Source organism: Scardinius erythrophthalmus (genome assembly GCF_964197995.2).
Source record: "Scardinius erythrophthalmus genome assembly, chromosome: 17".
Taxonomy (NCBI): Eukaryota; Metazoa; Chordata; class Actinopteri; order Cypriniformes; family Leuciscidae; genus Scardinius; species Scardinius erythrophthalmus.
In genome coordinates this window covers 1,846,184-1,918,272 of record NC_138237.1, presented here as the reverse complement: position 1 = coordinate 1,918,272, position 72,089 = coordinate 1,846,184, and the positions used below count along the sequence as shown (strand labels likewise).

Below are 72,089 nucleotides of genomic sequence, written 5' to 3'. Positions count from 1 at the left end.
GAACACCCTAGCAACCGCCTAGCAACTCCCCAAAAGACCCTAGCAACCACCCAGAACACCCTACCAACCGCCTAGCAACCACCCAGAACACCCTAGCAACCACCCAAAATACCCTAGCAACCACCCAAAATATCCTAGCAACCACCCAAAAGGCCTAGCAACCACCCAAAAGACCCTAGCAACCACCCAAAACACCCTAGCAACCGCCTAGCAACCACCCAAAAGACCCTAGCAACCACCCAAAAGACCCTAGCAACCACCCAAAATATCCTAGCAACCACCCAAAACACCCTAGCAACCGCCTAGCAACCACCCAAAAGACCCTAGCAACCACCCAAAATACCCTAGCAACCACCCAAAACACCCTAGCAACCGCCTAGCAACCACCCAAAAGACCCTAGCAACCACCCAAAATATCCTAGCAACCACCCAAAACACCCTAGCAACCGCCTAGCAACCACCCAAAAGACCCTAGCAACCACCCAAAACATCCTAGCAACCACCCAAAACACCCTAGCAACCGCCTAGCAACCACAAAAAAGACCCTAGCAACCGCCTAGCAACCACCCAAAAGACCCTAGCAACCACCTAAAATATCCTAGCAACCGCCTAGCAACCACCCAAAAGACCCTAGCAACCACCCAAAATATCATAGCAACCGCCTAGCAACCACCCAAAAGACCCTAGCAACCATCAGAAATATCCTAGCAACCGCCTAGCAACCACCCAAAACAGCCTAGCAACCACCCAGAAAACCCTAGCAACTGCCTAGCAACCACCCAAAAGACCTTAGCAACCACCCAGAACACCCTAGCAACCGCCCAAAATACCCTAGCAACACCATAGCAACCACCCATAACATCCTAGCAACCGCCTAGCAAAAAATGTTCTGCTCCAAACTTTCTCAAGCCAACTTAAAGTTTGTCTCAACGAACTTTCGCATCTAGTTATTATTATTATTCTTCTGTTAAAAACTGTTGACTCAAACTCGTCCTAGAGCTTTAACTCTACATACTCCAAACTCGGCTCACACACTCAAACTGATCTGAAGTTAGTTGCTTTATCTTTTCAGACTGATCGGACTTACGGTTTTCCTACAAATGACGATCAAAACTCGGAAAAACTCCCATTGACTTAACATTGGGCATTCTAAAAAAATTCAAACTCACCAACCGACAAAAATTTAAATCTAAATCCCTTGAAAACTAATTCAAACTGCCATTCTATATATATTAGCCAATGAAACTCATTTAAACTAATAAACTCTAATCTCATACACTTATAAACTAATTAACTTAAATTTAATAACTAATTAACTAATAAACTCATGAATTCATAGACTTATGAACTCTTAAACTCATAAATTAATACATTCTGAACTCTAAACTCATTTAAACTTATAAACTCTAAACTCAAAAACTTGTACACTTATAAACTCTAAACTCATAAACTCTGAGTGTGTGTGTGTGTGTGTGTGTGTGTGTCTGAGTGAGTGTGTGAGCGAGGTAGTCTGTGTGAGTGTGTGTGTGTGTGTGTGTGTGTGTGTGTGTGTGTTTGTTTGTTTGTTTGTATCTATCTAACTTATTTATATATCTATCATAAACTTCAAACTACTTTAAACTACTTTAAACTTCAAACCAATTTAAACTTCTTAAGTTTAAAGCTCCCAGCTCCCAAGCAACTCCATAGCAACCAAACTTGAGTACCCTAGCAACCGTTTTGCAAGACCTATATCTCTGTATCAGAACATCGTATAGAGATGAGGTTTGGCTCTTTTGACTCATGCTAGCAAACAGCACTTCCAACATGCTACATATGCTAGCAGTGAATAGCTACATGCTAATAGCGATTAGTTAAGTGTTAAATCATGCCAAGATCATGCTAAGAACTCTATAAAAACTCCATAGTAACCATCTGTGATAACTACCAACCACCTAGTAACACCATATCAACCGCCCTGAATACCATAGCAACCCCCCAGAACACCCTAGCAACCGCCTAGCAACCACCCAAAAGACCCTAGCAACCACCCAGAACACCGTAGCAACCACCCAAAAGACCCTAGCAACCACCCAAAAGACCCTAGCAACCGCCTAGCAACCACCCAAAAGACCCTAGCAACCACCCAGAACACCGTAGCAACCACCCAAAAGACCCTAGCAACCGCCTAGCAACCACCCAAAAGACCCTAGCAACCACCCAGAATACCCTAGCAACCACCCAAAACAGCCTAGCAACCACCCAGAGCACCCTGGCCACCACCTAGCAACCACCCAGAATACCTTAGCAACGCCTAGCAACACCATAGCAACCACCCATAACACCCTAGCAACTGCCTAGCAACCACCCAGAACACCCTAGCAACCACCCAAAATACCCTAGCAACCGCCTAGCAACCACCCAAAACCGCCTAGCAACCACCCAAAACACCCTAGCAACCGCCTAGCAACCACCCAAAATACCCTAGCAACCACCCAAGTTTGTGTGTATGTGTGTGTGTGTGTGTGTGTGTGTGAGTTAATGAGCTTGTCTGTGTGTGTGTGTGAGTGAGTTAGTGAGTGTGTGTGTGTGTGTGTGTGAGAGAGAGAGATAGTGTGTGTGTGTGTGTGTGTGTGTGTTTGTGTGAGAGTGAGCGTGTCTGTGCGTGCATGCTTGTGTGTGTGTAAGTGAGTGAGTGAGTGTGTCTGAATGTGTGTGTGTGGATCAAGAAAGACAAAATCAAGTAATTATGCTTCAAAAATTATTTTATTTAGTTAATGCCAATTTGGATCGCACTTAGTCTGGAACCTCACCCGTAAGCAAGTGGAGTAAAAAGCTCCAGAATTACTCACTCTTGGGATCACTGGAACACTCAAGCCTTTCCACCACGTCAAGGTGGCGATCCTTGGAAAAGGACATTCACTCTCCATCCATTCCTTATCTAACAAACAAACAAACAAACAAACAAACAAACAAACAAACAAACAAACACACAGTCTATATGTAACACATTCACACACACATGCATACAAGAAGTAGACAATGTGAACAGTTTTGTAGTATAAATTTATTTGTATTAGCATTTTTTTTTTGAAATAAAGATGTTATCTTACAGCAGGGTTGAATGTGTGATGCAGATTAGTGATGATATATTTGATGTTTCTACTCTAAAACACAATAGACCGGATCATGATAGCTGTAATACGTCTGTAGAACTCCTGCTCTGACGTTTGAGTGTGCGCCTCTTATGAATACAGGATCTAGAAGAGTGTTTTTTTCTGTTGTCCCGGTGCTGATTAACTGTGTGTATCCTTTATCTTCAAACAAATTCAGAATAGGTTTGTTGCAACGAGAAAGCTGATCTTCATTGAAGTCGCCACAGACGATTAGAGGCCTTAAATCGATTATCTCCAGAGATGTCAAGAGGGCGTTCAGGTGTGCTAAAAACTCTGCCAAATTATAACTTGGTGGTCTGTAGATTACAGCGAGAAGTGCTTGTTTGGGGGCTTCTATCTTCAAAACCAAATATTCCAAGTCAGTAACATTCTGTATGTACATCAGAGGAGAAACTTGCAAGTTGTTATTTACATAAATAGCCACTCCACCACCATTCTTGTTTGCCAAATGTGCATAGTTTGTGTAGGATGCATGCCTGTTGCGTTTGTACATGGTGTATCCATCCAGATGTAGATGTGCAGGAACAGCTGAGCCTGACAGGTGTGTTTCAGTGAGGCACAGAACATCAGCCAAGAGAAGCTCATGGTGGTATTTTAAATCCTCTATATGACACTCCAGTCCCTCTGTGTTATGATGGATGATTTTAAGAGCTGAATTCAGGTTGGAATCTTGTTCAATATGTAGGATGGGCTGGATACTCTGAAAATCCGCTTTTGGCATGTTCTCCAAGGAGGCACTTATTTCTGGATTACAGAAGACTTTCTTTTCATCGAAGTCAGTAATGTGCAGTCCACTGAGTGATGTTGTTCTGCTGAGTGCAACGTATGCCATGCCTGATTCAAATATGTGCTTCAGAGATACAACAGCGCGATCAGTCGTCATTCCTTGCACTTTATGGATGGTACATGCGAAAGCAAGCTTCATTGGAAATTGTCTTCGAATTGTTCCTTTTCTTTTCAGTGGTTCCTCTGACCTCTCAATATAGACAATGTTGTCATCTCCACCAGGTGCTTTGTTGTGATATTTTCGTCCAGCAGTCACATTATCTAAATGAAGACCAATTAATTGAACCAATCCATCTCGGGTATGGGTTGTTATTTTTGCCACCTTGCCAAAAGTGCCATTTACCAGTCCATCGTCCACATCAATATTTCTGGTTAGCATCACTCGTGCACCAATAGCAATCTGTAATGTGTCAATAAGGTCACGATTGTCTCCTTTAAATGGTGCCGCTTGTCTTTTCATTTCTCCTGTTCTGGGATCTTTTTTGTAATCATGTGCATTTATGGTAATGACATTTGAAAAGCGTGAGGATATGGCTTCACTGTTGTGATTGTCTACTTCTTTATTGGTTGCATAGATGTGTAATGCATCAGTGGGACACTCTTCAGGGGAGGATCTTATGACAGTTTCTAACATGCACCTGTCTGCATCCGTCAACTTCTCGTGCTTCTTTTTTACTCTCAGTCTGTTGAGCAGCTCAGCGTATGCAAGATCATCTCTCTGTCTCATGATCTGTGTCATAGTTATCATTTGAAAATGATCTGTCCAGAAGTCCAGCACATGGTCCTCATACACACAGAGTGGTTTTGCTCTTCCCACAGGTGGTAACTGATAATAATCTCCCACAGCTAATACAGATAAGCCACCAAAAGGTTTCTGGTTTCCTTTAATCTGTTGCAGTCTCCAGTTCACATAGGCAAACAACTGTTTTGACACCATTGATATTTCGTCGATAATTAAAATGTGTGCATTAGAAAGGTCTGCCCTGATTTCATCCAAGCTGTTTCCCAGGCCTTGGTATGGAGGCTTCAAGCTTCTTGGGAGTTTCAGAAGACAGTGCAGTGTTTTACCTGAGATGTTAAAGGCTGCAGTTCCTGTGAACGCTGTTAAAAGAACGGTTGGCTTGGAAATGTCAGTATGCTCTCGTATGCATGGAAGCCTGCGCAAAATCTTGGTTGCTTCTGCATAAATAGATTTGATAACGTGTGATTTACCAACTCCTGCTCCTCCATTCAAAAAATACAGAAATTGTTGTGGGTTTTCACCAGAGACACATCTTTTGCACCAGTCTCGGACTGCATAAAATATGGAAGCTTGTGTTTGATTCAAGCTCTGGTACATTTTGCGAATCTGTGCATGATTTTGTTGGGCAGCTTCCACGAGTGGCATAGCTGTGTTACTGACAGAGGTAGATGCTGTGTATTCAGGAATATCGTCCTGCTCGTTCACATCATTAGGATCAGTGGGTTCACGTTCCGATATGCTCTCCAAACGGATCAGTTCATTTGCTGGAGCCAATGTAGTCCATGCATCTTCAACTGGACCATTCTGTTCAAAATCCTCAATTGCCTTTTCTATAGCCTCGTTATGCTTTTCATATTTCTCACGGTTTTCGTTCACAATATTGTACACACGCTCCAGTTCATCAGTTCCTGGTAGTTTTACTGAAGCGAATGCATAAAATGATTCGTATGTCTGGAATCTGGCCGACTTCAGCTGCTCATCTGAGCGATATGGCAAGTAAAGCTTTAGAAAAGTTCCATAGAATTTTTCTGGGTTTTTCTGCTGTGAAAAACGGGCAAATCTGATGACAGCAGGTTTTCCTCTTGTTCTTTTCTGTATGTGTCCCAAGTTTTTTTGAAGTGGTAAAACATTTTTACCTTTTGTCTTTCCTGCATAAACAATGCGATATTCACTTGCAAATTCAGCCATGCACATGTTCTCAAATTCAGGTCTGTTAGGTCTGGCTTTGTACTTTTCTGGCAATCCTGTCATCCACACATTCTCTATGTCGTCATCCATGCTCTCCAAGCACCTCATTGGTAAACTCATCTTTACAGCGTTGTCATCAGTTGGTATGAATATGACAGCACGTGATGATGATTTTAATTTTAGACTGCATGTGCGAGCGACTGCCTCCTGAGCACTGACTTCTCTGTTCTTTGAATATGCATTCATGACCTGCTTCATGCACTCACGTTCAGACAGGTTATCATGGCTTGAGTCTTTTATCACTCTCTTTAGGTAATCACTCATCTCATGCTCAGCTTTTGAAATGTACGAGACAATATACATGATGCAGCTGTAGGGGTTCAGAATGAACTGTATGTCCATGTTTGCATCCCAGGCTCTTAACAACATTGGATTATAGCCGTTAACCCAGCAGTCCTGTGGTCGTCTCTCCATGAATATTGAACTTGATGTAGAAATAGTATCGATATGTTTCTCATAGTCTTCATAAGTCATGTTTACTTCATGAAGCAGCTGTCTAATGCTATCAAAACTCTGAGTCGAGTCATTCAGTAGATCCCACACCTTCTGCAGCTGCTCTTTTGCAAAACTGGCATAATTTCTTTCCTCTGATTCATTCCCTTCATCATCATTCTCTGCAGGAGGAGGCCTGGGGCGTGATATCATTGTTCTTTTAATGGGTGGTTTAGGAAATCCAAACCGGCAGTGCTTCTTGTTCTTTCTACAGGATTTTGAGTGGTTACGACTGTGCATCTGCACTTCACTTACAATTTTATGTAGTTCTGGGTCTTTGTCTGGGTCTGGTAATTTGCATGAGATGTATTTATCAATGAAATCACACACATCCTGATCTTGATCTTTTTCAAATTCTGGAGCATCTTTCACCCAAAATAAGCAGTGAATGTGTGGAGAGCCACGTAGCTGGAACTCTACTCTGTAAAAGAAGTCAATTACTTCACCGATAGGTCGAGCAGGTGAATTGATCAAATCTCTCATCAAGGCTTCAACTCGCTTTTCAAAAATTCTCATCGCCGTCACAGGGTTACTTCTGAGGATTTCACATTTTTCGGACCAGTCTAATTCAGCAAAGTTCACAGTTTCACCTTGTTGTGCTTTAATAGCAGTAATCACATCAGGCCATCTCATCTCAGCAGCACTAAACGTACAGAAAAATGTAGGAGTGCCCAGCTGTCTCAGCATAGCAAACAGATCACGGAGAGATTTCTCCCAGTATGCTGGAGTCCCTCTTAATGGTTGCATGAATCGTGTAGCTTCCTTATTTATTATAAGCTTTTCTAACTCCTGTTTGTCCTGCAGCATTGAACAGTTTATTCTGCGTCCATCACGGGTCATGGGTTTTCCTTTCCGTAGTTGGATAGACATACTAGAAGTTGCCATGTTAATTTCAGTCACAAACTGCGCAAAGAAGATATAGTTGGTATCCTTCGCACAACGATTGTCAATAGAGAATAGTCTAGAGTTAAAGTATCTGCTGGGGGAAACATGTTTTGCTCTACCAGGCTCATCAAAGGTGTTCTTGCCATCTGGAAACTGCACTGGAAACGCCATAGACTCAAGTTTAGGAATTTTGAAAGTGTTTACAGGAGAGTTTCTCTCTGCTGGGGCAATGCAAAATATTCCATCATCATAAGACAACAGCTGCTGGCCGAGATCTGGGGGCTGAAGACATGTGTCCAAGGCAAGGCCTCTCGATTGCTCTTCTGCAGTAGTGTCATCATTAGAATCATTGTGTGCATTCTCATTGCTCTGTTCTTCAGTGTTCTCAATATCCATTTCCTCATCAGGAGATGTGATTTCATTTGCACACTCTTCATGCTCATTAAACATTTCCTCATCAGGAGCACTGATGTCATTTGCACACTCTTCATGCTCATTAAACATTTCCTCATCAGGAGCACTGATGTCATTTGCACACTCTTCATGCTCATTAAACATTTCCTCATCAGGAGCACTGATGTCATTTGCACACTCTTCATGCTCATTAAACATTTCCTCATCAGGAGCACTGATGTCATTTGCACACTCTTCATGCTCATTAAACATTTCTTCTTCAGAGAGTTCTGCATTAATGAAGATATCTTTATATTCTGAATGGATATCTTTTAACTTTCTTAAAGCAGACAAAACCTTTTGCATGTTCAAAGTCTGAAACTGATAGTGCCCTTGGTAACACAGACGTCTTTTGAGTTTCACTGTAAGCAGTTGTGATTCACTTCTTGGTCTGGGTAAAGAATTCACTGTTGTTTCTACTTCAGATGCAACAGAAATCACGGCACCTTTTATAGCTCTTTGCTGGCCTTTCGGTAGTGTAACAATCTTAGCAAAAGGAATGTACTTTGCAATAACGTGTCTTTCAAGAACATTCAAATCGCAGAGTTCTGGAGGAATGGGAGCGAACTGAAGATTATTTGCTAAAGCAATGTCTGGCATCAGACCTCTCAGTAGTGTGTTATGGCAGCAGTGACAGATCCACTCGGTTTTCCTGTTCTCCAAGGCACATTGATCAGGGCAGTCGGAGCACACGTGAACATAGTTTCCAGTCAAGCAAACTGAAGCAACTGTCGGGTTCTTCTGATAGCGCTCACGATCACATGATTTGACTTGATTAGAGAAGAGCGCTCTGGCACAGCATGTGCAGACATAAGTTGGTCCCTGTTTTATAACAGCTCTGAAAACATTTAAAGCTCTTAACACAGTCGGATCTTGTACTGCGTCAGGCTGGGTATTTTGTAATGTGTCTCTCTGCTGGTGCATTTTTTTGTATTTGCGCTGTATTTCTTGTGCACAGCATACTGTGTGAAGTACCTTGAGTGCAGATATTTTGTTTTTAGATTTGAATAAATTATATTCTTTCTGACGAGCCCTAAAATGTACATCACAGTGATAACGTTGTTTAAAAATGTTCTTCCTTTTTTCAAAGAAGTTAGGATCATTTTTGCATCTGTTTGTATAATGGTCTATTTGCCTTTGCCTAAAAATTGGATCCTTTGAATATCGATCAACAAGATATTGCCTATGCTGTTTCTTATATTTAGCATTGTTCCTATAATTTCTCAATATATAGTCCTTCTGTCTCTCTCTGAATTGTTCATCATTCCTGTAGTTTCTAATTATATAGTTTTTTTGTTTCTCCCTGAATTGTTCATCATTCCTGTAGTTTCTAATTATATAGCTCTTTTGTTTCTCCCTGAATTGTTCATCATTCCTGTAGTTTCTAATTATATAGTTCTTTTGTTTTGCCCTGAATTGTTCATCATTCCTGTAGTTTCTAATTATATAGCTCTTTTGTTTCTCCCTGAATTGTTCATCATTCCTGTAGTTTCTAATTATATAGCTCTTTTGTTTCCCCCTGAACTGTTTGTCATTCTTGTAATTGCTGGTTACAGTACTCTTCTTTCGCTCTCTGTATTCATTAATATGTTTATAATTGTTTTTCATGGCTTGTTTGTGGTGTTCTCTGTAAATTGCATTATTACAATATTTGTTCTTCATGGCTTGTTTATTAATTTCCTTATATGTTTTATAATTATGGATTTTGAGTTTAGTCTGTTTTTTGATGGAACTCATTCCTTCATGCCTTTTTGAACTGTAAGCCTTTCGCCTTTGAGTCTTGTTCAGTTTTTTAAATTTCTTATGTAAGTCAGTTGATTTTGAATATTGTTGATTTGGAGCTGACGATGCACTCTGTGAAAGCATATCAGGAAATGTTTTACTGAATGACACATTTTTATATCTGTCGCTATCTTGAGTGACGGAAGTTGTAACTTTGATTTTATACTGATTAGTCAAGTCGACTTGTTCATCAGTTGATGCGTCACTGTTAACAGTAGTCTCAGATAGTAGTTGAAATGGATCTTGGACTTGAACATCCAGTTGTGAGACATCAGTAGACCTGCACTGTTCTTTGTTTGACAGAGCTTCGTTCTCAGAAGAGGTGGATGGTTGCACATCTTGGACTTGAACATCCAGTTGTGAGACATCAGCAGAACTGCATTGTTCTTTGTTTGACAGAGCTTCGTTCTCAAAAGAGGTGGATGGTTGCACATCACGTTCAAGCTCACAGCAGTTCAGGGAGACTTCAGGACGTACACTTCTTTCAGTTATCCGGTTAATGAACGATACAGGCAGCAGATCAAATTGTTGCTGGTCTATCAAATCGAAACACCCTTGAAACAATAGCATTAGCCTCTCGATCAGGTCTTCTAAACGGAAGAAGGTCAACATCACGGCCGTACCTGTGCTTTCATCTTCAGGCATTCCATATGCTGATCTGCAGTGAGGATCAAAATAACCAAACCTCCCTGAGCGATCTCTGAATACGGCGATACACGTGGTTCCACACATCAGCAACGTGTCACTCACATCAAGTCTGAGGCATTGCAGAGTATTCTCAAGGTTTTCATACTCGCCTAGGACAGGTGAATCTTTCAGAAATCCAATTCTCTGAGGATGTTTCAGGATGTTGTAGCAGGCAGAATTGGTCTTAACTGTGCTTGGCAGCTCATCAAAGTTTAAAAAATTAGCCACAAATTGTCGTTTGCTCTGCAATGTTCGTTTGACACTAGTGTAAACTGCATCACCGCTCTGTAAAATACGGTCTAAATCGAAACTGCGCAACTCATTACATTCATTATGGACAGCTAGGAACATTAAGGCATTGCAAGTACACTGACGGCTTCTGGAGTAAATGTTGTACCTGGAATCGCTTTGACAGTGGGATGCTGTAACAGACAGAACATAAGCATTTTCATCATTCATACCCCTTCCAGAAGTACTGCTACTGGTGCCACATGAAGCTTCTAGGTTTCTGCGCTGTTTCTGAGATTGACTCCTCTTTCCTTTTCTTGGCATGGTGATGTTTCAGCACTTGGAATGTAGTAAATATATGAATAATGTATTTAGTTATTGATTATTGAATGTATACTGATATATGAAATGAAACTCAAAGGTAATAAAATCTTATCAGTTATGTCGAAAAGTTGATGTAGTCGTCAAATTGATGGTCCTTGAAGAACACGAAAACAGTGAAAACAGTGAAGTACATTTAACTCCCTTGTTAATTATTTCTGAAGATGTCGCTATGTTTTCGTACTTGTGGTTTGAGATTATGATTTATTCAGGATGTAAGATTGATTGTAAATCTTTGTGGTATCAAATATCAATAGTGTATCAAGTTTTCCAGAATCATAGATAGTCATAGATCAAAAATCATGGATTCTGGCCTTTTTTCCAAGATGCGTTGGCAAGCTAAGCTTAGGTGCAAGCAGGGTATAGCAGATCTACATTTGCATCTTGCAGTTTATAGTGCGGGCAAGCAAAAGCAGCAAGCAGTGTAGCAGCATTTGATGTGGCAGGCCAGTTATCAGTTTGGAAGAGAAACGATGGAAGATGCAGTTGTTAAAATGAGTAAGCAAGATAAAGGTTTGAGAGGAAAATATAAAGGTATATGGACAGGAAAGGACAGGACAGGTTTAGGACATACACAAAATTATTATTAATAACTATTAATATCACTTGAACTATTTTTTTTTAGCATAACTTGTTACACATAAGTGCAGAGAGATTAACAATATTATAAAGAAATGACTAATGACTCTGATTAACATGCTACTGTGATTTTAAAGGGTTACTTACATAGACAGCAGTAGCAAACTTACAAATCAGCAATGTCACCTTTGAGAAAAAAAAAAACTAGTTTCAGAATATCCACATTATAATCCTCACATCTAAGGAGGGGAACAAAACATGCAAAACATGCAGGTTTTTATCTGACAGTTAACATGATGATTATGAAAACATGAATTACCTCGAAAATGAAGGTGCTGATGGCCACACTTGGCAGTGGGGAGAAGGAGGCAGTGAAAGAGGACAAGGCAACAATCTAGTAAGAAAAAAAATTGATCTTCCGCATATGCATACATTAAAGCTTAGCAAAAAAAATTAAAATAATTATTATTTAATGCGGATCTGTACCTACTACTAGGGCCTACCCGACAACGGAAGTTCAAAATGCTTAGTTGTCACGTGATTCGCGTAGACCTCAGATAGTTCCAGGAAGTGCTTCGGAATCAACTAGCATGCTTTAAAACACAAGTTTATTTGATTCAGATAATCTGATAATATACAATCTTATTCTTTAAACGTCTTATCTTTTAAAACTGCATCACAAACGGTCTGTTCTACCGCATTGCTGTTACTTCCGGGAACTATTGAAAGGCTCTACGAGCCGCCATTGCTGTAAAAAGCGTTCCATTGTAGTCAATGAGACTATATGGCTCTGGGCCTACCCAGACCCTGTCATTGAGGATCTGTTGCTTGGCAACCGTTCTAAACATTGCCGAACTATTGCTTTGCTGATTCATTAACGTTACTTGTATATGTTTTCATAAATGCTTAATTTTTTCGGTGTTTTTGTGTGTTTATTTAATGAAACGTTTGCATTTATATACATATATTTAATGGTAGGGCTATAAGCTATGTAAAATGATTTTGAAACAGCTAAGCTATGGGGATTTTATACATTCCTGCCTTAACGACTTTAACTGATCTAAAATCACTGTAAACTGCAGCTTCACATGGCTTATTGCTTTTTAATTGTACTCAATTTCTTTAACAACCAACCATTTTTACAATTTTCAACTGCATAATTGTCTCTCAAATCTTGCAGACTCACCTCAGGAGAGAACCGCCTGACCGGATGAATCCAGAATGACAGCTCATTAGTTATGCAAAGTTCCAACGCTCTTCATTGGCCAGCCGTTAGACTAATACCATTGGCGTACCTTTGTTTTAGAGAAAGTGTGTGGGACAGGAGTAGGTGTTTGTGTGTGTGTGTGTGTGTGTGTGTGTGTGTGCGTGCGTGCGTGCGTGCGTGCGTGTGTGTGTGTGTGTGTATCCATAAATCAATTTCAATATAGCCTTCGTTGACTTTAATGTATCGCCATGTTTAATGTGATAGTTTAATTTACAGCTGCTAATATTACAATGTATAGCCTTCTAATCCACCCTTTGCAGTATATTCTGCCTTATTCTGTTAATTATGTATGCCTTAATTAGGCTAAAGTGCAAGCCCGTTGTATTGGAAGAAGCTATTTAAACTAACTTCGGCAACTGTGACATCTGTTTGGAACATACAAAAAAAGACGGAACTTGACCCGTCTTCGAGTCCGCCTTATGCCGATATCTTTTTCATACTGTATTTGAAAGGCATTTATTTTCAATAAAAAAAAAAAATCGAAAAAATCCGAAAAGTAGAAATAAAGTGTCCAGCGTTATTAACATTGTTATAACTTTAATGTGTTTTTGTCCTGGATGCAAATGCTCTGTCAGCTCTCGATTTTTTCTATATTATAATATTTTTTTTTTTTTTTTTTTTTTTTTTTAAGACAAATTAGAGATAGATAGGCTAGATAATGACAGTCAAAACAGAGATACATGTTAACTTTACAGATTCTCCATCGGCAGGCCTAGAACCACAGTCATCACCATCACAACATTGTATTTATTTATTCATTTATTTATTTATTTTGCCTGGGAAATATAACAAGGTATGATGATATAAATGTACATCTTAAATAGATTTTATTTAATAAATATTTTAATTTATTTTTAAGTTGATAAGACTTAAATTATTACTCACGTGCGAGTCAGGAAAGTTCTCAACAGTCAACACCATTGTATCATTTTATTTATTAATTTATTTATTTAGCCAGGGAAATATAACAAGGCATGCTGACATAAAGGTATATTTTAAATAGAGTATATTGAATAAATATTTTAATTTATTTTTAAATTGATGAGACTTAAATTATTACTCGCGTGCGAGTCCCGAAAGGTCTAGAAACGGTCAACACCATCGTATCATTTTATTTATTTATTTAGCCAGGGAAATATAACAAGGCATGATGATATAAAGATATATTTTAAATAGATTATTTTAAATAAATATTGGAATTTATTTTTATATTGACAACACTTAAATTATTACTCGCGTGCGAGTCCCGAAAGGTCTAGCCTATTAGAAAACAGTTAACGCCATCATTTTATTTATTTATTTATTTATTTAGCCAGGGAAATGTAACAAGGCATGATGATATAAAGATACATTTTAAATGTATTATTTTAAATAAATAATGGAATTTATTTTTATATTGACAACACTTAAATTATTACTCGCGTGCGAGTCCCGAAAGGTCTAGCCTATTAGAAAACAGTTAACGCCATCATATAATTTTATTTATTTATTTATTTATTTAGCCAGGGAAATGTAACAAGGCATGATGATATAAAGATACATTTTAAATAGATTATTTTAAATAAATATTGGAATTTATTTTTATATTGACAACACTTAAATTATTACTCGCGTGCGAGTCCCGAAAGGTCTAGCCTATTAGAAAACAGTTAACGCCATCATATAATTTTATTTATTTATTTATTTATTTAGCCAGGGAAATGTAACAAGGCATGATGATATAAAGATACATTTTAAATAGATTATTTTAAATAAATATTGGAATTTATTTTTATATTGACAACACTTAAATTATTACTCGCGTGCGAGTCCCGAAAGGTCTAGCCTATTAGAAAACAGTTAACGCCATCATATCATTTTATTAATTTATTTATTTATTTAGCCAGGGAAATGTAACAAGGCATGATGATATAAAGATACATTTTAAATAGATTATTTAAAATAAATATTGGAATTTATTTTTATATTGACAACACTTAAATTATTACTCGCGTGCGAGTCCCGAAAGGTCTAGCCTATTAGAAAACAGTTAACGCCATCATATCATTTTATTAATTTATTTATTTATTTAGCCAGGGAAATGTAACAAGGCATGATGATATAAAGATACATTTTAAATAGATTATTTAAAATAAATATTGGAATTTATTTTTATATTGATAACAAAATTATTACTCGCGTGGAAGTCACGCGAAAGAACCAGAGGTTATATAAAGTGGTGTCCGTGACCTGGGCGCATTGCTGCCGCTGGACTTCAGACTGGACAAGTGGACAGAGAGAAAACTTTTCCTGAAGTAAGTAATTTTACCGAACCAATTTATTTAAATGACTTTACATAATAGGATACTAAAATGTAGCCTATAAACCCTCTACAGATTTTATTTTAATAATATTAAAAAAATAATACAATATATAGGGCTATAGCCTATTCTAACCCAAACAGTCAGAGGGAAAAGTTCGTTTTTCACACGGTAATTTTAATAACAAAAATGATCATTTCAAATTATAAATAACCGCTTTCCCATATTTTTTCCATTTCCCCAGCTTTTTTCCATTTTTCAGCCATTTTGCCAACATTTTTCATGGTAAATGTGGTACATTTAGGCCTACTGTACAAACATTTGCATAATAATACCGTTAATGGTCGTTTATTCCGTTATATAGGCCTATGTGTGACGTCATTCTAAATGTAGGCCTATTTTTCAAATAATGTCTTTGTGTAAATACCGTTAATTCAGTTATAAATGCGTGACGTCATTTGCACTAAGGGTGCAGTTCTGGAAGGCTTGCCTGTCAGCGCGCGAGCTCCCTCTCACACACGCTGAGAGCTATAGTTAAACTACATTAAACTACTACTGCTGCTGATATACTACTACAACTGATAATAAATAAATAAATGAAAATTTTTTTAGGCTCATGAATCTTTTATCTTTTGATTGATCAATCATGAATTCTTACAATGAAAATAAAACATTTAGGAAAAAAGAGGAAATGTCAGAAATCACATTTAGATAAAGCAATGGTCATAATAATAATAATAGCTATAATTGTTGTTGTTGTTGTTTTTACTAAGATATCTGTTATGTTTTTCCTTACCCCCAGAATGGCCCATCCATACGTAACACCGGAGAAACTGACAGTTAAATGTGTTAGGACCAATACAATCAAAACAGCGGTCTCATTTGTGGGTAAAGGCTCACAAATTGAATTGGCACAATTTGAGAATGCATCATTCTGTGCCCTCACAGATGGGAATAGGGCCATTCTTCATAAGAAGAATGGCCCTACTCCTGAATTTGAAGAGGGACACTCTTACATTATAAAAAACTGTACCCTTGCTAAAAGAAATGAGCAGCTTTATGTGCTGTTAAGTCGCTCATCATTCAAATTTAGAACAGCAACTATAGTAGTGTCAGAAGAGGCTGAGAAAGCTGCACTAGATGCCCTGTGTCCACCCTCTCGTGATGTCACTGGCGAGGAGGAGAACCTGTACACTGTTGGTGGTTTTCTAAGCATCAAAGGAAAGGTGGAGAAAGTGAGTTGATATCTATGTATTTATCTATCTGTCGGTATGTTAGTCTGCTCTACTTTTTAATATAGCATTCTAAATTAAGAGATACTGTACATGTTATTGTACTAAACCACTGTGCTTTAATTTTGCAGCTGCAGAAACCAAGGATGACACGGATGGACGTCCCGATTCGAGACCTAAAGATGAGGTGTGGGGAAACCCTTCTAGAGGTCTCTCTATGGAGGGAGCAGTCTCTGTTGGAGCTCCACGAAGGAGACTTCGTACACATAAGTCACCTTCGTGGAACTGTTGAGCAGAATGGAAGAGGAAAGTTCCATTCCTCCAACAGGACAACCGTCAAGGTACTTATGATCTATCTATCTATCTATCTATCTATCTATCTATCTATCTATCTATCTATCTATCTATCTATCTATCTTGTTGTTGTTTTCATGATTGGAACACATTCATTCCTTATCTAACACACACTTGCACTAGTAATCTGTAATTTTATTTTTTATGAATCCAGATAGAGGAGATTGAACCAACTGAAGAAGAGATCGAGGTAGTGGGGGTGACCGAGGTCGAAAACTCCTGCCACATTTTGAGCGTGGACGATAGAATTTTCCAAATTCCACCGCAGCTGTACTCCGGTACAATTGATGCAATTATTAAAGAGCTGCCAATGAAAATTACATTGGTGCACAAAAATAACCGAGTTATTACTTTTAAATAAAAATCGGAAGGTTATAAAAATGTAAATAGTTATGCTTGTTTTTAGTTTTTTTTTTAGTTATTTGTTTTTATGTGAGCAAGTTGTAAGTTATGTATGTTTAAGTAATTAGTTATATGTTTATTATTGTTCAGATGTTTTTGTTCAGTATATTCATTATTGTTTTTTTTGTTACATTGTTTATAATGTAATATTATATATATATATATATATATGTTTTTTATATATATTGTAATTTGTTACATTGTTTATTACTTTATTGTATATACATACAGCCTATATATATTTATGTCTATTTATATTTATATTGTTATATTGTTATATATTGTTATTTATTGTTTTATTAAAAAACATATTGCACAATCATTAAGGCTGTGTCTGTGACTTCACTGCCCCACAGATGGGTTCAAAAACATAAATCTTAATGCTAATGGCCAAAATTTAGAATATTTAAATTTTTAAATGCTTTAAAATATATATCGTATGCTAACCAACGCTGTAATATTTTGATCCAAAATTCAAATATTATTAGGCTACAATTGAAAATAACGGTTTTCTATTTTAGTAATATATTTTCTATAACATAGTAGTTATATACGGGAAGGCCTTGGTAGGCCTACTCACACTTTATGCAGCACACTTATCAAGCTGTCGTCAACAATGAAACAAGTAGTGATTTATGTTTTTCAGGTACAGATATTGAACAATTAAATGTAAAATAAGACTATACTCTTCTTCACTGTATACATTAATGTAATTAATGCAATTTATCTGTGTTACATGAAAGTTATTTTCTCTTTTGCTGTTTGATTAACATTGGTGGTACCAAGCAGCTGTTGGTTAGGCTGCTATCAATTGCACAGACAATGATATCGGTTTTCTTTCTCAATACAGGTCACAGTGTTTATGAAGATACTTGCCAAGACAGGCATTTTGACTTATTATATAGCCTATAATAATATACTATACTTTTGCGTGCACGTGTCTGTACAAGTTCAAGCTCAAAAAAGAGAAAGAATAAGGCTTGAATTCGGCGTTCACGTGCTGTCTGCGTGGCTCTGTGTGCGCGCACAAAACAGCGCGTGAGTTCCAGTCTTGTTCTTGGCTTGATGTTTAAACTGACAGGACTTAAAAACACATGCAAATGGTAAAATTTCACTCTATGATGCGTAAATTTAGCCATTAATCCGCGAATCATATCGGTTCCGAACCGAAACCTATCAGTATCAACTAATATCCTATACGTTCATGACATTGCGATATCGATGCCTAAACGTTATATTGTGCTGCAATCATCATGATTGCTATCTTACCATATATGTAGGAAAATCCTACTTCAGTAGGCAAGTAAACGTGTCCGTGTCCCCAAAAATGTTGGTAGTAGGCTATTTAAAAATGCTACATATTTTACGAGTTGCCCAATGAATTAATTCTGGGCACAATATGCATACCTGCTCTTCCTCTCGCATCTCTCCATCTCTCATTCTCTTTATCTTGTAGCCTATATCTTCCTTTCCCAAAGCTGAGCTTGAAACTGATTCTTGGTTCTTTGCAAACTGATTATTTCGGTCTGTCGCTTCTATCTTAAAACAGCTGTTTTGACTCTTATCTCGCACTGTGTGCCCGTTAAGTTAATTCCAACTGACGTGCTTCACGCTTCAGTTAACGCTGGAATTCGTGCTCGGCTCGCGCTTCTGTGAACATAAAGCTCGCCAGCTGTGATATGATTGGTCATCTGGTCACTCACTGTTTGAGTGCTGAAGCAGCTCAGATGAGAAGGTCGGTAATCATCGCGAGACTCACGACTCGTGGACGCGATGTGCGAATCATTGCCACCCGCACCACATTCAAGTTAAAATTAGGCTATTATTTCACAACCTTCATTATATAGCCTACAGAAAAATTACAGCGGTCCGGACCCGGCCCTGAGTGACAATGGCACTTAATAATAATGCAGGTCTATGGTCACCCCCTCAAAGATCATGCACAGAGAAGTCCAAATTAAACAATTCCCCATTGTAAGCACAAATTGATGGCCTAAGACAAGAAACGAGCAGTTTGTGTGAGAAAACGAACAGTATTTATATCGCTTTTACCTCTACACAACGACGTCCAAGTGATCTGAGGGCCCTTCCTGGTGTGTGACTTGTGTGCGCGTTCTGGCTTAGTTTGCGCAAGCGCCGGAAAGTGTACAAGAGGTAAAAACGATAAATACTGTTCGTTTTCTTTTGGATTTAAAAATTGTTTAATTTGGACTTCTCCCATGCTCTCTGAGGTGGTGACCACAGACCTGCATTATATGACTGACAGACAAGTAGTTCATGTCGTTCACCAAATCAGGCATTTTGCTTAGTGATCCACTTGGTTGTGAGTAGTGTTAACACTACTGTTGTGGTTTTAAACTCATTTTTCTTTTGTTTTCGAGTAAACGTCTTCTACCCATTGGCTCTAGATGTCCCTCTCAACAGCGCAGCAATACATTAAAATTATTTATTTGATTTATTTACCAGTTAATACTTTGAGAAACTGCACAAAAAAATCACACTATTCCACAATATTCAACACAATTTTACTGAGGAAATAAATGAATAATAATAATTATTTAAAAATAGCCTAGCCTTATATAAATTTGACATAAATTTGGCCTGGTATAACTTAACTAAAGGTATACCATTGCTAGGCATGTTCCCCGAACCATACCGTAGGAAGCTGCTTAAGATATACCTTTTTATCTTACGTGCGACGTTTCCACGGACGCTGTCCGTGACGGTGGTGCTGAATTGGTTGATATCAATGGCTCGAGAATCTATTGTTCTCTCGTCCAGGGGTTTTACTGCATTATGTGAGAAAGCGGTGTTCTTTATAAAAGAAGCACTTCAGAAATAGTTGAAATTGAATTTATTAGGACTCATGAGATATTATTAAAAAATAATCCAAACTATAATAGCCTTTAATAGCCTATCCTACATATTTAAAAATTGTATCACATATTGCTGCCATAATAACCATTTAAATGTTTATGTGCTTTCTGCTCTTTCTTTTTTGTATGTTTACAACTCTCATACCCCCACTACCACCTAGCACCCTCCCGAGTTCGTGCTTGTCAGTGCGTGTGTAGGCCTACCAGATTTTTTGTGAACGCACCCTTTTCTTCAGCATTGAAGTATCATTTTCTTTTTCTTGGTTGTTTTTGACCTCCTAGCTGTGGTTGTTAACCGAGGAATTGGAAGCTTGTTAGATTTTCTTTCCGCCATCACGCTTTGTACAAACCAACACCACTGCGATTGCAAACTTCAGGCATGTGTTATTGTAACGTGCGCGAAAGGGGAGGGGGAGGTGGGGTATCTGTGGCTTGTGAACTGTGATTGAAAGTCAGATCTCACACAGCCCTGCGCTGATTGGACCAGAAGAACCGGGAGCGGTGGATGTTTGCTAAACAAATAACAAGCTCCAGGTGGAGATAGAAGCACGTTTTTTTTTTTCTAAAACTGGCTGATTTATGTTGTTCTGTCGGATCATAGTGTCGGTTTCAGTGAATATGATCAAAATAATCTTGCCAACTTCAGTTTTAACAAAAAAAGTCGAATAGAAATGTATAGAATATATACCTGATGCATTATGACAACTATAATCATTTTGCATCTACTGACTTATACAATGCATAGATATTTTGAGGGGTAAGATTCAACAGACAACCAGTAGGCTATATATTTTTAAAACTACTTTAAACTTTAAACTATTTTAAACTTAAAACTACTTTAAAATTCAAACTAATTTAAACTTTAAACTAATTTAAACTTTAAACTACTTTAAACTTCTACCTACTTTAAACTTAAAACTACTTTAAAATTCTAACTACTTTAAAATTCAAACTAATTTAAACTTTAAACTAATTTAAACTTTAAACTACTTTAAACTTCTACCTACTTTAAACTTAAAACTACTTTAAAATTCTAACTAATTTAAAATTCAAACTAATTTAAACTTTAAACTACTTTAAACTTCTACCTACTTTAAACTTAAAACTACTTTAAAATTCTAACTACTTTAAAATTCAAACTAATTTAAACTTTAAACTAATTTAAACTTTAAACTACTTTAAACTTCTACCTACTTTAAACTTAAAACTACTTTAAAATTCTAACTAATTTAAAATTCAAACTAATTTAAACTTTAAACTAATTTAAACTTTAAACTACTTTAAACTTCTACCTACTTTAAACTTAAAACTACTTTAAAATTCTAATTACTTTAAAATTCAAACTAATTTAAACTTTAAACTAATTTAAACTTTAAACTACTTTAAACTTCTACCTACTTTAAACTTAAAACTACTTTAAAATTCTAACTAATTTAAAATTCAAACTAATTTAAACTTTAAACTAATTTAAACTTTAAACTACTTTAAACTTCTACCTACTTTAAACTTATAACTACTTTAAAATTCTAACTAATTTAAACTTTAAACTAATTTAAACTTTAAACTATTTTAAACTTTCAACTAATTTAAACTTTAAACTACTTTAAAGTTCTACCTACTTTAAACTTAAAACTACTTTAAAATTCTAACTAATTTAAAATTCAAACTAATTTAAACTTTAAACTAATTTAAACTTTAAACTACTTTAAACTTCTACCTACTTTAAACTTAAAACTACTTTAAAATTCTAACTACTTTAAAATTCAAACTAATTTAAACTTTAAACTAATTTAAACTTTAAACTACTTTAAACTTCTACCTACTTTAAACTTAAAACTACTTTAAAATTCTAACTAATTTAAACTTTAAACTAAATTAAACTTCAAACTATTTTAAACTTTCAACTAATTTACACTTTAAACTAAATTAAACTTTAAACTACTTTAAACTTTAAACTACTTTAAACTTTTTCAAACTTTATGGTCCAAACTTTCTCAAGCCAACTTAAAGTTTGTCTCGACGAACTTTCGCATCTAGTTAAGTTGGCTTGAGAGAGCCAACTTACTGAAATCCTATTTAAACTTATTATTATTATTATTATTATTATTCTTCTGTTAAAAACTGTTGACTCAAACTCGTCCTAGAGCTTTAACTCTACATACTCCAAACTCGGCTCACACACTCAAACTGATCTGAAGTTAGTTGCTTTATCTTTTCAGACTGATCGGACTTACGGTTTTCCTACAAATGACGATCAAAACTCGGAAAAACTCCCATTGACTTAACATTGGGCATTCTAAAAAAATTCAAACTCACCAACCGACAAAAATTTAAATCTAAATCCCTTGAAAACTAATTCAAACTGCCATTCTATATATATTAGCCAATGAAACTCATTTAAACTAATAAACTCTAATCTCATACACTTATAAACTAATTAACTTAAATTTAATAACTAATTAACTAATAAACTCATGAATTCATAGACTTATGAACTCTTAAACTCATAAATTAATACATTCTGAACTCTAAACTCATTTAAACTTATAAACTCTAAACTCAAAAACTTGTACACTTATAAACTCTAAACTCATAAACTCTGAGTGTGTGTGTGTGTGTGTGTCTGAGTGAGTGTGTGAGCGAGGTAGTCTGTGTGAGTGTGTGTGTGTGTGTGTGTGTGTGTGTGTGTGTGTGTGTGTGTGTGTGTTTGTTTGTTTGTATCTATCTAACTTATTTATATATCTATCATAAACTTCAAACTACTTTAAACTACTTTAAACTTCAAACCAATTTAAACTTCTTAAGTTTAAAGCTCCCAGCTCCCAAGCAACTCCATAGCAACCAAACTTGAGTACCCTAGCAACCGTTTTGCAAGACCTATATCTCTGTATCAGAACATCGTATAGAGATGAGGTTTGGCTCTTTTGACTCATGCTAGCAAACAGCACTTCCAACATGCTACATATGCTAGCAGTGAATAGCTACATGCTAATAGCGATTAGTTAAGTGTTAAATCATGCCAAGATCATGCTAAGAACTCTATAAAAACTCCATAGTAACCATCTGTGATAACTACCAACCACCTAGTAACACCATATCAACCGCCCTGAATACCATAGCAACCCCCCAGAACACCCTAGCAACCGCCTAGCAACCACCCAAAAGACCCTAGCAACCACCCAGAACACCGTAGCAACCACCCAAAAGACCCTAGCAACCACCCAAAAGACCCTAGCAACCGCCTAGCAACCACCCAAAAGACCCTAGCAACCACCCAGAACACCGTAGCAACCACCCAAAAGACCCTAGCAACCACCCAAAAGACCCTAGCAACCGCCTAGCAACCACCCAAAAGACCCTAGCAACCACCCAGAATACCCTAGCAACCACCCAAAACAGCCTAGCAACCACCCAGAACACCCTGGCCACCACCTAGCAACCACCCAGAATACCTTAGCAACGCCTAGCAACACCATAGCAACCACCCATAACACCCTAGCAACTGCCTAGCAACCACCCAGAACACCCTAGCAACCACCCAAAATACCCTAGCAACCGCCTAGCAACCACCCAAAACCGCCTAGCAACCACCCAAAACACCCTAGCAACGCCTAGCAACACCATAGCAACCACCCATAACACCCTAGCAACTGCCTAGCAACCACCCAGAACACCCTAGCAACCACCCAAAATACCCTAGCAACCGCCTAGCAACCACCCAAAACCGCCTAGCAACCACCCAAAACACCCTAGCAACCGCCTAGCAACCACCCAAAATACCCTAGCAACCACCCAAAAGACCCTAGCAACCACCCAAAATATCCTAGCAACCACCCAGAACACCCTAGCAACCGCCTAGCAACCACACAAAAGACCCTGGCAACCGCCTAGCAACCACCCAAAACACCCTAGCAACCACCCAAAATACCCTAGCAACCGCCTAGCAACCACCCAGAATACCTTAGCAACCGCCTAGCAACACCATAGCGACCACCCATAACATCCTAACAACCGCCTAGCAAAAAACTTTCCGGTCCAAACTTTCTCAAGCCAACTTAAAGTTTGTCTCGACGAACTTTCGCATCTAGTTATTATTATTATTCTTCTGTGAAAAACTGTTGACTCAAACTCGTCCTAGAGCTTTAACTCTACATACTCCAAACTCGGCTCAGACACTCAAACTGATCTGAAGTTAGTTGCTTTATCTTTTCAGACTGATCGGACTTACGGTTTTCCTACAAATGACGATCAAAACTCGGAAAAACTCCCATTGACTTACATTGGGGAGTTCTAAAAAATTCAAATCCAGATTCAAACTCACCAACCGACAAAAATTCAAATCTAAACACCTTGAAGACTAAACCAAACTGCCGTTCTATATATATTAGCCAATGAAACTCATTTAAACTAATAAACTCTAATCTCATACACTTATAAACTAATTAACTTAAATTTAATAACTAATTAACTAATAAACTCATGAATTCATAGACTTATGAACTCTTAAACTCATAAATTAATAAACTCTGAACTCTAAACTCATTTAAACTTATAAACTCTAAACTCAAAAACTCGTACACTTATAAACTCTAAACTCATAAACTCTGAGTGTGTGTGTGTGTCTGAGTGAGTGTGTGAGCGAGGTAGTCTGAGTGAGTGTGTGTGTGTGTGTGTGTGTGTGTGTGTGTGTGTGTGTTTGTGTGTGTGTATCTATCTAACTTATTTATATATCTATCATAAACTTCAAACTACTTTAAACTACTTTAAACTTCAAACCACTTTAAACTTCTTAAGTTTAATGCTTCCAGCTCCCAAGCAACTCCATAGCAACCAAACTTGAGTACCCTAGCAACCGTTTTGCAAGACCTATATCTCTGTATCAGAACATCGTATAGAGATGAGTTTTGGCTCTTTTGACTCATGCTAGCAAACAGCACTTCCAACATGCTACACATGCTAGCAGTGAATAGCTACATGCTAATAGCAATTAGTTAAGTGTTGAATCATGCCAAGATCATGCTAAGAACTCTATAAAAACTCCATAGTAACCATCTGTGACAACTACCAACCACCTAGTAACACCATATCAACCGCCCTCAATACCATAGCAACCCCCCAGAACACCCTAGCAACCGCCTAGCAACCACCCAGAACACCCTAGCAACCACCCAAAATACCCTAGCAACCGCCTAGCAACCACACAAAAGACCCTAACAACCGCCTAGCAACCACCCAAAAGACCCTAGCAACCACCCAGAACACCCTAGCAACCGCTTAGCAACCACCCAGAACACCCTAGCAACCACCCAAAATACCCTAGCAACCACCCAAAAGACCCTAGCAACCACCCAAAATACCCTAGCAACCACCCAGAACACCCTAGCAACCACCTAGCAACCACCCAAAAGACCCTAGCAACCACCCAAAATATCCTAGCAACCACCCAAAACACCCTAGCAACCGCCTAGCAACCACCCAAAAGACCCTAGCAACCACCCAAAATATCCTAGCAACCACCCAAAACACCCTAGCAACCGCCTAGCAACCACCCAAAAGACCCTAGCAACCACCCAAAACACCCTAGCAACTGCCTAGCAACCACTCAAAAGACCCTAGCAACCACCCAAAAGACCCTAGCAACCACCCAAAAGACCCTAGCAACCACCCAAAACACCCTAGCAACTGCCTAGCAACCACCCAAAAGACCCTAGCAACCACCCAAAACATCCTAGCAACCACCCAAAACACCCTAGCAACTGCCTAGCAACCACTCAAAAGACCCTAGCAACCACCCAAAAGACCCTAGCAACCACCCAGAAAACCCTAGCAACCGCCTAGCAACCACCCAGAATACCCTAGCAACCACCTAGAACACCCTAGCAACCGCCCAAAATACCCTAGCAACCACCCAAAAGACCTTAGCAACCACCCAGGACACCCTAGCAACCACCTAGCAACCACCCAGAACACCCTAGCAACCGCCCAAAATACCCTAAAAAATACATTAGGAACCACCCAGAACACCCTAGCAACCTTTGCGGCCCAAACTTTCTCAAGCCAACTTAAAGTTTGTCTCGACGAACTTTCGCATCTAGTTAAGTTGGCTTGAGAGAGCCAACTTACTGAAATCCTATTTAAACTTATTATTATTATTATTATTATTATTCTTCTGTTAAAAACTGTTGACTCAAACTCGTCCTAGAGCTTTAACTCTACATACTCCAAACTCGGCTCACACACTCAAACTGATCTGAAGTTAGTTGCTTTATCTTTTCAGACTGATCGGACTTACGGTTTTCCTACAAATGACGATCAAAACTCGGAAAAACTCCCATTGACTTAACATTGGGCATTCTAAAAAAATTCAAACTCACCAACCGACAAAAATTTAAATCTAAATCCCTTGAAAACTAATTCAAACTGCCATTCTATATATATTAGCCAATGAAACTCATTTAAACTAATAAACTCTAATCTCATACACTTATAAACTAATTAACTTAAATTTAATAACTAATTAACTAATAAACTCATGAATTCATAGACTTATGAACTCTTAAACTCATAAATTAATACATTCTGAACTCTAAACTCATTTAAACTTATAAACTCTAAACTCAAAAACTTGTACACTTATAAACTCTAAACTCATAAACTCTGAGTGTGTGTGTGTGTGTGTGTCTGAGTGAGTGTGTGAGCGAGGTAGTCTGTGTGAGTGTGTGTGTGTGTGTGTGTGTGTGTGTTTGTTTGTTTGTATCTATCTAACTTATTTATATATCTATCATAAACTTCAAACTACTTTAAACTACTTTAAACTTCAAACCAATTTAAACTTCTTAAGTTTAAAGCTCCCAGCTCCCAAGCAACTCCATAGCAACCAAACTTGAGTACCCTAGCAACCGTTTTGCAAGACCTATATCTCTGTATCAGAACATCGTATAGAGATGAGGTTTGGCTCTTTTGACTCATGCTAGCAAACAGCACTTCCAACATGCTACATATGCTAGCAGTGAATAGCTACATGCTAATAGCGATTAGTTAAGTGTTAAATCATGCCAAGATCATGCTAAGAACTCTATAAAAACTCCATAGTAACCATCTGTGATAACTACCAACCACCTAGTAACACCATATCAACCGCCCTGAATACCATAGCAACCCCCCAGAACACCCTAGCAACCGCCTAGCAACCACCCAAAAGACCCTAGCAACCACCCAGAACACCGTAGCAACCACCCAAAAGACCCTAGCAACCACCCAAAAGACCCTAGCAACCGCCTAGCAACCACCCAAAAGACCCTAGCAACCACCCAGAACACCGTAGCAACCACCCAAAAGACCCTAGCAACCACCCAAAAGACCCTAGCAACCGCCTAGCAACCACCCAAAAGACCCTAGCAACCACCCAGAATACCCTAGCAACCACCCAAAACAGCCTAGCAACCACCCAGAACACCCTGGCCACCACCTAGCAACCACCCAGAATACCTTAGCAACGCCTAGCAACACCATAGCAACCACCCATAACACCCTAGCAACTGCCTAGCAACCACCCAGAACACCCTAGCAACCACCCAAAATACCCTAGCAACCGCCTAGCAACCACCCAAAACCGCCTAGCAACCACCCAAAACACCCTAGCAACGCCTAGCAACACCATAGCAACCACCCATAACACCCTAGCAACTGCCTAGCAACCACCCAGAACACCCTAGCAACCACCCAAAATACCCTAGCAACCGCCTAGCAACCACCCAAAACCGCCTAGCAACCACCCAAAACACCCTAGCAACCGCCTAGCAACCACCCAAAATACCCTAGCAACCACCCAAAAGACCCTAGCAACCACCCAAAATATCCTAGCAACCACCCAGAACACCCTAGCAACCGCCTAGCAACCACACAAAAGACCCTGGCAACCGCCTAGCAACCACCCAAAACACCCTAGCAACCACCCAAAATACCCTAGCAACCGCCTAGCAACCACCCAGAATACCTTAGCAACCGCCTAGCAACACCATAGCGACCACCCATAACATCCTAACAACCGCCTAGCAAAAAACTTTCCGGTCCAAACTTTCTCAAGCCAACTTAAAGTTTGTCTCGACGAACTTTCGCATCTAGTTATTATTATTATTCTTCTGTGAAAAACTGTTGACTCAAACTCGTCCTAGAGCTTTAACTCTACATACTCCAAACTCGGCTCAGACACTCAAACTGATCTGAAGTTAGTTGCTTTATCTTTTCAGACTGATCGGACTTACGGTTTTCCTACAAATGACGATCAAAACTCGGAAAAACTCCCATTGACTTACATTGGGGAGTTCTAAAAAATTCAAATCCAGATTCAAACTCACCAACCGACAAAAATTCAAATCTAAACACCTTGAAGACTAAACCAAACTGCCGTTCTATATATATTAGCCAATGAAACTCATTTAAACTAATAAACTCTAATCTCATACACTTATAAACTAATTAACTTAAATTTAATAACTAATTAACTAATAAACTCATGAATTCATAGACTTATGAACTCTTAAACTCATAAATTAATAAACTCTGAACTCTAAACTCATTTAAACTTATAAACTCTAAACTCAAAAACTCGTACACTTATAAACTCTAAACTCATAAACTCTGAGTGTGTGTGTGTGTCTGAGTGAGTGTCTGAGCGAGGTAGTCTGAGTGAGTGTGTGTGTGTGTGTGTGTGTGTGTGTGTGTGTGTTTGTGTGTATCTATCTAACTTATTTATATATCTATCATAAACTTCAAACTACTTTAAACTACTTTAAACTTCAAACCACTTTAAACTTCTTAAGTTTAATGCTTCCAGCTCCCAAGCAACTCCATAGCAACCAAACTTGAGTACCCTAGCAACCGTTTTGCAAGACCTATATCTCTGTATCAGAACATCGTATAGAGATGAGTTTTGGCTCTTTTGACTCATGCTAGCAAACAGCACTTCCAACATGCTACACATGCTAGCAGTGAATAGCTACATGCTAATAGCAATTAGTTAAGTGTTAAATCATGCCAAGATCATGCTAAGAACTCTATAAAAACTCCATAGTAACCATCTGTGACAACTACCAGCCACCTAGTAACACCATATCAACCGCCCTGAATACCATAGCAACCACCCAGAACACCCTAGCAACCGCCTAGCAACCACCCAGAACACCCTAGCAACCACCCAAAATACCCTAGCAACCACTCAAAATATCCTAGCAACCACCCAAAACACCCTAGCAACCGCCTAGCAACCACCCAAAAGACCCTAGCAACCACCTAGCAACCACCCAAAAGACCCTAGCAACCACCCAAAACACCCTAGCAACCGCCTAGCAACCACCCAAAAGACCCTAGCAACCACCCAAAATATCCTAGTTTCACCCAGAACACCCTAGCAACCGCCTAGCAACCACCCAGAACACCCTAACAACCACCCAAAATACATTAGCAACACCCTAGCAACCACACAGAATACCTTAGCAACCGCCTAGCAACACCATAGCAACCACCCAGAACACCCTAGCAACCACCTAACAACACCATAGCAACCACCAAGAACACCCTAGCAACTGCCTAGCAACCACCCAGAATACCTTAGCAACTGCCTAGCAACACCATAGCAACCACCCAGGACACCCTAGAAACCACCTAGCAACACAATAGCAACCACCCAGAACACCCTAGCAACCGCCTAGCAACCACCCAGAATACCCTAGCAACACCATAGCAACCGCCTAGCAACCACCCAGAATACCCTAGCAACACCATAGCAACCGCCTAGCAACCAACCAGAATACCCTAGCAACTGCCTAGCAACAACATAGCAACGACCCAGAACACCCTAGCAACAGCCTAGCAACTTTTTTAACTTTAAACTACTTGAAACTTTAAACTGCTTTAAACTTCAAACTAATTTAAATTTTAAACTACTTTGAACTTCAAACTACTTTAAACGTTGAAGTACTTTAAACTTCAAACTACTTACAACTACTTTAAACTTAAAACTACTTTAAACTTTAAACTACTTTAAACTTTAAACTACTTTAACCTTTAAACTAAATTAAACTTCAAACTACTTTAAACTTCAAACTAAATTAAACTTCAAACTACTTTAAACTTTAAACTAAATTAAACTTCAAACTTCTTTAAACTTTAAACTAAATTAAACTTCAAACTACTTTAATCTTCAAACTACTTTAAACTTTAAACTTTCCAGTCCAAACTTTCTCAAGCCAACTTAAAGTTTGTCTCGACGAACTTTTTAATCTAGTTTGTTTATTGAACTGTTATGAAATCAGTCTCGGTTTCAATCTTGATGGCATTCAGGAAAACAGCTCTCTGGTCGTGTGTAGCCTAGGCTATATATTGTTTCTTAACTATAGCCTATGTTATAAATAACAGCGCGAGCCTCAACAGCGCAACTTTGTTATCGTGGGCATAGATAGGCTATCTATGACCGTCAGTAGCCTACATTATAGGGCTATCAATCGCCACTTACATAAATGAAATAAAACAGAATCTTCCTCACGTTTTCGGTGATTCCCTAGTTTTTTTATTTTTATATTAAAAATTGTTTTAATCAGGGCATTTGTCCGGATGGGCTACAATTCTCTCTCACTTTCTCCCTTCAAAAAAGAAAAAAAAAAGCGGTATTGTCGAGTCCTTGTTTTCGATATGTTCGATGTTTGCCTTGATTGGTTTTCCCTGAAGAGAATTACGTTATTGAAAACGAAAGTAGAGTGATGCACGTTTCATTGTGTTTTACCGTGATGAGGGGGGGAGGGGTGCATAGCAAGTTCAACTTCAGACTAGAGTAACGACGAGACGAGATGAATCCTCCAGTTTCTTGCAGCGCTCCGGTCTGCAACGCTCTGAAAGCTGCCACAGTTCACACCAATGCAACGAGACGGTGCGGTGCATCATCTTTATAGCACAACGACTCTTTGTACTTCAGTCCAACTTCCGACTTTTCGGCTATTTTTTATAGCTGTATATATCATTTGTTCCGTCTAAATATGAATGAGGATACGGTTATTGATAAATCGAATTGTTATTGTTGTTCCTATTTTGATTTAGGGGGGCTTAGGAACATTTTGGGGTAGCTTCAGCCCCCCTAAAATAGGCCTAACGACGTCCCTGGCGCGCAGTATGCCGCTCTAGCTCAGCTGCCCGCAGCTGCACTGCGTTGACAAAAAATGAAATTAAGGATAATTTTTGGCTTCAGTATCTCGAGCAAGCTTACGCAATACTCGTTCCCTCTCTAGAGAGAACCGAGGTTACGTGAGTAACCGAGTATCGTTTTCTGTATTTTTTAAAAAAAGGTTTCTATAATGATTTATGGTTTTCACGTTGCGTGTAATACACACTCACCCCACACACCACTACTAAACCCACACATGCGTATCATATGCACGTAAAAACTAATTTTCGCGTATAAATTGCACAATAAACACAAAGCGTGTTAAAGACGCATTTAGTGTGACCGTTCAGAATTATACACACCATGACCCTTTTTGTTACACTTCCAGGTTTCTCAGAAGCATAAGTCGTCATAGTTGGGCAAACTTCTGTAAATACTACATTTAATATATGTTTTTGTGTTCCGATTTGCTCAAATAGCAAAATAAACTCCACAATAGTGTTTTCACAGCTTTCAGAAATAGAAGAAAAAATGTATAATAATAATAATAATAATAGAGATTGATAAAGCCAGTCAATAGAAAGAAATACCCTCCCAATGTTAACTAGTTTCTTGTAATTATTATGCAAATTTAATCAAGTATAGTGTTATAAATGTACATAAATGTTTTGAAGACGAAAAGGGTTTCTGATTCTGATGACCGTTAAACTGTTTAAATGTTCTGTTTCCTCAGTTTCCATTAAAACTGCATCCCGGAGATGCAGAAACACTGTTATTCAAATAAAAGCTGTGAAACAATTCTCAGATGTGTCTCTGTGTTGATGTGCAACTAAACACACTCTCACACTCAACACAGCAGAGGCTTTAGAGTGAAAATGAAAATGAGTTTGAGTTGAAAGGTTGATATCTGAGAAATCCTCATATAAAGTCATGATATACATGTTATTATGAATGTTCATTTCTCTGATCCTAGAACAGAATGCAGACTCTCTTAGGGGGAAGGGGGAAGGGCTAGATAGCCCCTGAAACGGAGATTTTTCGGGACCACACTTCAAACGAAGGGGTATGAGAAATGTACCTGCATACACCGGCTAGAGGCAACATGACTGCCAATAATCATTTTCTTTATGTCACATTCAATTTTTGTCACATTCAATCTTATCATTCACATTCAATGTTTACGGTAATGTTCTTCAAAGAAACGGTTGCAAAAAAAATCGTTAAAGTTCGTTAACAATATGACGCGTGTAAAAAGCAAAAGTTTGAAGCGAAGTGGACGCGCGAATGAGTCGACTTCACGTCCACCGCGTCGCACTAAACGCCTCATTCGCGCAGCAAGACCTCCAGACGCGTGTAAACGCGACTTACCCCGGAATTCCACCAACTGCGGAACGGCTGCGGATCGGCTCCGCTGCGTGTCGACTCCGTGCTCCGTCGTCCTTCAATTATGCCACCTACGTCACTACAAATAGAACGCCGCCATATTTGCGACCGACTCGCCCGGTTGGCCGCCCAAACTGCCCATTTGAATGAGAGAGAGAGACAGAGATACCTGGAGAAAATTTCTATTTTAGGCTCCGATCCTTATTTTTTAGCCCCAGTTTTCTTTAGTCCATTATTATCTGCCCCATGCTTGCCCCAATTGGCCTTTCATGATATAGAAAGAAATACTCAAGTCATAGAGCATGGCGCGCGTTCATGAGAGTCGAGGCGATGTCATGAATGAATCTATGAATCTGCAGCTGTTCGGCTGGCATGAATGAATCTATCTAATCCGTCCATCAGCACAGCCAGAGACATCAGCCGAATATCATAAAAGACTGCCATATCTGTCCGAAAGAACAGATGTTAAATTACAGAGAGAAGGTTTACACACAAATATCGAAATGAAAGAATCTTTCGAGTCGAATCTTTTTGAATGATTCGGCTGCGATTAAAAGCTATCAAGAGGTAAGCTCAGTGTCAGTGATAATATAACGACTTAAATTGCAGTTTGTTTGTCACATAAAGCTATATGAATAAATAACGATATTAATATAACAGACGAGTCGTATTAGATCACTTTTATGATTTTTTTTGTCTTTTACTATTTTATTTTTTTGCGTGACAGCCCCCAGTAGGCTAACGTTACTCATTCACTTTTCATTACATCGACAAGAAGTCTCTCCATTCAAAAATGTCCCTTTGTCTTCCACGGAAAGTAAATTTAAGGATTTGCACATGAAGGTGAGTAAATGACGGCAGAATTATCATTTTTGGAAGAACTAATCCTTTAATATGCATTTCAAGGCTGAGATTATGCATCGTCTGCAGAGCTAACGTTAACGTTACTTACACAAAATAACATCTAAAGCGCATGTGACGAAGACAATATCTTTATGAACTTCAGAAAAATATTTATTAGATTTATGTAGGTATTAACTAACAGACAGACAGACAGACAGACAGACAGTTATATTCAAAACAACCCCAAATCTTACTAACTTAGGCTACCATGATAAAGTGCATTTAAACAGATCCAACAATAAAATGAAGACAAAACATTATCTGTCGATATCTGTCTATATTTGGCCACTAAGAGTATAATGGAAATATAATTAACCACAAACCAACATGAGACTTCAAGTCTTTTAAATAAATGATTCTCTCTTCTTTTGTTATAGAAAATACCAGTTCAGGATTCTTCTTTCGGCTGTTGTTGCAGCCAACTGCACGACATATTGCACATTGCAGGCATTACTGAGACCGCCGCGGTCGCAAAGATGGCGGCGCAAAGCTACAGTGACGTCATGTGAATCGAATGAATACCCACCAGGTCCGGATTTGTTGCGGTACGGCTGCGTCCATGACTGACAGCTGAAGTCACGAGGACCCACGAGATCTCGCTAATTCACGTATGATCGCGCGATATATAGTTTCTATAATCAAAATGTTATGAGGAATGGTATATTATGACGTTTTCAAGGTGTAGTGTAGGGAAATATGATCCGCCATGATCACGGTGTATTTTATTTAGAAAATTAACCGGATCTTTTATTTTGTTTTTGGTTTGTTCTGTTTTTTTGCTCGACTTCCTGTCCTGCGCACTCTGCCCTGTAGTGCTGCGGAGCTCTCCGGCATCCATCCAGCAAAAACAGAAGCTCTGCGTAAATGCTCCAGAGGGCTGCGGATCGCCGGAGTCGGAACGCAGCCGTTCCGCAGTCAGTGAAAATACACACATTGACTTTAATGGAAACCTATTGACTCCGCCACCGTTCCGGAGCGGATCCGCAGCCGTTCCGCAGTTGGTGGAAATTGGGGGTTACGGTGTGTTCACACAGGGCGTCAGCGTCAACGCTTCCCATTGACTTTGAATGGGTGACGTCAAGTGTTGCCGAAAAGAATTGTGGATCCGTCGGCGGCGCTTCACTGGCGTTGCTCGCGGCAGAAGTTGAGAATTTTTCAACTTCTGCCGCGAGTAACGCCAGTGAAGCGCCGCCAACGGAAGCGTCAGCCAATCAGGATCGCTCTATGCAAATACAGTAGCCTAGGCGCTAGCGACGATGTATAACGACATGTAACGGTGTAGTAGTGGTGTCCCATTTCTTAGGGGAATATTTTCACCTCTACGCCTTGACACTCTGTTTCAAGGGGCAAGGGTTAGGGGGAGGCGAAGGGGTATAAAATAGAATTGGGATTGAGCCTTACAGTAGCCTACTTTAAGAATGACATAAAGAGGTCATTGAAAACTTGTGCATTGTTCAAATTTGGGACATTTCAAGTCCAGCATGTCTTTAGTCTTAAAACTGTCCATGTATGATCTCAGACAAACTCTCTTCAACAGTCCTGTACAGAAGAAGAGGATGATATCTGAGATATTGTGAGAGATGACACATCTGAGCTCTGACTGAACAAACACATGAAGACAGGAGGAGTGGAGCTTTAGAGGTTCAGTGGATCAGTGTGTCTCTCTACTGGAGATATTCAGTATTACAGCAACATCATATCACACTTCATAAGACATGTCTGCTTTACAGTTTACTTCACTGCAACTTTTACTCTTAGAAGGAATGTGGAAAAATTACACAAATTATGTGTAACACTCTAATTTGCACATTAACGAAAACAGTGTATATATAAAAAAAAAATCTATTTTACACATCCATGTGTAGTTTAAAGTTTACACAACTTGGGTATTTACTTTAAAGCATTTAACACAATATGAGTAGACTGATGTGCTTACACACTTTAACATGTTATTTTTTGTAACTTGACCGTTATTTAAATTAGCTAGTCGAACTGAACCAACCAATAAGTTGTAGCTGTATATTCCATATATTCAAGTGATCTCTAATGCCAAAGTCATATAGCCTACTAAACACTAAGTTGTAGCTGCACAGTAAAGAGTGAGATAGTGAAAAACTCTAAAAACGTACATGTGGTGGGAGATATCCCATACGATAAGAAAAAAATAAAAATTCTACAATATATTTTGAAATATATTTCAAAAAATACAAAGCCAAAAAATATATTTGCTAAAATACATTTCAAAATATATGTACATAAATACATTTTGTATATTTTAGAAAATATATTTTAAAAACATTTAACAAAATATACCACAAAATATATTTTGCCCTCCATATATTTCAGTCTAAGAAAATAGTCACATGTAACATTTTAAGAACATTTTTATTTGATGTCTGAAACATGTACATATAACACAATCAAGCAGGGAGCATATTCTAAATCAAATATATATATATATAATGTTTTTTCCTTTCAAGCAGTCTCAGTTCCCCCAGCTTAGAATTCACTGCAATCCCCAAAGCTCCTCTGGACACATTGGGGAACCTCTTCACTGCCACTGTAGAAGACAAAAATATATTTTATTTATATATATTGTACATTTTTATTTTAAAGGGGTGGTTCACCACATATCCAGATTTAAACATAACACACATCAGTAAGCACAAATAGAAGCTGAAACATGCTTGCTTGACGAATGAGGACCAATTACACATAATGTTTTAGCTTTTAGAAAAACATGAAGTTTGTTCTTCCACATTAAGTGCTTCTTTTTATGTTTGCTGATCAAAGTTTGTGTGTAGATAAAAGCCTAAATTAAATCTGCTCATCATATAAAGTGATTGAGTCTCTTCTGAAAATCGGGACTAAACCGCTTGACGAATATGAATAGGTTTTACGATCTGTTTATGAACTTTCTGAAGCATCAGTGTCTGCGTCAGTCTGAGTTTGATTGAAATCACATCACCTTAATCACAGCAGAGCATGATCACGTCATTGAGAGCGGTGTCGTCTCCACTTCCCTGTGGCTCTTCTACCAGGGTCTGTATGCCGCAGATTCCTTTTCCTTCACACGTTGGACTCCAGTCACCCCAGTTGCCCCATTCTGTGCCGTCACCCTCCACCTCCTGACCTCCACTGCATTTGAACCTGAAAAAAAAAATTATGTGACAATATTATGATAAAATATATTGTGCTGTTGTGTCAGTCGCATGATCACCTGCAGCAATCACAATCTTGAACAGCAGCACCACTGCAAGTGTGACATTACCTAAACTATTGATGGGGGAAAACTGAGTCCTTAAATGGCAAAATAAAACCAGGATGGGTAAGATATGGTGTAAGAGGTTTACACTGGGTAAGAGAGGTTATAACTTATAGCAGCACACACTCACTTGATGTTGTTTGCGGCCGTATCATCTCCGTCTCCTTGGGAAGATTCAACTCTCAGCTGGAAAGATGTCAAGTATCCAGAAGGACACCATTTGATAAATACCCAAGTACCCCACCTGAAGAAAACAGTTGCCTGATTAAATCATTGTTATTCAAGAAAATCCTCAATTTACTTAAATAGCTTAAATGCAATAATTGTTAATAATCGGAGTCCATTACTTTGCTACGTTGGACTCATTTACGGTGTAGTCATGTGAGCTTGAACCTTTGGACCGATCGAAACAGTAAAGACGAATCCCATTGAGCGCTGTATCATCACCCAACTGAGTTGTTTCCACCTTAAAACAACATTGAGACAATCTTCCACTTGAAAGAAACTAACCCAAAACTTAGTAACATTTATCTTCATGCTCTTTAATATTATACTGGCACTTAAATCTTAAGCAGGTGCAGTTCCCTGGCATTAAATGAACAGCAACTCTATAGTTTTGAATCTTTGAAGCGCTCATCCACCACCATATTAGCCACAGAGTCAATGCCCAACTTACCTTCAGACTAAACCCTATGGCGTACATTCCACTCGGACATATGCTCTTAGGCCCCCACGATCCCCAACCCATTCCATTCGTCACCTTCAGCTCAGATCTGTAAGACCGGTCGGTGCTCACATGCCCAATAATGGCTAGCAGGGAAAACATCATGGAAAAGAAGTGATGCATTGCTACAGCACTGGCCTGAACACTGATAGTTAGATTAATTTGTAGAGAATAATTAAACAGAGACAGTATAGTACCATAACACTCTCAAGTTTAGTTAGGAAGAAGCCTCATATTTATACACAAGAATCATTAACCACGATGTCCATTCCATCCAATCATAATACTCAAAGATCAACCCCTACCATATTTGGCATATTAAGAAATAATGTTTTATTAACAAAGTTCGGGAGGAGCACGTTCAGATAATTAACCCTAATTAAACACCTGTGGAGCACAATCAGTTAATCAACCCAATCAATGAGTTAAGAGGTGTCTATATATACAGCAGATAATCACACTTTGAGTCAAAGGAGTCGTCAACTCCGAGCTTGTTGTATTTCACTCGGGGTTTATTTTCCTCAGCTCTGGGTATTGGTAGTGATGGCCAAATGAAGCGTTTCGAAGCATTGTTGCTTTCTGATACAATTGTGTCGAAAATGGTTCATTACTCGAAGCTTCATTCAGATAGAAATTGCAGCACCATCTCCTGGTGAAGTAAATGTAATGCAACAAAGCTGACAACCATAAAATGCAAGTAACGCCCCGTTTATTACGTGTTCACCGAGGCGATCAAAGCTGACACAGTGTTAGTGCTGTGAAACTCATGTAGGTGAATTTTACAGATACTGATGAATTTCACGTGTTCACCTTGATAATAAAACATTAAGCATGATTTGTGTGTGTGTAATTATTTCTTTAGACAAGGACAGAAGATCAGACCAGCTTAAAAAAAGTTGGAAACCATCACAGAAATTCTAATGGGTTTATATTAAAATGGGAACCATTGGCTTTTACCATTTAAACCACTACATAATTTATTTATTTTTTTAACTGTGTGTTTGGTACATATTGCATTAGGATTTAATGCCCCCACCAATACAGCCCAACACATATCAGTGGACCCACAGAGACCACTATAATTCCCATTACAACCAATAAAATTCCCATGAAAACCATTAAATCCAATAGAATTTCTGTAATGGTTTCTATGTTGTTGTTTTTTTACCTTAACTTTTATAAGAAATACAGCCGCCAGGTTTCAAACCTGTCAACACTGGATTGGGCTGTCAAAGCGTCAGGTGGTTCACTACAGGACTGAACCAGTGTGTTTGCTTCAGAAGTCATTTTCACGTGACTAGTGACGTAATGATACAAGCTCCGAAGCAGTGGTTCATTGCAAGGACCGGTCGAGTTCGAAGCAAGCTTCGGAGCGTCGGTGTCAGACGTAGCATCACTAGGTATTGGTGGTTTAATGACATATCATTATCCAAAGAGGCAATCAACTCATCAGAAACCTGTTGTTTTCCACCAAATTTAGGTTCTAATCTTCACCTTTTCATATACCTGAACTCCAGTAAACTCAACCAAGATGGCTGATATGATTCTTTTTAAGGTTCTAATAGTGCAGAAGATTAATGGCACATTTCAAGAGAATCGTTCAAATTGGAATAAAAGCATGAAATTTGGCAAAGATACTCTCTAAGGGTCAATTTTTTTGGAAAAAGGCATTGGCCATCCAAAAATTCAACATGGTGGCCATTTTTTCAAGATGGCCGCTATTTCTGTCAAATGCTCATTATAGCTGTGTCCCAATGTGAAGACTGCATCCTTAGAAGGCTGCGGACTTCAAACGATGCAGCCTATGCATCCTCCGAACGATGCACCATGTAGCCTTCGTAGGATTTCCTAATTGTGCAGCCAGGTGTTCCCGATTACCGCTCCAGGTGCCAAGCAACGGTGCGAGAGTATCCTGCCATCCTGACAATTCATTTGATATAATTGAGTAAACAGCTATGGAGCCCGAATTGGCTATTGTCATTTTTATGTTTTATATTTTACTGGAGGACATGGTATTAAGGATGTTTGAGGTCATGTAGCCTACTTTCGGCTTAGAATCTTCGGATAGCCGAAGATTAAAATGTTCATTTATATCTTACCTTGATGCGATTTTGTAGGCTAGTGTATTATTTTTTATTATGTACATAAATTGACCTTGGTAAATATATTTACACAGGTTTTCAACCCTATTTGAATATAAAACTCAGCTGAATATAAAAAGTCCAGTGCGCATGTTACTCCCGCTCGTCATCGGCAGCTGTCAGTCACTGTTGCTAGGCAACAAGAGCAATCCTCCGTAGGCTAGACCGGTCCGAGCGCTTCAGATGCGCCCTTTGAAATTGGACGGAGCTGTATAGCAACAATTTGTTAATATTGTGACAATAGGTCTACATTTTGTTACTTTAATTTTCTAAATAACCAGTGGTGGTATGTAAGGAACTACATCGTTAATTCTCGAAGTGATTTTCCCACACAGGACAGCAACACTAAAATTAGGTTATTTTACAATATGATGCAGTTTTACAATAAACTACACAAAAGTATATAGTTTAAATGTATCAACCTTGAAAATATTCGGAAGTAAAATGCAACATATGCAGTAGGCATAAAATAAAAGCAGAACCATCATAAAAACCCTGACGAGGTTATTTTCCTGCAGAATTCCTTTACTTTTACTCTTGATACGTTAAGTACATTAGAGTACATAGAGTATGCAAGATAATTTTGCTTAGCTAAGGTTTGAAATATATGACTAGTAGTTTTTCCCCCAATGCGGTATTAGAGGTTATTACAGTGTGTGCAGAATTATTAGGCACGTTGATTTTCTGATCATATTTTATTTCCAGGAACATTTTGCCAATTCCAAACCATATTAATCTTAATAATTACTATTAATTTTGTATTTAATCATTTATAAGTGATATATAATTGTTCATGAAGGCTGGAAATGAAAAATGTCTTTTTATTTTCAGGTGTGCAGAATTGTTAGGCAAGTTTTCTTTTACAGATAAAATAAGCCAAAAAAGAGATTTAACAAAGACTGAAAAGTCAAAAATGATTAAATCCCCATGAGAAGAATGCAATACTAATGCAATACTAGAGATTGCAGTTAAGGCATGACCACTGGACAGTGAAATGCTCATTGGGTCAGACAAAAACAGGTGGAGAAGAAAAAACACATGTTAACTGCAAAAGAATGAAGAATTAAGGTGAAGAATTAAGTGTGAAACCATCAGGAACCCTTTAGTCTTCAGCGCCACCATTTTCCAGAACTGCAGCCTACCTGGAGTCTCCAGAAGAGCAAGGTGTCAGGGTCTCAGAGACTTGGGGTAGGCAAAGAATCCTAAAAAACGACCCTCTCTTAATAAGAATCACAAACTGAAGAGTAGTAAAATACATGAAGACTGTTTTTTTATAGGCTTTATACAGACAGATTGAGAGTGACTCTTGAAGGACCAGAACCACATCCTCTTCTACCACTGTTTGAAGAATTCATCTTCTAGAATATGTTTTAATACGTTTTGTGAGTTTATTTTTAGTCCATCTCTGCAAAACGGACTTCAGGGTAGGAGATGGACTAAAAATAAACTCACAAAACGTATTAAAACGTATTCTGGAAGATGAATTCTTCAAACAGTGGTAGAAGAGGATGTGGTTCTGGTAATTAATAATAATTTATATTTAATTTAAAAAAATAATAAAATAATATAAAATATTTACTAATATAGGTATTTTATATAAATAAGCACAGCTGCATCCACCTCCGACTTCTGGTTATTAGCGGCTACTTCCTGCTGCCAGCTGTCGATTTTTTGCTGAACCCGCTCTCCGAGGGGCACAACCGAAGGGAATTATCTCCGTTTTTCAAAATAACCATGTACATGTAAACGGGGCCTAAATTTAAATAAAGTAGATGCTATTTTTATCAAAACCGGGCATGCTTTGACGGCTAATTGCCCCGTTTACACATACATGGTTATTTTGAAAAACGGAGACATTTCCCTTCGTTAGAGATAAGGGAACGAGTACTGCATTGCAAACGCTGTGGGAAAACTCCTTTTCTCGAGAATATTGAAGCCTTTATTTTAAAACGCATTGCAGCTGCACAGCAAGAGCATAATAGCCCGCGAAACGGGCTGATTGACTGTGCAGCGGCAACTGCACAAACCTATGGTGAGTGCCCGGGCGCGCGTGGTCCAATAGGAGCGCTTGATGCCCTGCCAACTTGAGCGACATGTCAGAAGAGTATAAATAGGGAGAAAACTCACCATAAACCACCAGATATATACTGCTTGCCGACAGGATTCTATTCACCAGACCACATCACTATCATCATGTATTAATGAACTAAAGGCCTGGCTCAACTCCAATTTTCTCAGTCTGAATCTGACTAAAACAGAAATATTAATCACTGGCCCTCCATCTCTAACAAAAAATTTAAGCAACATTCCCAGACTTGACCTCGAAGCTACAGCAATAATTCCATCTGCCACTGTCAAAAACTTGGGTATTATTCTTGACCCTGCACTGACGTTCAACGCTTACATTAGTCAACTTTGTAAAGCGTCCTTTTTTTCAGGAAGGAGAGGACCAATGGTACTTCGCACGTATTTGGGTCGAGGTTCCGAGCTAAACCGTTCGATGACCTGATCCGTTTGATGTCCTGAGGAATCATAGAGACTGGAGGGAACGCACAGAGGGTGAGGCTGGGCCATTCGTGGGCCAGCGCATCCCTGCTCTTTGAGAAAAAGATTGGGCAGTGACAGTTGTCTCTGAGGCAAAGAGGTCTACCTCTGCTCTGTCGTAGACCTCCCATTAGGGGTGACCCCGAATAGTCGAAGATTCGATGCTTCGATAGGAGGAGCCTGATTCGACTACCGATCTCACGGTCGAATCTTCGCAGAGGTGTTATGAAAGGAGGATCATGCCACTTTGGCTATATGAGGGCGCTCAATGTCTGATTTCACATAGAACTAGCTTTTATGTCAATACGTTAATATTCAGCCTATTATGATAATGCTGTATATACAAATGTGCAAAGAAAGAAATAAGTATTTAAAAAATATTTTTTTAAGGTGCGTGAATAAATCCAAACACCCCGTGACAGATTTAAGTTTCACTTTCAATCCGTGACCGACAGAGGAGCGTCTTCGCGGCAAGGATTTAAATCTTTAAAGTCCCTGTAAAGGCAATTCTAAAAAAAAGTTCTAAACACATTATAAATGTTAGAAATGTATTGCTAAATCATATTACAAAGACTGTGCACTGTGAAGTACTGAATTGTGGAGTTAGACCGTTAAACAGTTTTTCACCGTTGCTGTGTTCCGGATTTTTTGGGCGGGGCTAAAACGGGGGCTCGATGACGCACTGAGGCCCCCTGAGCTATTGGACACGCCCCTACTTGATGACGCACTGGAGCCCATTCACATCAGTTTGCAACTCAATCGCGAGTTACTGTCAGTACTATTATTTACTACATCCTACAGTTTGCTAGCTAACTATGCCTTCGTCACGGAAAATGCGTATTACCTGGATGCGATCACGTACAAAACAGATCGGTGTCCTTATTTAAATTTCCGAAAAACTATCATATCAACAAGAGGTGGATTCATTTTGTGAAGAGCCACCTTGATGGAGAGCTGAGGATCACCGCCAAAACCCGCCTCTGTAGTGATCATTTTACATGGGATAGTTTTATAAACTTTCGTCCGAGACAACTGGGATTCATTCACTGATAATCCGCTGTTACTGGTGAATGTGGCCGAACCGACTATCTCCCGCCTCGGCCTTCATCCTCCCGTCGTGCCGACAACTGGTGCCATCGTCGGCAGTGCGTGCCCACCAATGAGTGTAAGTTGCCTTGTGTGCTTATGTTATAATTATAGTAGGTAGTCCAGGCTCGAACATGTATGGCTTTGTAAAACAAATTAAGCTGCTAGGAGCATCCTTTCCGGCTGTAGCGGTGACAGTTTAGTGTTGTTGTGAGTCGACGGCAGCGAGCTTTCCCGCGAGTGGGCGTGGTTTCAGCGCAGCCAGCGGACACGCCCCCAGCGTTTGAGAGCAGAGACTACTGCTCATTTTTTCAAGATTTTGATCGCTTATTTTATGTACTTGCCGGCTTTTTTTATCATTAAAATTTGTCTGGGTGGCTAATAACACATTTTTCTGTGGTGTGACAAACTCAGAACACATACTTAATTTTGACTTTACAGGGACTTTAACAATGTCTGGGATAAGAAAATCTAAAATGTGGATGTACACCATCAGAAAGAATATTCTCCAAGGCTGGATTTAGCATCAGGAAAACCATGATCGCATTTCTCCCGGCCATCGTTAACACGTTTCACGCATAGACTGGGTTTCACCTTAGAATGTATTTTATCCGCGCGCACAATTTGAAAAGACTCCAACGGACACAGAGTGAAAGACTGGATTTGTTCTCTCGATCAGGTAGGGTACAAGTGATTTCAAAACTTGTCAGCCGGTTCTAATTTGATTTTTGGATGCTGTGAGTGTGAACATTTTTAGCTAAAAAGACTGCCTCTCCAGTTTAGCATTTATTGTTGTTTCTGCAGTTAAAAAGACAAAGTTGAAAATTCTGGCTACTATCGTTATTTTAATAATTTCTTTATTTTTATTTTATTTATTAATCTGTCAGGGTTATCTAATCTAACTATTTGTGGCTTGTGTTTTGAATATGTTCCCCTCCACTTTAGGCATTTTGCACACATTTGCTCCTCATCTTGTGACTTGATTCTGATTTATTTCGTTTTGTATTTTTATTTATTAGAAAGGTATATTCTGTTCTAATTAAATTTAGTAAATTAATTGTTAATTTTTTCTGTGCATCGATGTTGTGCTGTAGGCTGGCCTGCTCGCACAGGTAATTTATCCGATTTAATTTGATTTGCATGTGAAATGCAAATCCTGCCTGCAGTGTGGCCTTTCTGGAGTTATTTATTTATGTTATTTCTTAGTTTTATTGATCCAAAATGTTTTTATACATTTTCTTCTATATCTTTGTGTGATTTACTGTACATCGCAAAAGTCCCGCCCCCATACACAAGATTCGACTATTAGTCGACCATTGGCCAGACATGACGATTCTGATTCGACTATGAAAATCCATAGTCGGGGACAGCCCTACCTCCCATAACAGGAGAACCGTCTGGGGATGGAGAGACCATTTCTCTGGGGAAACGTTGCCCCGAGAAAGCATGTCTGCTCCCACGTTCATCGTGCCTGGCACGTGAGCTGCCTTGAGTGAGCGCAAGTTGGTTTGAGCCCATAGCAGTAGCTGTGAGGCTATGGCTAACAGGTTTGGGGACCTGAGGCCGCCCTGGTGATTTATGTAAGACGCCACTGACATGTTTTCCGTGCGGACCAAGACGTGGTGTCCCACCAGGTATGGAAGGAAGGTTTTTAGGGCTAGAAAAACCTCGATATGTTGATATGAATGCTGATATGAAGGCGTTGCTCCGAGCTCGACCAGAGGCCGGATACGGGCCTGCCCTAGCACAGGGCTCCCCAACCTGAGTTGGAAGCATCTGTTGAGATAACCCTCCTTTCTGAGATCAGACCCTGCTGGTACCACTATCTTTCCAGGGCTCCAGGGCTTTGGTACAGCGCTGATCTACCCTGATATTTAAAAGGCCCGAGCGCCACTGTGTCTGCATTATATTTTGAAAAAGAAGTAGATTATCTTAATATCAAAACCTTAAATTTTCTCTGGACTCAATGATAAATACATGTCTGACCGTGTCGGACATAAATAAGTTACACGTCCGACATATAGGCCATCTATCACTTCGCACAGCGGTGTAATTTACTTCCGGGTAAAGATAGGATCAGTCAAATGAAATAAATCCGTGTATCATTCGTTCAATCGTTTTTTGATTTAATATTGAAAGTAGAAAAATGAGAAAACAGTTCCTTTTTCGATTTTTCATTTTTCCAAAAAAACGAAAAACAAGAATTCAGCTTGATTTTTCGTTTTTCGTTCTGAGGTAGCAAAATTAATAAACAGCTGGAAAATTCGATTTCTACACGTGGGCGGGAATGAAACGCCCCTTTCCTCTGATTTGTCAGCCGAAGATCAAACTGTCCCGTCCCGATTAACTCTACAATATTCACAATAATCAATGATGATGACAAATGACAAATATAGAAATGTGAGTTTATGTGTGAGTCCTGATAATACAGTTTTTTTGGATTGCTTACACACTAAAATTAAAAGTAGTACACAGCAAAAACTTACACTCAAGAAGCAAAACATCAGCCCATATTTGCATAACTATAAGCACATTGTTAACCTCACACTTGTTGCAGAACTCTACACACAGCGATTTACAAAACATTAAACACACTTAACATACATTACACACAAAAATCTATCATGAAGTCACTTCCTTGCAATACCAAAGCACTGACTGTCAAATTACCGCACCGTCCAACCAATGGGTTCAACACCGTCGTCAGGTGGGCAAACACTTGTTTGCTTAATTGTAGACACACCAATCAGGTGTATAAGCACTATAAAAAGCAGCAGGTGAGTTCATCGGTCTTCAAGCACAATGGAAAGAGTCAGAGAAAGAGTAAGACGACGAGGAGGAGGAGGAGGAAGGGGAGGAAGAGGAATCAACAGAGGAGGAATCAACAGAGGAAGAGGAAGAGATGGAGGCCATGCTGGAGGTAGAGGAAAAGGAAGAGGAAGAGGAAGAGGAAGACAAGAAGGTGGTCAAAGAGGACCGAATCTGACAAATGAGATCCGCGCAACACTGGTTGACCACGTTGTCAATTACGGCCTGAGGCTGAGGGAGGCTGGACTGCGAGTACAGCCAAATCTAAGCCGATACACAGTGGCAAGTGTGATAAGAACATTTCGACTGGAAAATAGGTATTGTAAAAATATCATCATATCAAAAACATCTGCACGGTTTCAGTAACTGCTTACAGTACTGTATTCTATGCATTATCAGCACTTCTGTTACCTTTTCCTGTGAAATTACTGTACTATTGTATACTGTTGTTTTTCTACATAGGATTGAGGGTCAGGAACGACAAGGGGGAAGGCCTCCTATGTTCACAGAACAGCAAGAGAGGGAGATAGTAAACATGGTTTTGGCCAACAATGCTATAACAATCAATCAGCTCCAAGCTAACATTGTCAATAACCACACCAGTTTCAACGATATCCATCAGGCCTAACATCAACACTGGCACGCTTCCTAAAAAAAAACATATTCAAATGAAGCAAATTTATCGAGTGCCTTTCGAGCGCAATTCTGAAAGGGTGAAACGACTGCAGCATGATTATGCAGAGGCATGTGTTCACTTTAGCAGTGTGATCTTGCATACTGTCTCATAATCTTTTACTGTACTGTAATATGTATACTAGATCTAGACTGAACTACACAATTTTGCCTGACACTGTTCTTCAGAGAGTTTTATGAATGGATGGAGAGGAGATCCAGCATGAGTTCATTAACGTAGAGGAGGCTGGGTTCCACCTGACGAGAAGACGAAGGAGGGGAAGAAACATCACTGGCCACAGGGCTATAGTCAATGTCCCAGGGTAATATAACACTCTGTGCAGCCATTACACAGAATGGGGTCCTCCACCGCCATGCCCATATGGGCCCTTACAACACAGCACTCATACTTACAGTCTTGGACCAAGTGCACAACATAACAGCAGCAAATCAAATCCATCATATGCAATACATTGTTGTCTGGGACAATGTGTCTTTCCACTGCTCTGCTCTGGTTCAGAACTGGTTTCAGCAACATCCACATTTCACCGTCCTGTATCTTCCACCATACTCTCCATTCCTCAACCCTATAGAAGTGTTTTTCTAGGCATGGCGGTGGAAGGTGTATGATCTCCGTCTCCAGGCTGAGGTACCCCTCATCCAAGCCACGGAGGAGGCCTGTGACCAGAACAAATTTTGTTTCAGTCGGACTGAATTCATTCCGATTGATGAATCTGAATGTATTTTAGTTTACATGAACGTGCGTGTTTATAAGTCGAAAGATTCAAATCGGAATATGAACCATTGTGCCGTGCTGTTTGTATTTATCACGCAGTAAAAATGCCCAAAACCAGTCGTCTGTATGATAATCTGAAACAAGGACTGGTGAGCCGTTGTCCTGCTTCACTTCACAGATGCTGAGTGAAAGGAGAATTATAGAATGACAGGACACTCATTTATGTGACACTTTGTTCATCAGGAGAACAGCTCGTTCGGCGTGTCATATACGTCGTCCTTTCAGTTTCGGTTTTCAGTCGATCCCGTTTTTTCACGTTCTCTCGATAAACCACCCCTTTCAATTCGATCGAAATTATTTGTAATAGAGCTGACACTTTTAGTTTTTAAAGGGTTATGTTAAAGCCCTACTTGTTATTAATGGTTTTATGAAATATCTCTAGTGAATGCATTATCATATCAACGTATTATATTTACCGCCATGCGAGCCACAAATTAAAGCTTGGCGAGCCGCGCAATGAGTAACACTGATCTACATGAACCACTGATCACTGCCACGCCTGCAATGATATCAGGAGGGGGGAAGTTCATTTCACTGTGAGATTCTGTGAAGTCAAATCTGTTAACAGGAAGTATTGAGGTGAAGTGTTTGTGGTTTCACTGACTGTGTGTATAATTATAAAACTGATCAGTCTATAGCAGAAGCCAGATGAGGAGTTTAACCTTCACACTATAAAAGCTGATCTTGAGCTTTCTGATCTCTCAGATCTGCACTGGATCTCTCCTCTCTTCTGCTCATCACAAGGTGATTAAAACACTTTATCTTTAATTGTTTTGTAAAGAGATTTTTCGGTTACTCTATATTTTAAGGTGTCAGTGTTACAGTGTTATTATATATTTATTGTTTTATTTACCTTTATTTTACCAGGAAGTAATATAGTAATATTTTACAAGAGAGAGATAGCAGCCTTACAGGAAGACAACATTATTATTAATAATAATACTATATTAGAACAGAGTATCCGCTCAACAAAAACCATCACAAGCCTTCATTACCACTGTCTTTATGATGCCTTTAAATTCACCAAGAGACACCAATCTGTAGCTTTAGATCTTTTTAAGTGCTGTGTAATATTAAGCAACTACATCTATACCTACTATAGGGTTAGGGTTTGGTTGAGGGTTAGTTGCATGTAATTATGCACAACTTACTGTTATTACTATTGTAGGTATATATCATATATGTAACAAGGACACTGTAAAATAAAGTCTTACTGATTTTTCCATAGACAGATATCCAGACATTAATGTCTCTATTATAGTGAAACTGAAATGTAAACCTGTGTTGCTCAACAATCATTAACTGATGTCAAACTTCACTATGAACTGAACTACTGTATTCTCTTGAACAGATATTACCAAAGTCAGAATATATGAGAAATGGGAGAACATGAATGGAGCTTCACAAACAACAGAATAATGAAACATGTGGACAAGAGAGAGAGAGAAGAATGGGGAACCAAAAGGACAAAATGTTACAATCTAATGAACCAAAACAGAGAAAGACACCGAGTCTAGTCAGACGAAACAGCATTAATGGTAACACACCAAACTGTGAGTATTTATGATGTTTAATATCAAACTGTCATATCTCATCATCAACAGTGTTTCATCTTCTCTGGTGTCTGAATGTGTCACATCAATTATAAACTATAACTTTTTTTGGGATTAAAGTGGGATTAGTCAGGTCGGGGAACCCTCACATTTTCTGTAGGTGCAACAGGAAAAATGGCTCACTGTGGGACAACATATTGAGTATTGTGGTATAGCAATACTTTTTGAAACAAAACAAGTGTCACTGTGGCACCAAGTATCACAATACTTATTTACTTGATATTTTAATGGTTTTATTTTGGTCCATCTACATCTACACTGATATGATGACGATACTGTGTTAAAATTGCTGAACACCACGATATGGAACACAACCTTGTTTTTCACAATGTAAATTCAAACATAAAAATAGCTGAAGACACCTATAACAGAAATAAATCACAACCACAATTATGTAAATTTGACATTAGCCTACTTTACCTTTGACTTTTAACTCCACTGCAACATCTACTTGCTCTGGCTAGAACAGCGACTGGCAGGGGCAACAATCCAGCCCTGGCACTATAGACACACCAGCCCCCCCCCCACACCACACCACACACACACACACACACACACACACACACACACACATTTCCACCCACCCTGATTTAATAATTGTCGCAGTTTGAGCAGGAATTGCTATAATCTGATGTGTGTGTTCTTCATTCACAGTTTCTCATGATTCACCGATTCAGTGTGATGTTTTAGAGACAGAAAAGGTGAGACACACACATCATATACAGAGAAACTGAAGCAGAAATCTGATGTTATATTGATCTTTGTGTTATATTTCTGTGTTTCTCCTTTCAGAAAGCATCAGTGTGATTCATCTAACCTGATAAATATTCTCCATCATGTTCAAGTTTAGCGGATTCACTCCTAACAGCAAAATGAAAATATTTGCACAGACGCGGGTATATTTCAGTCTACTTGCACTTCAGTATTTAAATAGGCAAGGCTTAATGAAATCTAATCTTGATGTAATCTCTGTGAGGTCAGAACACAAAACTGTGATCCAGACAAAGCTTCATACTACAATAAAATAAAAAATATTGTACAAGTCATTTTCAAACTGTGAGTATGCTTCAACATGTAATTATACAATATTTTTAATAAGAAAATTATGGTTTTATGTTTCTTTTAAGGTTTTGTTTGTTTGTTTTTTTATGAACACTTTTTTTAACACTTCAACATCCAGCACAAAATTAAAGAGATGAGCTTAGGAGGTTTCAACTATTATAATCTTCTTGGACACCAAATAAACAGGGAATGGAATGTCAAAGCGAATCAAACCTGCGACCTGTGTTGTGGTTTCCATCGTCTGTTTAAGAAAGTTTCAGATTGAGAAAGTTTAAGAAAGTACAGGTTAACTCAGCACATTGTTTGTTGCATATACACAGCGTAGGAAAGTTTGGTTTAAATAGATTCGTGTTTCACGGATTTCAGAGTTCTTGTGACACGTGATATAGACAGAAGCTGTTTTCTCTTTAGTTGTGTGAATATTTGTCTAACAGCAGAAAATTCAGTGTTTTTTCATATTATACATGTTTTGAATTAACGTCTGTAATGAAGCTTTACACAACTGTATGATTTAACACTGATAATAATTTAATAGTAGAACACAATGTAGAATAAGTTTGAGAAAATACACAACTGGAATGAAATATTGTTTTAGAATGACTTCAGAAAGTATTTCACCGTAATGAATCTGTACAACTGAACGAAAGAATAACATTGGTTACACTTCATGTACAAATAAATATGAATATGTGTTTGCTGAAACAGTTTGTATATTTTCTTATTGTATTTTGTGTTTTTCTATGACCAAAGTGGAAAAGTGGAAAAAAAATGTTTTCATCAATGAATCTTTTAATAATCAGAGATCAGTTCTGACTGATAATAGTGCTGGTGCTTCTGAACAAGATCAGACATGTTGAACTCCTCGAGAGCAAAACCACTGCTGATGAAACACTATGTGTCATGGTGTGGGTTTTGTGTCTTGTTCTTGTCTGTCATGTGTTCCCCTGTCTTTGCATGTTTAGCTGTCTCCCGTTATGTAGATTAGTCTTCCCAGGAGTTTCTTATTTACCACGCCCCCTTGTTATCTTGTTTAGCTTGGTTGTCTGTGTATTTAAGCCCTGTGTTTTAGCTCAGTCATTGTGAGTTATTGATGTTGTTAGGTTGCATGTTCTTTGTTCTGTTCTGAAGTCTGAGTCTATGTCAAAGTTCTAGTTTATTTAATAAAAACACTGCTGCACTTGGATCCTGCTTCCTGCTTTGCATCGAAACACTATGTTTTATGATTTTGTTTCAGATGTTCTATTGAATGCCAAAGAACCGAAACATGGGGGGGGGGGGGATGGGACCACAGATCCCAGAGTGAGTTTTCAATATTATATTTAAATATAACAAATACTTGTGTCTGATTTGTCTCAGTCGTTACACAAGTAATGCAGTTTTTGTAATGCCACCTGGTTTTCTGTCCAACATGAACATTTAGTCATAGCGCAATGACTGTTAAAATACTAACCAGTGCTATGACTATATGTTCATGCTGGATAGAAAACTAGCGCTAGTGTTTTGACAGAACTAGTAAGAAATTGAATTGGGTTTTCATAGAGTACGTAGAAAAAGTTGCATTTTTAAATGTAGACTATATAGTTTAAAAAAATACTTTAAATGGGGGAATATACATATCCTGCACTGAAGTGTTAAACCAAAGGATGAACTCACTAACACTGGAAACACTTCACTCGCAAAACTCTCCATTCACACATGAGCCGATCTCAAACACAACTTTCACATGCTTTACGAAATTCAGTGAGAATAAAACATTCCTCAAAATAAGAATCGCATTAATTAAAAGTTAAAAAAATATATAAAAACTGGCATTAAATGTAGCCTTTCAACAGCACAGAACTTACCAGTAAACCTACAGCTGACAACAAGAGATGAAAACCACAGACACAGAAACAACACCTTAAAGAACTTCCTGTGGTTTCTGTGTAAGCCTACGCTCCAGCTCATGCACTCTTTCTGCATAACTCAACACTCATTCTCACCCACTACATTTTGCACTGCAATGCAAGTAAACACAACTGCAACACAACTAGAGTTAAACACAACTGCAACACAACTAGAGTTAAACACAACTGCAACACAACTAGAGTTAAACACAACTGCAACACAACTAGAGTTAAACACAACTAGAGTTAAAGACAACTGCAACACAACTAGAGTTAAACACAACTGCAACACAATTAGAGTTAAACACAACTGCAACACAACTAGAGTTAAACACAACTACAACACAACTAGAGTTAAACACAACTGCAACACAACTAGAGTTAAACACAACTGCAACACAACTAGAGCTAAACACAACTGCAACACAACTAGAGTTAAACACAACTACAACACAACTAGAGTTAAACACAACTGCAACACAACTAGAGTTAAACACAACTGCAACACAACTAGAGCTAAACACAACTGCAACACAACTAGAGTTAAACACAACTACAACACAACTAGAGTTAAACACAACTACAACACAACTAGAGTTAAACACAACTACAACACAACTAGAGTTAAACACAACTACAACACAACTAGAGTTAAACACAACTACAACACAACTAGAGTTAAACACAACTGCAACACAACTAGAGTTAAACACAACTGCAACACAACTAGAGCTAAACACAACTGCAACACAACTAGAGCTAAACACAACTGCAACACAACTAGAGTTAAACACAACTGCAACACAACTAGAGTTAAACACAACTAGAGTTAAAGACAACTGCAACACAACTAGAGCTAAACACAACTGCAACACAACTAGAGTTAAACACAACTGCAACACAACTAGAGCTAAACACAACTGCAACACAACTAGAGCTAAACACAACTGCAACACAACTAGAGTTAAACACAACTGCAACACAACTAGAGTTAAACACAACTAGAGTTAAAGACAACTGCAACACAACTAGAGCTAAACACAACTGCAACACAACTAGAGTTAAACACAACTGCAACACAACTAGAGTTAAACACAACTGCAACACAACTAGAGTTAAACACAACTAGAGTTAAAGACAACTGCAACACAACTAGAGTTAAACACAACTGCAACACAACTAGAGTTACAGTTTTTTACAATTGCTATGACAGTTTTTTCAATACATTTAACAAGTTTCCAAAACTCTTAACACAGTTAGCACTACATCCGTCTGTGTAAGCTATACTATTAACACATTTCTTGTTGCTTTAACACAAAATGCATACAGTTAACACAAATTTAAAATGCTTGAACTTCTTTTACACACAAGCTCAAACAAGACCAAAACAATGGATTTTTACTGCCAAATTTACCAATGCTTTAACTCTGTATGTCAGAACAGATAACACCATGTTCTAAACCTAACCTTACAGGCTAAAGTCAAGGTAAACAGCTGTTTATATTGTGAACTGAAACACAAATATATCCCCTGTATTTTATTCTATTCTTACTGAGAAACAGCTGATTGAATTATGCAAATAATTAGAAGATGACTCTTTTTTTTTTTTTTTTATTCTGGTGCCTTTTCTGTTCGTATATTTTGTATTTTCACATTATTCCATTGCTAGTGAGAAACAGCTGATTGAAGTTATGCAAATATGGGACAATGTGGCATTCCACCATTCCCGTCTAGTCACAGCCTGGTTTGACGCCTATCAGAGGATGATGTCCATTTTCCTTGCCCCTTACTTCCCTTTCCTCAACCCCATTGAGGAGCTTTCTCAGCCTTGAGATGAAAGGTTTTTGACCATAGTCCACAGGACCAAATGTCCCTCCTGTATGCAAAAGATGCTGCATACCAAGACATCACAGCTGAACACTACCAGGATAAGGCATGTTACTGTAAAAGATTCTTCCCAAGATGCCTTGCCAGGGAAGATATCATGTGTGATGTGGATGAGAACGTGGACAAATGTAGAAGACCGCGCAGATTAGAAGATGGCCTTTTCTGTTTGTATATTTTGTATTTTCACATACAGTAATACTGTAAATGGCAGCTAGATTGCATATTTCTGTTATCTTGCAGAAATGTCCTGTTGCAAATAAAGCCGTTACTGCAGCAATTCTGTCTCTGTCTTCTTTTTTTCATAAACCATACTTTCTATAAAGCTACTCTAAGAAGGGTCATTTCTTTTTGTTGTATTGAATTTCTGCTGCAAAAAACAACAACAAAATGCATGCATTTACATTACAAACAAAACAAAAATGTAGAGAGACTAAATGTAGAAGGAAAAAAAAACTGCAGTGCAAAACACAATCTATGATCAATACAATATAATGTCTATTGTACAGTATAAGGGCAGACCTGACACATATAAAATAATGTAGTTTCTGTAATTCCATCTGATGTTAGTGTTTTTTTTGTCATTGTGTTATGATTGACTAAATGTTCCTGTTGGAAGAGAACATGTGTTAGTGTTTTGAATAATTATTTGATTTTGAAACATGTTTGCAGTGTTTTGTTAGACATAGTGTATTGTGTTAGTGTATTATTGTATTTAGAAAATTTGTTTTGGAGTTTAGTTTACAATGTGTGATTTTGAGCATGAAATTAACCGTTTCGCCAATTGTGTGTTTTAGGTGTGTTGGTGCGTTAAGAGTTTAGGAAACTTGTTAAATGTATTGAAAAAACTGTCATAGCAATTGTAAAAAACTGTAAACACAACTAGAGTTAAAGACAACTGCAACACAACTAGAGCTAAACACAACTGCAACACAACTAGAGTTAAACACAACTGCAACACAACTAGAGTTAAACACAACTGCAACACAACTAGAGTTAAACACAACTGCAACACAACTAGAGTTAAACACAACTGCAACACAACTAGAGCTAAACACAACTGCAACACAACTAGAGTTAAACACAACTGCAACACAACTAGAGTTAAACACAACTAGAGTTAAAGACAACTGCAACACAACTAGAGCTAAACACAACTGCAACACAACTAGAGTTAAACACAACTGCAACACAACTAGAGTTAAACACAACTAGAGTTAAAGACAACTGCAACACAACTAGAGTTAAACACAACTGCAACACAACTAGAGTTAAACACAACTGCAACACAACTAGAGCTAAACACAACTGCAACACAACTAGAGTTAAACACAACTGCAACACAACTAGAGTTAAACACAACTAGAGTTAAACACAACTGCAACACAACTAGAGTTAAACACAACTGCAACACAACTAGAGTTAAACACAACTAGAGTTAAAGACAACTGCAACACAACTAGAGTTAAACACAACTGCAACACAACTAGAGTTAAACACAACTAGAGTTAAACACAACTGCAACACAACTAGAGCTAAACACAACTGCAACACAACTAGAGTTAAAGACAACTGCAACACAACTAGAGTTAAACACAACTACAACACAACTAGAGTTAAACACAACTACAACACAACTAGAGTTAAACACAACTGCAACACAACTAGAGTTAAAGACAACTGCAACACAACTAGAGTTAAACACAACTACAACACAACTAGAGTTAAACACAACTACAACACAACTAGAGTTAAACACAACTGCAACACAACTAGAGTTAAAGACAACTGCAACACAACTAGAGTTAAACACAACTACAACACAACTAGAGTTAAACACAACTACAACACAACTAGAGTTAAACACAACTGCAACACAACTAGAGTTAAACACAACTGCAACACAACTAGAGTTAAACACAACTAGAGTTAAACACAACTGCAACACAACTAGAGCTAAACACAACTGCAACACAACTAGAGTTAAACACAACTGCAACACAACTAGAGTTAAACACAACTAGAGTTAAACACAACTGCAACACAACTAGAGCTAAACACAACTGCAACACAACTAGAGTTAAAGACAACTGCAACACAACTAGAGTTAAACACAACTGCAACACAACTAGAGTTAAAGACAACTGCAACACAACTAGAGTTAAACACAACTACAACACAACTAGAGCTAAACACAACTGCAACACAACTAGAGTTAAAGACAACTGCAACACAACTAGAGTTAAACACAACTACAACACAACTAGAGTTAAACACAACTGCAACACAACACAACTGCAACACAACTAGAGTTAAACACAACTGCAACACAACTAGAGTTAAACACAACTGCAACACAACTAGAGTTAAACACAACTGCAACACAACTAGAGTTAAAGACAACTGCAACACAACTAGAGTTAAACACAACTACAACACAACTAGAGTTAAACACAACTGCAACACAACTAGAGCTAAACACAACTGCAACACAACTAGAGTTAAAGACAACTGCAACACAACTAGAGTTAAACACAACTACAACACAACTAGAGTTAAACACAACTGCAACACAACTAGAGTTAAACACAACTGCAACACAACTAGAGTTAAACACAACTGCAACACAACTAGAGTTAAACACAACTGCAACACAACTAGAGTTAAACACAACTGCAACACAACTAGAGTTAAACACAACTGCAACACAACTAGAGTTAAACACAACTGCAACACAACTAGAGTTAAACACAACTAGAGTTAAACACAACTGCAACACAACTAGAGTTAAACACAACTACAACACAACTAGAGTTAAACACAACTGCAACACAACTAGAGTTAAACACAACTGCAACACAACTAGAGTTAAACACAACTGCAACACAACTAGATGCCTACTGTTCTGAACGGCTGGATATCTGTGTTTAATTATTTTATTTTTAATTATTAAAAAATGTTTATAAATGAAAAAATGCCATTATTTTATATGAAAAAGTTAATAATTGTATTTTATTGATAAAATAGTTTAGTCTGTCTTGTATTTTTTTATTAGGTCAGATAGCATTTTAATCTGGTCTATGAACCATGTGTTCACATTTCACTTCCATTCTTTCAGGCGATATCAAGATTAAAGTAGCCTATATTAATTAAACAACACCACATTATTGTACTAGACATGTGTTAAATTAATATGGGGAAATAGATTACACAAGTAGATTTACACAAACTGAGAATGTCTAAAAGCGTTTGGTTGTGTCACTCTCCTCTAGAAAGTGTTATTAGATATGGCTTGTCCACTTAGTATGGGAATCTTTCTGTAAAATCTAAATCACAGATACTGTATATTGTTTGAACTGAAAATGATTATCACATCAGTGTATGAATATTCGGTGTAATTTTTAATGTTTCAGGTTCTGTCGAAATGCTGGCTATTGAGTCCATTACACATTTCCCATCAGGGACAATAAAGTATATTTCATATTTTAAAATGGTTAATCTCACTATTTTCCATATCCTGAAGACTAGGGCTAGACTCTTTTACTGCAGTGAATATCCCAATGAAGTCAGTTTATGACTCAAATATTACAGTCTTGACTACAAATATGTATTGAACATTTTCAATTATTGTCTAGGGGGAAAAATTTTAACCTCTTTATTTATTATTATTATTATTATTGTGATTCTTTATTTATTAAACATTTTATGTGTATAACTATTTACAACAAAGCCCAAGATCCGCCCAAAACCATGAGACTAAATGAAAATAAATAAAATAAAATAAATATGACAATAAAATAAATTAAAATTTTGATATAGAATGAGGTTTAACCGGTGCATAGATTTGAGATGAATTATACGCTATTTATAATGCCATGAGAGTTTAGTTGCTGCTGTATGAAGCTCTTTACAGTAACAGTAGAGGGAGCCAGAGGTGAAGCTGAAGATAAAAAGCTCAGCACTGGAAGTCTATTCATCTTTACAATGTCTATCATGAAGAGCCGAGCTGAGACCAACACAGAAGATCACTCAATCTGATCCAGAAGAGACTGCAGTTCCACTGAGAAATGCCAGATAATGAAGAAAAAACTCTAATCAGATAATTAAACTGCTCTCTAATTAAACTGGTCTCTGACTGGAATGGTAGTGGGAAAGCCTGAGTCTCTGATTTAGCAGCTGTTCCTGAGCTAAGTTAAGGGCAGAGGTACGGGTAACTTTATCCCCTGTTGCGGGGCATGTTGTCACACTATGAGCCTCATGTTTATTGATATTGATTGATGAATGATATCTAAAAAACATCTTTCTCAACATATTTGTGTTTAATATGTATTACGGGCTATTTAATGGCTTTTCAGTGAAGTTTAAACAGAAAAACAATTACGAAACAAAACAGCAAAAATGAAACATGATTTTTGTATTTTATGAGTTATGTGTATGAGATGGAGATGGTTTATTTTAGTTTTTTACTGTGCAATGATTTTTTATTTTTTTAAATGTGGTGTTGTAATGATTTATGATTGTATTTACAGTATGTGAGTATTTTGAGCCCAAGACAAATTTCCCTCTGGGACAATAGAGTAAACCTGAACTTTAACCTTAAAAATATAAAACAATCATTTTGTCCAAATATTAATGTTACATTTCATTGTAAATATATATATATATTGTGTGTGTGTGTGTGTGTATACTTTTAGTGTGCTTTGTGTTGTTACCCAACAGATATCACAAAAAATATGATACTGTATTTTAAATTTTGATAGAAATCACATAAAACCTCTCCTCTATATTATTCTGTAATCTCTGATATGGTGTTGGCAGTAACTGAACTGAAAGCAGGCACTAGTGCTTAAAAGTATTGAAATAAATAAATATAAACGGTTGTCTTTCTCTGTTTGTAAAGGGATATTTGACCCATAAATGATCATTCTGTCCTCATACTCGCCCTCATGTTCAAAACCTGTGTGATTTTCTCTCTTCAGTGAAGCATAACAGATGTGTTGAAGAGTCTTTTGTGGGCAGTGGAACACACACACAGGGGATGTTTGGCAGAGCGTTTGTCAGATTACAATATGTTCCACATACTCTGAGTTTGTGCTCGTGTTATGAGTCAGACTCTCTCACTCTTAGACCACAACTCAACCACTATAGGCCACGACTGAATGACAGAAACTGAAAAACATACAAAGGTGTCGCCGCAACCGACAGGAACAAACCAAACTCTGCTGAGTAACACTTCATATGTATTGTCCAGACATTATACTAATTATAAGTAACTTTGCATCTACATGTCAACTAGCAGTCATTAGAGTTTTAGTAGTTAATTAGCATAATTAATACAACAAAAGCAATTACATACAGCCACACACCCAACATTACATACAGTAATTCCCTCTAATTCGATCTAAAAGACACGATAAAACATACGACCTCAAACTAGACTTAAATCCTCAAAGCCTTTCACTTTGTAAACATTGTGTGGTTTTGGCTTTGCAATTGTTCATTGTGCGTTAACATTAAATATGTTTAAATATGTAAAAAAAATTAAATGTATTAGTAAATGTTGAAATTAGCATTTACTAATATTAATAAATGATGTAGAAGTAACTTGTTAGTTCATGTTAACTAATGTAGTGAACAAATGTAATTAAATGAGACTTTATTGTAAAGTGTAGAAGATGTAAAACTTTCAATCCAACAAAACACTCAGTTTAACACTCAGAGTAAATACTACAGTTAAACACGGCAGATGCTTTCACATTCAGTCACAATGAAAATAATCTGATGTTAGGTCATGTGTGTCACACAACCGTCAGCTTGTGATGATAAATGATGTCTGAAACATTCTTGGCTTTCATAACTTTCCAACAGGTTTACAGCATCAACATTCCTCTAATTCACAGCTATCAGTGGTTCAAGATGTTAACTCATCATTCAGAGAGCTAGCACTACAGCACTATAGCACTAGAGTTAAAGATAGCATGCACAACATACATAGATCATATTTTAACATATCCTATAACATAGAGTCAGAACTATAATAAATTAAAGAAAAGTTTTACTGAAGATAGTTTGCAATTTCATCAGATCAGAAGTTCAGCTTTAATACACACACACACACACACACACACGATCTGTTTCACTGTTCATCTACTTGTGTTTCTATCATGTAACTTCATCATGTTTGGTCAGCTGATAAACTCAGAGACAAAAAGTGACGCCTTGGGTATGAGAACAGGCTGGAATGTAGATGTTAAAGTGTGTGTGATCTATGAACTATTGCTCAAACCAGAATTAAAGACTGAAGGAGAGGATTCTGGAATAAACTGCTGATTAAATGTAGGCTTAAGAGATTTTCTCTGCTCTTCTGAATAATCATAAATAAGATGATATTATTGATTGGCCATAATCCTGTCCACAGAATCTCTTGTAAACAATCTGCATCAGTGTGTGTTTCTTCATCATGTACAGTTAAAGATCTGGCTGATCCTTCAGCGTTATTCAGAAACACCAAAATACAGAACATGTTTCTGATGCAGAAAAGCTCATAAAGCGTTCATGACTGGATTACTGTAATGCATTACTAGATTATCCTGATCATTATCAATCAACAAACTACAGTTATAGTGCAAAATACAGCAGCTAGAGTTATTACCAGATCAAGACAATATCATCATATAACACCAGTTTACCATCTCTACACTGGGAATCTGTTACACTACTGATGTGTGGAACAAGCATTTATACAGAAATCTGCAAAACAACACAGAAAACAAAACCGCCAGGTCAGAGCTAAACCTGTTGCGCAGCTTTAAGAGACGAAACAACCTGTTAGTTCAGTTGTCCAAGAGACATTCCTACTCCAAACCTGTGCAGTATTTCTCAGGAGGAGTGGCGTGTGTCGTTTTTACGGTTGCATTCCATTACGAATACTTTTACTGCCATGTTTTAACAGGAGGAGCGTCGTGTGTAAGTGTATAAAGTCAGTTCTGCTCCTCAGACTCTCAGTAACACTGGAGCTTCTCTCTGTCCAGATCATCACAAGGTAATTAAACACTTTCAGCTTTAACATTTTGTGAGAGTATTTTTAGATATTAATTATGAACAGAGATGTTAGTGTACAAAGTATTGTAGTGAAACTGAAAGATAAATATTAAAAATTGTGCAGAATCTGAACACAAGAGAAATGAATGCATGACAGGAATATATCTGGACTATCACAAACTACAGAAGAAGGACTTTATCTTTATATATTCAGTGTGATTTAATAAACTCTGGATTATTCTACATCTCTCTTCTTCTCACAGGCGAGAAACATGTTTCATATTTCATTTCTCATCTTTACTGAGGAGCTTTATCTTCATATGATGACTGGATTATTTGCTATTTTATCACAAATGTTTTAAATTCTATATTTTAAGTGCATGTTCTCCGTTAGATGATCTGAGTCTATATCATCAGTTCAGTCTCTGTATTATAATTATGATGATAACGGGTTGTTTTCTTCATTTCCAGTCTCTGTTGATCCAGTCGGAGCTGTAAAGTGTCGTTCTGATGAATCAAATATGATCAAACATGAGGTGAGAAGAGAAAGATGTTTATGATCAGGACTCACACATAAACTCACATTTCTATATTTGTCATTTGTCATCATCATTGATTATTGTGAATATTGTAGAGTTAATCTGAGATGCTGTAATAACACTGAGCTCATGCAGATGTTGATCAGGAGTTGATCTGATGTCTCGTGATATGATGTTATATCGCTTTAATGAAACTCTGTCTGTGTGATTGAACAGATTCAAATGAAGAGGAGAAAGAAAATCAGCAGAAATCACAGATCAGCAGAAAACAAGAAGACTGAGAGAAAAATGGAGGACAGAAATGAGACACAAACCAGAGAATCACCAGAGGAAAGAGGACAGAGACTTGTGAGATGTGACAGTATGAAGAGAATAAAGCCACACTGTGAGTGTTTGATTATTATGGGACTTAATTTAATCTTTCATCATATTATAATCTGTTTTAAATTGAGAACATAATCCAAAGCAGTGAGGATAATCTAACATATATTTGTGATTTCTAGTGTCCTGTGATCCAGATGAGCCTGTAAAGTTTGATTCTGATGTCAAAACTGAGGAGAGATTCTCATCAAACCCTTCATCATCATCATCATCACTGACATCCATCAGCAGCTGAAGACCTAAACATCTTCATCATCATCATCTTCATCAACACAGACTCATGAACAGTGTATTTCTCCTGATGTTGCTCTGCTGATAAACTGTAGAGATCTACACGGGTCCACCAATTCGTGCCCGAACTCGAAGAGACCCGTAATGTGCAACACCGAACCGACTCGAACCGGTCTATTATTTCAAAAGCTGGACCTGGTGTGGTGAACAAACGAGTCTGAAGAGATGAGTCCGAGCTGAGGACCCAAGCAATCCGATTGGTTGAAAGCAGGTTTTATGGGTAATCGCTTTAGTGCCTGCTTACAAATCATACAAAACCACTTTATTATAGAAGACGTTTGCACTACGTTATAACGAGTCATTAATGTATTTTAACTTATACGTTTCATATACCAGTATTTAACCAAAGCTATAGATTGTGAAATTAAACATTTCTTGTTGTTAGTGTGTTTTTAGTTAGCTTAGATAGTAGCATAGCATACAGCTAACGTTATCCCATGATCGTGCTATGAGCTTTACCTGAGCTTTACCTGAGCTTTACCTGAGCTTATACTGCCCTGATACTGACTTACCGTATTCACAGCAATTCATAATGCAATTATAATTGTGTCATTATTTTTTATTAAAAGAACCATAAAATAATGTTTATTTGTGTATATTACTATTTTTTTTTAACAGTTTAGACATTTAAATAAATGACTGTTTTGTGGGTACTTAGTATAAATATTAATCGGTCGTCTAGCCTTGACTAAAGAACAAATCTTCATGTAATCAATCAAACCCCTTAATTCATATAATAATCTTTTATTTTTATCCTGATTAATGAAAGAAATAGCATTGTTAGGTATGTTTTGTGACAAAGTTATTTTACGCAATAGGGCATAATATACTTTTCTTTATTACAAGCATGTCATTTGTGTACTAATGCATATGATTTATATCATAATTAATTCTTAAAACAGAACATCATACAATACAATAACATTTAATTTAATAAAATTAGTGAAACAAAACTAAAAACCAAAACTCCTCTGCTCTCCTCTTTCCTCTGGTGATTCTCTGGTGTGTGTCTCATTTCTGTCCTCCATTTTTTTTTACAATATTCACAATAATCAATGATGATGACAAATGACAAATATAGAAATGTGAGTTTATGTGTGAGTCCTGATCATAAACATCTTTCTCTTCTCACCTCATGTTTGATCATATTTGATTCATCAGAACGACACTTTACAGCTCCGACTGGATCAACAGAGACTGTAAATGAAGAAAACAACCCGTTATCATCATAATTATAATACAGAGACTGAACTGATGATATAGACTCAGATCATCTAACAGAGAACATGCACTTAAAATATAGAATTTAAAACATTTGTGATAAAATAGCAAATAATCCAGTCATCATATGAAGATAAAGCTCCTCAGTAAAGATGAGAAATGAAATATGAAACATGTTTCTCGCCTGTGAGAAGATGTAGAATAATCCAGAGTTTATTAAATCACACTGAATATATAAAGATAAAGTCCTTCTTCTGTAGTTTGTGATAGTCCAGATATATTCCTGTCATGCTTTCATTTCTCTTGTGTTCAGATTCTGCATAAATCTGTTAGAAAAAAAAATAGATATAATTTATAGTTAAAGTGAAATTTCACATTTGTTAGTGATTTGTTAATACATATTTATCTTTCAGTTTCACTACAATACTCTGTACACTAACATCTCTGTTCATAATTAATATCTAAAAATACTCTTACAAAATGTTAAAGATGAAAGTGTTTAATTACCTTGTGATGATCTGGACAGAGAGAAGCTCCAGTGTTATTGAGAGTCTGAGGAGCAGGACTGACTTTATACACTTACACACGACACACAACACTGAAAAGTCTCATCACACTTGTCACTCCCAGTCCTTCAGTAAAAACCACCAGAAAGCCACTCCTCCTCCTGAGTCTTAGTTGTGATGTCACTTAAACAGGTTTTGCCAGTATTCTCTTTGGTTGATCTCCTACACACTGATAATGTCACTCCGCCTCTGGCTCTGAGTCACACACACTGGACTATCACACACTGGACTATCACACACTGGACTATCACACACACTAGACTATCACACACACTGGACTATCACACACACTGGACTATCACACACTGGACTATCACACACTGGACTATCACACACACTAGACTATCACACACACTATCACACACACTGGACTATCACACACTGGACTATCACACACACTGGACTATCACACACACTGGACTATCACACACACTATCACACACACTGGACTATCACACACTGGACTATCACACACACTGGACTATCACACACACTGGACTATCACACACTGGACTATCACACACACTATCACACACACTGGACTATCACACACTGGACTATCACACACACTATCACACACACTGGACTATCACACACTGGACTATCACACACACTGGACTATCACACACACTGGACTATCACACACACTGGACTATCACACACACTGGACTATCACACACTGGACTATCACACACACTGGACTATCACACACACTGGACTATCACACACACTGGACTATCACACACACTGGACTATCACACACTGGACTATCACACACACTGGACTATCACACACACTGGACTATCACACACTGGACTATCACACACTGGACTATCACACACACTGGACTATCACACACTGGACTATCACACACTGGACTATCACACACACTGGACTATCACACACACTGGACTATCACACACTGGACTATCACACACTGGACTATCACACACACTGGACTATCACACACACTGGACTATCACACACACTGGACTATCACACACTGGACTATCACACACTGGACTATCACACACACACTGGACTATCACACACACTGGACTATCACACACTGGACTATCACACACTGGACTATCACACACACACTGGACTATCACACACACTGGACTATCACACACACTGGACTATCACACACTGGACTATCACACACTGGACTATCACACACACTGGACTATCACACACACTGGACTATCACACACACTATCACACACACACTATCACACACTGGACTATCACACACACTGGACTATCACACACACTGGACTATCACACACACTGGACTATCACACACTGGACTATCACACACACTATCACACACACTGGACTATCACACACTGGACTATCACACACTGGACTATCACACACACTGGACTATCACACACACTGGACTATCACACACACTGGACTATCACACACTGGACTATCACACACACTATCACACACACTGGACTATCACACACACTGGACTATCACACACTGGACTATCACACACACTGGACTATCACACACACTGGACTATCACACACTGGACTATCACACACTGGACTATCACACACACTGGACTATCACACACTGGACTATCACACACTGGACTATCACACACACTGGACTATCACACACACTGGACTATCACACACTGGACTATCACACACTGGACTATCACACACTGGACTATCACACACACTATCACACACACTGGACTATCACACACTGGACTATCACACACACTGGACTATCACACACACTGGACTATCACACACACTATCACACACACTGGACTATCACACACACTGGACTATCACACACACTGGACTATCACACACTGGACTATCACACACACTGGACTATCACACACACTGGACTATCACACACACTGGACTATCACACACACTATCACACACACTGGACTATCACACACTGGACTATCACACACACTGGACTATCACACACACTGGACTATCACACACACTGGACTATCACACACACTATCACACACACTGGACTATCACACACACTGGACTATCACACACTGGACTATCACACACACTGGACTATCACACACACTGGACTATCACACACACTGGACTATCACACACACTGGACTGGACTATCACACACACTGGACTATCACACACACTGGACTATCACACACACTGGACTATCACACACACTAGACTATCACACACACTGGACTATCACACACTGGACTATCACACACACTGGACTATCACACACACTATCACACACACTGGACTATCACACACACTGGACTATCACACACACTGGACTATCACACACACTGGACTATCACACACACTGGACTATCACACACACTGGACTATCACACACTGGACTATCACACACACTGGACTATCACACACACTGGACTATCACACACTGGACTATCACACACTGGACTATCACACACACTGGACTATCACACACACTGGACTATCACACACACTGGACTATCACACACTGGACTATCACACACACTGGACTATCACACACACTGGACTATCACACACTGGACTATCACACACTGGACTATCACACACACTGGACTATCACACACTGGACTATCACACACTGGACTATCACACACACTGGACTATCACACACACTGGACTATCACACACTGGACTATCACACACACTGGACTATCACACACACTGGACTATCACACACTGGACTATCACACACACTGGACTATCACACACTGGACTATCACACACACTGGACTATCACACACACTGGACTATCACACACACTGGACTATCACACACTGGACTATCACACACTGGACTATCACACACACTGGACTATCACACACACTGGACTATCACACACACTGGACTATCACACACTGGACTATCACACACTGGACTATCACACACACTGGACTATCACACACTGGACTATCACACACTGGACTATCACACACACTGGACTATCACACACTGGACTATCACACACACTGGACTATCACACACACTGGACTATCACACACACTGGACTATCACACACTGGACTATCACACACTGGACTATCACACACTGGACTATCACACACTGGACTATCACACACACTGGACTATCACACACACTGGACTATCACACACACTGGACTATCACACACACTGGACTATCACACACACTGGACTATCACACACACTGGACTATCACACACTGGACTATCACACACACTGGACTATCACACACACACTGGACTATCACACACACTGGACTATCACACACTGGACTATCACACACACTGGACTATCACACACACTGGACTATCACACACTGGACTATCACACACACTATCACACACACTGGACTATCACACACTGGACTATCACACACACTGGACTATCACACACACTGGACTATCACACACTGGACTATCACACACTGGACTATCACACACTGGACTATCACACACTGGACTATCACACACTGGACTATCACACACACTGGACTATCACACACACTGGACTATCACACACTGGACTATCACACACTGGACTATCACACACACTGGACTATCACACACACTATCACACACACTGGACTATCACACACTGGACTATCACACACACTGGACTATCACACACTGGACTATCACACACTGGACTATCACACACTGGTTTTGTTCTCTGTGTTGTTTTGCAGATTTCTCTATAAAAGCTTGTTCCACACATCAGTAGTTTAACAGATTCCCAGTGTAGAGATGGTAAACTGGTGTTATATGATGATATTGTCTTGATCTGGTAATAACTCTAGCTGCTGTATTTTGCACTATAACTGTAGTTTGTTGATTGATAATGATCAGGATAATCTAGTAATGCATTACAGTAATCCAGTCATGAACGCTTTATGAGCTTTTCTGCATCAGAAACATGTTCTGTATTTTGGTGTTTCTGAGGTGAATAACGCTGAAGGATCAGCCAGATCTTTAACTGGACATGATGAAGAAACACACACTGATGCAGATTGTTTACTAGAGATTCTGTGGACAGGATTATGGCCAATCAATAATATCATCTTATTTATGATTATCAGCATTTATTATAAGAACATTACTGCTCATCCATATCTTTAACACACTCTGGCAACTTGGATAATATACAAATGTAATTTCGTCTGTATAACAATATCCTGATTATTAATAAGCTTAACAGTGTAAACTAATCTCATGTTTTGTAATAATTTTACAGAGCCACATTTGACACACAATAACACTTTACACTCAAACACAAGCTCTTCTTTCTGCTCAATCTTTATCAGCAGGAAATATTTACACATCATAGTAAAGCTGTATGTTGTTACTGTATTATTCAGTTTTCATGAATCTTTTATTATTCAGTCAGATTTGTGTCATCAGATCTTCCTCTGCTCTAACTTCATTTACTCATTTTATCCTCATGAAGTTCATGTAGAGAATAACACTGGATCATCTGAGTCACATTCAGACACGTCAAATTTGATGTGTGAAAACTCACTAAATCAGTTCATTCTCTCTCTAGTGATTCTTGAGTTTTTACATTAGGAAGAAAGGTGGTTTAAGTAACTTTGCTTATTAAGTCATTATTGTTGGCTTCAGAAACTCTTGATCTATTGATCTAGGGTTTACAGAGTAAAAGTGTGTTACTGTATCTGTGTGTGTTATTGTTGTGTATTATATGAGGTATTATTTCTATATGTTGATTAATAGGCCTGTGTTTCAGTGGCCGACACAGAAACTGTTATCTACAGATCCAGAGCTGACGAGACGACTGATATAATGATGATTCAATGACATATAATAAATTAAATATAATTTGTACAGACAGTTAAATAAGCAAATATCAGCTGATCTATCAGTCATTATTTCATACAGTCATTGGTCAGCTTATAAACTGAACAGAACTGTGCTGAATGTAATAGAGATGTTAAAGTGTGTACAATCTATGAACGATGTCAGTATTTGTGTCAACATTTTCATTCATTTCTGCACACACTGAATGAGACACACCCACAGCTGCTGTGTTTAGTGTTTACATTCTCCACATTCACAAGATAAGTTGTTGTAAGGGTGGATTTCCAGCAGATATTCAGGCTGAATGACTGTCAAATGACTAAAGAAAATTTATTAGCAAGATGGCAGAAATCTGTACAGTTCTTGTCTATCATCACCCACTGCTACTCACCAATGACGGAAATAAGCGCAGTTACAACAGATATTGATGATATTACTTTACTTACTTACATTACTGTCCGATCTCTGGGAAATTTGTCTTAGCCCTCACCAGTCATGCAAAAAAAAAACCTAAACATGAATCTGGAGGCTCAGGTGTGTTCCCTGTTTCTTCACCAGATTTATTTCTTCATATGTCTGTATGATTTCTGTCATTATGTTTCCTGTAGTTTTATCAGAAGTGATGTGTTTCACAGAGGATGACGTTTAAACAAACTCAATAAATAAAACTGCATAAGTTTCTGCACTTCAGAGTAACTTCAAGAGAAAAGATCTATTAGACTTTTTTAGACAGGTGAAATTACATTAAATATATCTGCACTGGCTTCAGGAGGTGTGTGAAAGATTTACATAAACAGTATTTATATATCTAAAAAAAAAAAAAATTATATATGTAGCATTTGATTTACACAAATACACTCTTAAAAATAAAGGTTCTTTATTGGCATTGATGATGCTTGAAAAATCTTTAACATCTTTCCATTCCACAAAAGCTTCTTTTTAGTGGAAAAAGAAAAACATGGAAAAATAAACTTATATAGTTTATATAATAAGATTATTAAATTAAAATGTTCTTCAAACTAAGAAAAATCACTGAAAAGTTCTTCTGTAACATCACAGTTTATTATCAGTCCAAAAGAGTTATCATTCACTCAATCCTAACCTCATGAACAGTTAGCAGCAGCTTCTCATCGCCATCAGGTTACAAACACTGAGGAAATCCCTCTTAGTTGTGTGTGGGTTACAGATATGCAGAGGTTATTGTGTTTGTGAGCTATCTCCCTTTTACCAAACAAGAACAGATTCCAAGCTGAACAGATTGATTTTATCTCAAAGACCTCATGAAAACTGCTATCAAAATAAAACTGTGATTTACCTTACAGCTGAGAAGAACAGATGATTAATGTTTAAGGCTGTTCGCTTAATGTACAGTACGTACAGAATACAGTATCAATAGAGGAATGGTTAAAATGCTAGAGACAGATCACTGAAGATAAGTCTCTTAAATACCAGAGAAGAAAAGAGCGGAAAAACTGAAAGAAAACTGTGTAATATGTGGAACAACATCTGCAGTGTTTCCACAAGGCCAGCACTGCGTTACAGGCAGTCGAGCTTCCTTTAAACAAAAAATAAAACCAATTAAATGAAAAACTATCAATATGAATCTGTTCTCTTGTGAAGAAATAACAAAAGGTTTTTTATTTATTTATTAAAAATCTACTTACAAAATATAAAAGTGAAGAGCCATAAGCCAGAGAAGAGAGCCAGAGGTTCAGGGACCGATAAATATTACATCACATTAGAATTCAAAAGAAAGAAAGAAAAATAAACAAATGAGGAAATATCAATTAAAAACAATTCTCCCCACAAAACATAAAATAATAAAAATAAAATAAAAATTATACAAAAACGCCAACCCAAACAAACCATCCTTTGTAAAATAGTATATATATATACTATTTGAGTGAGAGCAAGCTGCCACCTAGTGGACATAATTTACTATAGTAAAGTACATACTCGACTCACCGAGGGCCTTTTGTACAGCAAACAACATCCAGACTGCTGAGAGTGATGTGTAGATGAATATGTGAATATGTGCTGCGCTTTCCTCTCAATAACTCAATAAACACACAACAAAAATGAGAAAACTGCAAGTTTTTTAATAAACCACAGGAAAAGCATCTGAACATGTCACTATTATTTTATAGCAGCTTTACAGTATTAAAGATGAAAACAGTGTCAGTGTCTCGTTTCATCAGAAGTAAAACTTCATTTGCCTGTCATCAACAGATTATCAGCTTTATCATCATCATTATTATTATCTTGTGCAGTTTTAGTGTTGTATGTGTTTGTTCTGTCCCTCTTTAAACTGAAGATAATATTATGTTTCTTCATGCACAGTTTCTGTGGATCCACACACTCCTGTAAAGTGTGGATCTGAATCATCAGAGAAGATCAAACATGAGCTGAGATCATGATATCTGAATCAATGATGTGAGGACGCCTGAAACTAATGTGTGCCACATTCTACGCCTGCTGTTTCCATCCTATTATCACCACTAGAGGTCACCCGTTCACTATTAAGACTTTTTCACTGCACACACAGTTACAGGTTACTTGGACTACATTTCCCATAGTCCATTGCTTTGATTATTTCCACACCTGTAGTCAATATCAGGGACTATAAATCACTGACACATGAGCTCACTGATGGCGGAGTATTGGTTAACTATTGTGAACTTTACTGCGTGTTCATTTCTGTGTCTGCGTGCTTGTTTTGTGACCCTTTTGTTTTGGATATCTCCCTGTCTGCCTCTGATACCTCTGCTTTGTCCTCGGACTCGGAGTGTTTGCTGCCTGTCCTGATCATCTGCCTGGTTTTGTACTATGTTTTGGCCCAGTCTTCACATTTGTTTCTGCTGGTTCTGACCTTTGGCTGTTTGTTCATGATTAAGTCTCTGCCTGTTTTGAACGCATCTCGCTGATTAAAAGCTTTGCACATGGATCCGCACGCCTCTTGCATCTGTCCCTCCGTAACATAATGTAAGATCATGTTTGGCCATCATTTCTGAGATCATTGTATAACCAACAGTTACTACTTTGGGTAAATGCTAATTAATAGTCTGTTAATAGGGAGGGTCATCAGCATCAACATTTGTTTAAACCAAAGAGCAAACAAAAACAGCAATGAAATATGTGAATTTATATATAGCCACCAAAATATATTAAAAACAAAGAAACTACATTCAAATAGAATTGGCAAAACACCCAGTACTCAAAGAGATATAAATAGTGCGGTATAAGAGTTGAAGTTTCCAGCAATATATGAATCAGTCTTTATAACGTTCACTGGTGTAAACGGTTAAGGTGATTTATGAGAGTCAGATACAAGTCTTAATTCTCTTTAGGAAGTCAAATGGTGTGGAGGTTTGATGGTAAACAAACGACGGTTGCTGACCGTCATCAAACATACAGATTTCCCACCAAAGTAAGTCCATAGCAGTAATCCAACTGTCCAAGGT

The 72,089-nt window shown here is 38.1% G+C and overlaps 1 protein-coding gene and 1 long non-coding RNA gene across 3 annotated transcripts; one reads left to right on the top strand and one right to left on the bottom strand.

Annotated features, from left to right (window-relative positions):
* Positions 1-35,442: 35,442 nt before the first annotated feature.
* On the bottom strand, positions 35,443-37,587 carry LOC308706333 (vitelline membrane outer layer protein 1-like). Of its 2 annotated transcripts, XM_081391931.1 has the most exons (6): positions 37,477-37,587; positions 37,232-37,365; positions 36,903-37,021; positions 36,686-36,799; positions 36,259-36,440; positions 35,654-35,850 (listed from the first exon to the last, which is right to left on the bottom strand). In XM_081391931.1, the coding sequence occupies exons 2-5, from the start codon at positions 37,301-37,303 to the stop codon at positions 36,260-36,262; spliced, it is 486 nt and encodes a 161-aa protein (XP_081248057.1). In that variant the 5' UTR covers positions 37,304-37,365; positions 37,477-37,587; the 3' UTR covers positions 35,654-35,850; position 36,259. The 2 variants fall into 2 exon arrangements, with proteins under 2 accessions (XP_081248056.1, XP_081248057.1); XM_081391930.1 differs by having other exon boundaries at positions 35,443-35,850; positions 37,232-37,587.
* A 10,259-nt stretch (positions 37,588-47,846) lies between these two features.
* Positions 47,847-51,183, top strand: LOC308706339. The gene is made up of 4 exons (XR_014032028.1): positions 47,847-48,070; positions 48,678-48,879; positions 49,594-49,640; positions 49,732-51,183. It is a non-coding gene; the product is annotated as an uncharacterized lncRNA (long non-coding RNA).
* The last annotated feature ends 20,906 nt before the right edge of the window (positions 51,184-72,089 follow it).

Coding starts and splice junctions, on each gene's coding strand:
- LOC308706333 (XM_081391930.1), bottom strand. CDS start 37,402: ATGCATCACTTCTTTTCCATGATGTTTTCCCTGCTAGCCATTATTGGG. Junction 37,022..37,231: donor CCATAGGGTTTAGTCTGAAG/GTAAGTTGGGCA, acceptor TGTTGTTTTAAG/GTGGAAACAACTCAGTTGGG. Junction 36,800..36,902: donor AATGAGTCCAACGTAGCAAA/GTAATGGACTCC, acceptor TGTTTTCTTCAG/GTGGGGTACTTGGGTATTTA.